At 45.7% G+C, this 60948-nt stretch overlaps 4 protein-coding genes across 4 annotated transcripts; 2 read left to right on the forward strand and 2 right to left on the reverse strand.

Annotated features, from left to right (window-relative positions):
* Positions 1 to 19453: 19453 nt before the first annotated feature.
* LOC8052624 (U1 small nuclear ribonucleoprotein A) lies at positions 19454 to 33150 on the reverse strand. Its single transcript, XM_029978721.4, has 5 exons — positions 33066 to 33150; positions 32746 to 32816; positions 28025 to 28197; positions 24342 to 24658; positions 19454 to 19737 (listed from the first exon to the last, which is right to left on the reverse strand). Exons 2-5 carry the CDS (start codon positions 32810 to 32812, stop codon positions 19578 to 19580), a joined length of 717 nt encoding a protein of 238 aa, XP_029834581.2. The 5' UTR covers positions 32813 to 32816; positions 33066 to 33150; the 3' UTR covers positions 19454 to 19577.
* A 199-nt stretch (positions 33151 to 33349) lies between these two features.
* LOC120848547 (vacuolar protein sorting-associated protein 26B-like) lies at positions 33350 to 49072 on the forward strand. Its single transcript, XM_040220538.3, has 6 exons — positions 33350 to 33604; positions 35717 to 35936; positions 40693 to 40849; positions 45223 to 45387; positions 46166 to 46341; positions 49005 to 49072. The coding sequence occupies exons 1-6, from the start codon at positions 33602 to 33604 to the stop codon at positions 49070 to 49072; spliced, it is 789 nt and encodes a 262-aa protein (XP_040076472.3). The 5' UTR covers positions 33350 to 33601.
* A 932-nt stretch (positions 49073 to 50004) lies between these two features.
* LOC115315900 lies at positions 50005 to 55143 on the reverse strand. The gene is made up of 10 exons (XM_040220539.3): positions 54923 to 55143; positions 53994 to 54127; positions 53810 to 53947; positions 53527 to 53728; positions 52257 to 52319; positions 51790 to 51831; positions 51328 to 51540; positions 51182 to 51237; positions 50896 to 51118; positions 50005 to 50826 (listed from the first exon to the last, which is right to left on the reverse strand). The coding sequence occupies exons 1-10, from the start codon at positions 55113 to 55115 to the stop codon at positions 50702 to 50704; spliced, it is 1389 nt and encodes a 462-aa protein (XP_040076473.3). The 5' UTR covers positions 55116 to 55143; the 3' UTR covers positions 50005 to 50701.
* A 313-nt stretch (positions 55144 to 55456) lies between these two features.
* Positions 55457 to 59965, forward strand: LOC120848550. The gene is made up of 3 exons (XM_040220542.3): positions 55457 to 56816; positions 57220 to 57337; positions 57419 to 59965. The coding sequence occupies exons 1-3, from the start codon at positions 55650 to 55652 to the stop codon at positions 58666 to 58668; spliced, it is 2535 nt and encodes an 844-aa protein (XP_040076476.1). The 5' UTR covers positions 55457 to 55649; the 3' UTR covers positions 58669 to 59965.
* Positions 59966 to 60948: the final 983 nt, after the last annotated feature.

The raw sequence follows: 60948 nt of genomic DNA on the forward strand, positions 1-60948 counted from the left end.
AGTACTGGGATAGCCAAGGACGTGAGCGCGTGGTCCTTGAAAGGGCCTAATTTCACAGAGACTCTGCCTACCAGGGCGAGTCAAAATAGTGCAACTTCAATTGACATCTGTGTTATAAATGTGCTTGCAAATAAGCTTGTATCTGGTGCGTTCATAGAGGACATCAGTGATCATCCTATTTTTAGCCTGTGCCCTTTCATGCGTGAAAAAAAAATACAGAGCAAACTGAAACACTTCTTCATAGAAATATAAGCGATTAAACGCTGAATACTTTTACTTGCCTTTTAGAAGAAACAAATGGCGGAGAAGTGTTCACAAAGGAAAATCTTGTTCAGCATTTCATATCTTTCATCGGAAGTATAAAGCTGCTTATGACACATCCTTTCCTTTAAAACAATCACAGCAGAAAATTAATAAATTTAGAAAACCCTGGGCAACCACGTGTTTAGTAAAGAAAATAAATAAGAAGAATAAAATATATCACGCATTCTTGCGTTCGTGCGATCTGAACGTACTACGAAATTAAAAAAAAAAAGAGAGAAATAAAGTGAACTCGGATTTGAAGGCGGCCGAACGCCAGTATTACAAAAATAAATTTATGTCTGTTCACAATGACCAAAGAAAAATATGGGAAGTTTTTAATAGTGCAGCAAACCTGACAGAACAAAGAAAGCGCATTTAAAGAAATCCGAATCAACGGGAACGAGGCGACGGGCATTGAAATAGTAAACGAAATGAACAAGCATTTTATAAATATCGGCGGAAGCACGGTATTAGAAGGCAATACAAACGCCGACGTGATGACAATGACAAAGATAACAAATTCAATAATGTTCTTCCCGACAGCAATGTATGAAATAGAAACGCTCATTGATAAAATAAAGAAAGACGTAGCAGTGGTGGCGACGAGTTGAAGGCTCAACCTCAAACATGCAGCTAGAATTATTAGCCCTATACTATCACACCTCGCGAATAGCATGTTAGAGAGCGGTATTTTCCCGTCTGATTTGAAGCTGGCTATATAGTTATACCTATTTACAAGAACGGTAGTAAAATAAGGGTAGAATATTATAGGCCCATTTGTGTACTGACAATATTCTCTAAAATATTTGAAGGAATAATAAAAATCGCCTAGAAAGATTTTTTTTTTTCCAAAGCATAGTGTTGCACCCACCGCCCGGAAATATCTACAGAGCAAGCTCTTTTGGACATAAAAGAGAAATTGGTTGCAAATATTGAAGAGAAGTTAATTACACTCGGACTGTTTTTAGATTCGAGGAAAGCATTCGACACCGTTCAGCATACTATTTTACTCAGAAAGCTAGAACATTACGGCATCCGCGGGGTCGCGCTCGCAATACTATAAGAGCTATTTAACAAATCGGCAGAAATACGTAAAAATTGGTAATCTAGAAGCAAATAAGGAAAAAACGCGTCATGGTGTCCTGCAGGGTTCCATATTAGGCCCTCTACTTTTCCAAGTTTATATAAATGATATCGTAAGCATTTCGGGTTCCCCGGACTTAATAATGAATGCAATTGACACTTATATATATATATATATATATATATATATATATAAGTGAAGCAACTCAAGTGTGCCTGGAGGAGAGGGCAAACGCCCATCTTGTAAAGCTATCAAAATGGCTAAGTTCCAATGGGTTACAATTAAACACAAGCAAAACAAAATATGTGATTTTTAAACCAGCAACGAAACGTTCTACAAACTCCCTTAAGATTACGTTTGAAGGTGATTTAATAGAACAAGCAACCGAGCAACAATTCCTGGGTGTGGTTTAACGAGCTAAAATGGGATACACACGTAAGTAAACTAAACTCAGAATTATCACGAGTTCTTGGCTGTATTTACAGAGTGGCAAGCCTTGTGCCGATCGAGGTGGATAGTTGAAACGTTGTATTACTCCTTACTTTTTCCAAAATGTGTTATGGAATTATTATATGGGGCACAACTACAGTATCCGATCACTATAAATTACTAATCCTACAAAAAAAAAAGGTTCTACGCATATTTGAAAGCTATGGGGGGGGGGGGGGGGGGATAAGAAAACTGCAGACGGAACTTTTTATTCAATACAAGATCTTAAAGGCAAATCAAGTATACTACTTCAAATTATGTCCATTATTTTATCAAAAAAGGTTATACGCAACTTCAGTCGCAACAGAAGAATCGTACCCGTTCCGTCACGTTAAAAGAAGAGAACCCCATACAAGAACAAATTACGCAAGGCAGAGCACACACTATCAAACAATGTCTATTAAATAACAAGATGTAAAGTTGGGCGAGTTGGTTGATGGTCATAATGAATGGGTTGAAACAGCGCAAAAAGACGAAGTACCAGTAAAAGGAAACACATAGCGCTGTGTGTGTGCGTTTCCTTTTACTGGTCCTTCGCCTTTTTGCGCTGTCTTAACCCATTTAATATGATTATTAAATAGCATGCCCTCTATGAAGTATGCAAAGTCGTTCCCTTTATTTAAAAAAAGAATGTAGAGCACTGCTGGTAAGCAGCGATATAAACTTTGTCTAAGCTTCCTAATCACAATAAAGCGCTCTATTATACTTTTTTTCTCTCAAAGCTCATCCTTGTTTTATTTGATGTGCAATACTCGCCTTGTTATATTCCATTGGGTGTATACTGTTCAGTTTCCGTAAAGTGAGCGATAATGAGGTTTGTTATTTGTGTATCATCGAGGTGCCCGCAATATAACGGAGGTTTATTGCGGAGGAGGCGCCGTGTAACCGAGCTTTCGGTTGCACGTCAAAAGATCCCCAGGTGGTCCAAATTAATCCTCAGTCTTCCGCTAGGGCGTGCCAGATGCCCGTTGTTGGTTTGGCACGTAAAATCCCCAAATTTGATTTTTGTGTGTCACCTTAGATGACTTTTTTTCTTCTTTTTATATTGATTATAATCTGTATTCTCGTGTGTGTGTGTTTTTTTTTTTGTTTGTTTTTTTTGCATTCAGTACGCAATTGTATTTTATATACATGGCTTTTATTGTTGCATTTGTGTTATGTATGTGTGTCTTAGTTCTGTAAAAATTTTTATAATGTTGTATTATTTTGTTAGATGGAATGCATTTCCGTGTTATTTTTTGTGTGGACTGTAAAAGACCGGTGCCACGTCAGCCTTTTATAGCCTTTTGCACTGGCCCTTCTTTCGCGCTCTGCCCGAGGGAAAACAAAGAAAGAAAGAAAGAAAGAAGTAATGACTGACGTTTCTCACGGCTGTATAAGAGATTTTTTTTTTTTTCAATAAATGTTAGTTGCGAATACTCCAGTGTTTACGTCAACTTCTTGTCCCAGTCTATTTTTTTTTGGGCGCTTTTCTACGGTCTCTATGTCGAATTACAAATTTTCTGCTAGGCCAATTACAACAGGCAGCCCCCAAAGATTAGAACTTGTTTTATTTTCACTATATGACAACGATCTCTAAATTGGTTTCCCATTCACAAGTTATAAGGTACGCTGATAACACGACCCTTTATTACTCCGATCATTATATAGATATCATAAAGAGTGTAATTAATCATGAACTAATACTTGTCCAAGAATGGTGTAATCAGAGCGACTTGACTGTCAATAGAAACAAGCCGAAATATGTCATATTTCACTCAAACACAAAGCAGATCAACTATGATAACTGTCAAATTTACATTGGTAATTCTACAATAGAACACGTAAAAACCTTCAAATACTTGAGACTTATTTCCGTTTGTAATTTACATTGGAAACATCATATTGCCTTTATTTTACCAAAAAAAAATTATATGCATGCTATTTTTGTTAAAGACTCGGCAATATTTTAACACTCACATAATAAAATGCTATACTTCTCTATATTTCATTCTTATCTAACATACTGTACAGAGCTTGGGGTACGCCCTACGATACTTGTCTCACGCCCATAATTATTTTAGAGAAAAGGGTCATTCGAATTATAAGCAACTCGTATTTTCACAAGAATCGCACAGTTTATTTGATCAGCTTCGTAGACTAACACTTTGGGATGTTATAACAGACAAAATTGCTACAATGTTTTATAGAATTGTAACATGAAGACAGCCCATTTCCGACTCTCGTCAAACTAGAGAGCAAATTTAGCTGGGCTTTTTAATCTTCCAGAGTGCCACAACGATACGGGGAAGACTAATCAAATTCACTGGTGCAAACTCTGGAACTGATTGTCAGTTGATTTTCGAAACTCGCATAACTTTAATAAAGCACTAAAGGACTATCTTCTCTATTCTCCCTAATCATCTTCATATCATGGCCACTGCTCTCATTTAGTTAATTAATGTAGCTCGAAATAAATTATGTCTATATTCTCTTAAGTTGCGTTTTCAGTTTGTCTTTTAATTCACATGTTAAACACTCTGCATTTTAGGCCCAATAGTTTCTTTTAATAAACCCATACTAGTCAATTGGCTATGGGTCTATCTGTCGTTTCAAATATTTCTACGTGCTTTTTGAAAAATAAAAACTGAAAAATAAAACAGCGACACGGGCCTCGTGCATTGGCGCGTTCGACGCTACTTGCAAGACAAATGCAAACACACCGAGGGGCTTCATATCAAAATGAAAACCCCTTGATGTTTTTTTTTTTTTTTTTTTTTTTTTTTTACAAGTACCGCCCACCATTGTTGCGGAGTCGCGCAAGACACGTGCCACGAGGGGGTGCTCCGCCGCCATTCGCTTCAAAGGGGCACTCATTTCAGTGCTTCGCCACCATTTGCTTCCAAAGGCAGCTCGAGACGCGGGTCTTGTGCATTGGCGCATTTGACGCTACTTTCAAGACGAGCGCAAACACATCGAGGTGCTTTACGCAAATCGACGGTTGAAGCGGGAAGGTGGTAAGGTGGTATGTGAACGAGACCAATACCAATCTGTGTTCCACTGCATTGACGATTATGTGGTCTCAAGGGTGAAAGGTACTATTAGCACCGCTGCATAAGCGTCAACTTCAAGGGGGGGGCAGAGCCCTCCCCCCTTGTAGCTGACGCTCATGCCCACCCCAGAGCAAACTATAGTAGCCCTTAACGAAAGACCGATTGACATTCTTGAATCGTAAGCACAAACACTGCTCCCAAGAAACCTCGCCCATTTTCTTTTCGAGTAAAAGCAAGCGCGGCTATTTTTTTAGCCAAAGTTGGGCTGACGCCCACGATCAGAGTGAAGACGAATGGCTTTGTAATGGGCCGTTTCGAAAAGCTAAAAGCTGCTTGTAAAATAACCAATTACATTCGGCAGGCGGCGCGCAGAAAACGCTGAGCCCACCGGACAACGAGGGGCGTCTTCTGTCACGAATTGAACCACCGTCACGCCAGGCGACACAGCTAAGCCGGACGCGTTCGTTTCTTGTTCTGGCGGTCTCCCGGCTGGTTTAGAGAATGGGCAGAGCATTCAGCTCGGAGCTCTGGTGGCTGCCCGTTGTAAGGTGCGGCTCGAGAGTAGAGTACGACTAGAAAGACGAGCTGGTCGTTCAAAACCGATTAGGTTAGAGAAACTGCAGCTTTGGCAACAGTTTGAAGCGTTTCACAACAAAGAGGAAGAATGTTAGCCCAGGAAAAATAGTGCTTTGGTAAGTGTCTCCAAACAGGTGTCATTATGGCCCGACTAAAGAGTGCCGGAAAAAGAACCTGATACGGGTTTTCGATTGGTCAGTAATATTTTAGAAAAAGAAAAGCCTGCGATGGAGTTAGAGGCGAACCCAATCATCACCAACCGTTTATCCAGCAGACACGTGCTATTGGATCACGCCCGTTGAGATGTTTTACGAACACACACATATATAGAAGCTCAGACATACCCTCCTAACCGACAACGTCCATCGAAGGAAAAAGACGAAAAAAAAACAATAGCGTCTAAGCATATAGCAGAATATGCCAGGTCTGCATCTCTTACACTTGCATCATTCTGTCCGACACGCGGCCTCCTGAAGTCTTCAAGGTGCTCTGCACCTGACCTGCCAACATCCCATCACTGTTCTGTTCAAGTTCAATATTGGTAAGTGTCTTGTTTATTGTGCAAATCTTATTCTCAAATAATCTTGGATGGCCTGCGGCCTTTCATACAGAGTCTATTTTGTACTGCTATTTTATTTAAAATATGCTGGACGCGACCATTGGGAGGTAACCAATTGAGGCAAATAGCTTGTTGGTTATTATTCCCACCTAACGTGAATCGAGTTCTTGTGCTGATTTTTATATGTGCCTAAATACTTCCAACTCTGTTGGAAACTGGATTTTAATCCAGTAGCGAGTCATCGCTCTGTTCTATCCGGTGTGTCTCTTCATTTTCTATGTTTGCGGTGTTTTATTATTACGTACAACAACTACCAACTAGTCCAGCTTTCTACCTTATTACAGTATATGTGTGTCTGCATTATGTTTTAAAATAGAGATGAAAATTTATACATGTTTTGCTCGGTCGTATAATAACCTCGTGAGCACCTTAAAATAAAGTATAGTGAACGCAAGGTAATTGCTAAGCCCCCCCCCCTCCCCCCCATATTGGGATGCATATGAAAACTAATTCACGCGCAATACAAGTTTTGATGCGTGCTTATTTAGGATAAAACTGCGGTTTATGCCTTTCCTATGTTTTCTTGTAGCGTTAACGCTACATACTGTTGTGTTTGAACGGTTGCATTATTCTTGCCACGTTTTACCCTTACAAAAATGTGTATGGACACTCCTGGGACGTTCGTCCTATGGCTCCCCTATAGAATATTGGCCAACGGACGTTCTATGGACGTCTTATTCTATTGACGATGTATGGTCATCCTATACCCTCTCTATAGAAAGAAACCATACAGAGTCCATACGGACTCTATACACTCCGTGCGGGAACTATAGGGGGCGCTTTGAAAAACGCACGCAGCGCCGCTAGCGGAGGAGCTGGCGTTCGACAGTGAGGCGCGCTCAGCAGCCTGCGGCGCCTTTTCGCATGCCAAGCTGTGGCGGCGGAAGCGCGCATGGACGAAACTTTTGCTATTTGAGCCGATACGTTGAGGGTGGCGTTCCATGAGTTGCAGCCGAAGAAGGAGTTGGAGCAATTTTCCGAAAAGCAAGACGGCCGCCACCATAATTGCTCTGAGTGCGAAATTTATTTCGCTAATCGCTGTAAACGCAGGACTGCTGGAACGATGATATTGGAGGCGACTGAGATGTTCACTAAGTTTGTGCACGAAGTGTGCCAAGTTTCATTAAGACAGCTGGTGTGAAAGTTAGGTTTCTAACGGATAAAGAAATAGAGCTGTACGGGATATCCAATATTGGACCTGAATTGTTGTGTTATAGCGGGCTGTGCAAAGTGCAGATTTGGGCACGCAGGTGCTTGGACTTGACAGTAACATGACACAGCACTTATTATACAAAAAAAGGGGGCATAGGGAAACAAGGTGAACATTCGGTTTGGTCGGCGTAACTCAATGGGAACCGGTTTTGACCATGAAAAGGCTGTCAAGAGAATACCACTGGTCGTGGGAGGTGGAGGCTTTAGAGGTAGGAAGGGACTAGTGGATTGTATTTCCAATTGAAACCACTTTACGAAAGGTGGTTACAATTCCGAGACAACATAGTTGTCGGCCAACACACGGTTTGGCCGTCAAGGGCTTTTGCGGTCAGCTGTTGTGTAATAACCTGCTGTGCGAGGTGCTGATTTTCGGCGCACAGGTACTTTGACATGACCGTAACTTGACACAACACGTATTATACCAAAAAAAGTTGGCATAGCGAAACCAGGTGGAAATTTAGTTTGGACGGCGTAACTAAATGGGAACTGGCTTTGATCGTCAGAGGCTGTCAAGATAATACCACTCATCGTGGGAGGTGCACACTTTACAGGTAGGAAGGGACCAGTGGACGGGACTTCCAGTTCGAACCACTTTGCAATAAGTGGCTCTAAAGCCGAGAAAAAAAATGTTGTCGACAGAGCTCGGGGTGTCAGCGTTTCCACATCCAAAAGGAGGCTGATCAAGAAAGAAAACACACCACATAAACTTCCATACTCAAACATCGATTCTCCAGTGATTTCGAGTTTCATTGTTGTTTTCTTTAGATTTATATTTGTCACTTTTTTTACCGTTCGAATCTTTATTCATGAAGTAGAGATTGCGTGCCATACTTGTCCGAAAATATCGACACGTACGATGGGGACGAAACTTCTTTGGAGGGCATTCCTCCAACGAAATTGGCACTGCATAAACGCGAGTGTGGGATGGCATTTCAGCTCGTCCCATCGGCGCTGACACATGTAGGCGTTACCGGTACGAAAACAAACGCAGAGCGCTAAGCGACAGTGTAGAATATGTCAGCCGTGCCGATACAGTGGCAGACATGATCGGGAGACAAAATTTCTCGCGTCGTACGGCACGGCTCTATCGTTGTCGCTGTCTCACAAAACATCGGCGAGGTGAAAAACTGTGAAACTTTGTCAGCACGAGATACGACGCATAACTATTGAAGCACTTAATTACGCAGCACAGGCTGTGTAATTAAGTGCTGTGAACCAGTGCAACCGCACCGCTCCGACCTATATGCGTCCCAACCTACGCGGCGTAGTTTCGGTTTCGTTTTCTCTGGGGTTCTCACTGCCTACTTTCAGTACCGGTCACGCGGCGGCGCGCCAGTCGCGTCGCACGGAGTGTATAGGGTGTCTACACAAAATCTTCAGTGTCTGTAGGGTGCCTGCAGAGAAGCCATACGAAGTCCACAGGGAGTCCCTACGGGGTACACAGGGAAGCTATACAGGGTCTACACAGAACAAGTCAGTTGCAAAGCTATCAAAGAGCCTGCTCTGAAAAAGCGGCGTCGATCCGTACTCGAGAAACGAACTAATTGCGATCGCAACGCCGCCATTTCTTCCGCAGCGGCCACTCGGAGAACTGCACGACCGCGTGTATTGGTTTGGGAGTATCGATCTTCAACAGCGTGTTCCTTCTATTTTGGCTTTAATCAGCCATTTAGGCGCCGAAACAGATACGTTAGAAGGGGTTTCAGGGATGCGCGCAGGCGGACGCGCCGCGAATGGCCACCGAAGTTAGGACGCACCCAGGTCGGGACGCCTAGGTGAAGTCACCGGTGAGACTGGGCTGTATAAAAGCAATATTTAATTGTGCCGCAAAACGCTATAAGCTAAAATGTTATGCAAACGCCACGCTCGTGTCATTTTGTACTAATCTCCAATAAAGATTTCTACAAAAAGAGCTCTTTTCCATTTGTTTTTACGCAAAAACGTGCTTTGTAAAAGTGTTTCTAAGAGTTAGTGCCCTTAGGGTTCTGCAAAGAAGACATACAAGGTCCATACACCAACTCACGTTTACAAACAAACCGGAGCGCCCCTAGCGGACGCCACCGGCGCCGCGCATGCGCGATGGGGGTGTGGGCAAGAAGCTCGACGTCGCCCATAAACAAACCATTGGAATGCGATGTTATCGGCGTCGGTGTGAGTCCCCCTGCCCTTTTTCGCGTTCGAATTGTTGATTATACGTCTTCCTGGGCAATGTCTGACTACTTGAGCGGCCTCAGCGAAATTACCGAGGCTCAATACACCGCAAAAACTTCGCGTGAATCATCTGACATGTGGCGATTCATTCCGCGTGGACGCCGCAGAATGTACGCTAAAGCCTGATTCGCATGATGAGGTTTCGCTCGAAATTTTTGGTCGCGAAGTCGCTCGGGCTGCAAAAGCGTCAACCGAAGCTGAGATGGTCGACGTCGATGCTGAAAATCTCAAGCAGAATCGGACCAAGTGAATCAGGCTTAACAAGTCGGTGATGGCCACTGGTAACAATGATCAACATATCCTTGTATCTACTGCTTACATCCAGCCTGCTTATCAACCTTCAAGTTTAAGTCCTTTGAGGCCTGCACTTACTTCTTATTGCAAGTACCGGGCCCACGTTTAGTCTACGGGCCGGTGTCGTCTAAAAAAGCAGACGACAAGCAGAAACGTTTGAAAGAGCAGACGACAGTTCGAACGATCAGGCGGCCGTTTGAACTTGAAGACGCACTGAACGTAGTCCGTTGGTGGACCGTACAGCTTGACGGTTTTCTGGCGTTCATGTTGGAACAGAACAAATAAATCTGATGACCACAAAGATCCGTGAATTTAACCCAAAGTGTTTCCCGCCCGAGCAATCGTGGTCCAACGCCGTCTGGTTTTCCCTTTTCACGGCATGCACATATCCACGTTCTCGGACGAACCGAGCACATGAAAATTGACTTACAAACTTTTCTCGACCCTTTTGGTACAGCCCCGGTCGCGGTGTTTTGACGAGAAGGCAGTTTTTTTTTTCTGATTCCTTTCAAAACAACACAGGAATACACGTCTCACATAGGTATTGCGTCTCACATAGGTATTGATATTGCTCGTATATAGCAAAACTAGAATTAGTTGCGCGTCGCAGACCCAGCTTAGTACCACTGTTCTACGACGATAATCCAGATGACCACCATTTTGATAGGCACCAGTGTGCCCCCTATGGGTCGTGAAAGTTGCGAACATCTACGGGGGCCGCAGAGACCCACATACACATACCTCCCACTGAGAGAGTAAAGGAATTATTCCGGTACATACTGAACACTTCCGTCCCCACAATGAATAGGCCCTGAAGTTGGACATGCCTCAGACATCAATGTAACATATTGATGCCCGGCGCTTAATTAACAACTCTTTGATTCGGACACCTCCCTACATCTAAAGAAAACATCTATTCGTCCTCACTCTAATAGTCTACCACTATATAGCGCACGTCATAGAGAGGCAGTAGGGTGTCTATAGACTCGCCAGGACCATAGCATGGAAATAGAAAGGAATTAAAACCTTTTTCTTTCGCGGAGATTTCTATAGCGTTCTTGTGGCCGTTATATGGCAAACCAGCTGTCCATACATGGTCCAAGAACGGTATACAGGAATCCATGGGATGGACAAAGAAGTAACAGAACGGTAAAAGTATGGACATAGGACGTCCACACATATTTTCGTTGGGGTACTCAAACATTGTATTATAAAAACTGATCGATTATCTGGAGCTCAGCAGAGAATAGACTAGGTTTTCAAATTTTTGAGGCTTTAGACAACAGACACACAGCAGAAATTTTCCTTCCAGCACCGTAACAATATATGTATATATAGACTGTCAGGATAAGTAGAAATTGAGTGTCCCTTCAAGTGAGTGTTGTTGAGCTTTCGCGGTTTCTCGCAGGTTACGTGTTAGGGACAGGCGCATCCGCTACGCAGGCGCTGCGAGCGAGCGTTCTCCGCGCGCGCGCCTCGCTTTGTCTGTTGCAGTCGGTGGCAGCGCTCCGGGAGTTTAGGTTCTTCGCTCTCGTCGGACTGTCGGTCGGCGCTCGCCCTGCGGCGACGTTCGCGCTGCGGGCGCGCGGATACTGACGCGCCCATCGTTGCACTGACCTCGTCTTTGCACTGACGTAATTTCGTCCACCATTTTGTTGTTGTGAGCTATCTGGCGTGTCAAACTCGAGCATTCCAAGGATTTACATGACCCCTCAAATTCGTACAGCACACGCTTATGTCTTACCACGCTGACATCATCTCAAGCGTTTGCGATGTAATCTTTCAAAGTAGTAAATTTGTTTGAAAAAAACAAACTAACAACAAAATGGCGGACTAACGCCTTGTGCAAACAACCTATTCGCGACTCCAACTAACTATAGGTGGCGCCACTCATTTTCCAAGATGACGGGTTTAGTGAGGGTCAGAGATGCGTGCCGCTGTTGAGCCTGTCTACCCTGTTGGAAAATTTCGATAATGGAAAGATGATGGAAAAGGCTCATACAAGCATAACCGTAATATGGGACATCCTATACAAGCAAAACCGCGGCTCCAGTATAGTGGATTACGTCGGAACGATACAGGTAGGCGGAACCATACAAGCGTGTCGTATTATGGGACATCCTATACCTGCGTAGTGGATTATTGCGGAACCATGTAGGCGGACGGAACCATACATGCATGACGTAATATGGGACATCCTATACCAGCGAAAAGGCAATACCAGCATGGTGGAGCCATATGGCTCCAACGTGCTGGTTTCGCCTTGTCACTGTTGTACAGGGCGATTTAGTTTTAAGCTTTACATATATGTTTAGAAAGGTCGTGAAAGCTAAATTAATGCGGTTTGTGCAGGCGAGTTATATGGCCAGGCGTACATAGTATAGGGGCCTAATCGTAACAATCAGTCAGATAATTAAATACAATTTGTTAAATAACTTTTTAATTATTGAAAATGAAAATATGGTTTTAATTAGAAACTTGCCGAGTCATTGAAAACCACAAAATCAACTTTCTAGAAGGATATAATGCAGGGGTAGCATTTTACGCATTCTGTAAAAACGCTTTATTTGGACGAGTTTCTAGGTTTCAGTTTCTTATCAGAGCTCTCTACGCCCACAGTCCTGTTCCCCAGGGGCTTAGACGCGAAACACACATGCGCCTTGCTTCCCTCCATCCTACGAGGGAGGCGAGGGGGTGGCTTTGCACTGCGGCCACCGGGCAGCAGGACCGCAGGTGCAAAGATGCGCTCTGGTAAGAAACCGAAGTCTGGAAACGCGTCCAAATTGACCATTTTTTTAGAATGCCATAAAATGCTTCTCTTGTCTTATATCTTCACAAAGAAAGTTGATTTAGTGTGTTTTGATGACGGTTAGCAAGTTTCTAATTGGAACCATGGGTCTATTTTCACTGATTAAAAATTCTTGTACTTCAAGAGAGGCTGAAGCGGTTTTGTATTTGAGATTAATACATTCTCCTGGGAGGCTCTAGGGCGGAACAAGCCAAGGTTGCTCTCACCATTGGAGGCGCGTCCCTGAAGCGATCAGACACAGGCTGGGTACGCATCCTTGGTATACCCATCTCCGAGCGTGGTGGTGCAGCCGAATGGTTAAAGCAATTGACGCCCACTTGGAAAAAGATAGTGCACATCATTAAACGAATTTCAACTAAATTTGGAGGCGCCACCTCCGAAATCGCGCGCACCCTCGTGTACGCAGTCCTTGTGTCTCGGGCCACGTACGGAGCTGTGTGCTTCCAACTGACAAAGACCCAAGTCGAAAAACTGGAGACCCTCTACCGAGCCGCCCTTCGGGTGATCACCGGCTTGCCTCGCCACACCCGAGTGGAAGAACTATATCGCTACGGAAGACTTCCACCCCTACGGTTCATTATACAAGATTGCCGCGATGGAACCCAGGACCGCCGTCTCCTCACTCTTCAGGGGCAGCGCCTCCTTCTCTCAGACGACCCCACCATGGCTGCCATTTTAGACGAGGTTCCACCGCACGTGCCGCCGTGGATGGACTTCCCCGTCACGAACGGCAGACCACTCAGCCGGAAGACCAACGCCCAACGCTATGGGCCGCAGCGCGCCACTATCGCCCGCGCACTCAACGAGCCCTCAACGGACCCCACGGAGATGCGGCTTTTTACGGACGCATCCTGGAATCCGAACACTCAGATCGCTGCCGTTGTGGCGAGAACCGAAGACGGCTATCATCGCCTACAAAATTACCACCTAAACGAGACACCCTCCACCACCGAAATGGAGCTCCGGGCGCTTCAAGTCGGTGTAAATTGGATTCTCACAGACCACCGAATTGTGAACGAGCAAACCAAGACGGTCACGATCTGCACTGACAGTTCCACAGCTATCCACGCCTTAATCGGTCCTCCCAGAGTCGGAACCACGGAGTACGCCATAAAAAGCGGCTGCAACATAATAAAAGCACAAAAAGACGTCGCAGTGAAAATCCAGTGGGTGCCTGGGCACTCCGGTCAAGCGGACAACGAGGCCGCGCACGACCTGGCGAGCGAGGCTTGCACTTCTCGCCGCTCGCAGGGAGTGCCGATCTACCGTCCATCGCTTGACCACAGCCCGGAGGAAGAACGACGACGACGGAAGCAAATTCGGAAAAACCGGTTGAAAGATCATGTACCACCCCTCGAGAATCCATTGCCTAAAGGTCTACCTCGGGGGGCCCAAGTGCTTGTTGTTAAAGCGCGAACGGGCTTCGCTATCACAGAAGACATGGTGGCAAGGTGGCGGTACCACCAACTGTGCAATCAAGAAGGCGATCCCCCACCACCTCCAATCACACGTTGCAGCAGCTGCTCCGCAGATCAAGCACCGACCATCAGACATCTCATCTGGGAATGTGACGGACTAAAAGACGTCAGAGAGAAGCACCAACCACCAGGTGTGACCTCCTACGAGGGGTGGGTTACTCCGGTACAGGACCAAAAAACGACCTTGCTCGCACTGTGGAGCTTCGCTTGTGAAGCCTCCATAGTGCGCCGCACCTAACTCGTAACACCCCTTTAGCCCCTTCCCAAACAGGCCAAGTGCCACCCTTTTTCGGAATAAATTTGTTACTACTACTACCCTGCCCATCGCTAAAACTTGACCAATGGAAATGCTGCATCTCGCGGTGAATGCGAACGTTATTATTGCAACACTTTTTAAGCTTGTGGTAAATTAGAGTTTGAGAAAAACGTGAACTTATTGTGGTGCGGGAAACACAGTCCGCAATTATCGCTCCAAAACCAGCGAACTATGTTTTCTCCCCGCAAGCTTGTTGCTAGGGGGTGATGCGTCGGCGCGTCAGCTCGTCTGCTTCCCGGGGCGTCTGCAGGCGTGCGTTTGCGGGACACGTGTTCCTTCTTCCCATGGATCCCGACTTCGAAGCCAGCTTTGCGACCCTTTCACGGCGACGAGTCAAACTTTTCCTCGTCATCTGTGGAATGCGACTGCGTATTGCAGTAGCAGCGCGACGGTGCGGTGCGACGAACGACGACTGCCGAGCACAAAGTCCGGGCTCCTTGACGACGGTCCGCGCGTGTTCGAGAGATTCCTCCGCGGGTTGGCGGTCGGCCGCGTTGGTGACTCGCAGTGACGCCGGAATCCTTCGTTCGCCATTGGCTGACGCGTAAAGAGATGCCCCTCCCATTTTCCGGGGTCATCTCAGAAAGGGGGGCGTGCCGGGGACTTTGATAGCAATTTTAATAGGGAAATCCGCCGCACATGACCGTAATTTTATGATTTTTAGGATCCTTAGGGCCTATAGATTGAGTTACCGCCATAAATAGACCATCGCAGAACGCTCCGGAGGGCCCCTTTAATTAGCATGCCTGGCTAGCACTCTATGGTCTCACAAATTTTTAGGTTCAATACGCGTGCCTTAATTTTTCTTTTAGAGCGCAGTTCTTAGGCGCCCGTTTCCGGCTTGAGCGGCGTCGGCGTCGGCGTCAGCGTCAGCGTTGGCGTCGGCGTAACCGCAAGGTCACGTGACCCCCGAGGTCACGTGACCACCCAGGTCACGTGACCCCCCCCCCCCCCCCCCGAGGTCACGTGGTCCCCCCCCCCTTCCTTGCCTTCCCCCCTCCTCAAGAGCTGCGCTCTAATTCGGTGTTACAGGGAGTTGTGAACGGCTTTCATTTTTTTCTTTAGAATTGGCTGTTGTTACTGGTGAACGTAAGATTTAAACTGAAATTTATTTTCAATCACAATCGCAACATTCGAAAGTGCCACTTCGGAAAACTTGCGAAGATTGCGCACCTGCATCGCGCACGCAAAAACATACATAAGAAAACATTCCGCTCACCCCTGCGCTGTAGCGTTTGTCTCGCTCGCGCTTTATGTTCAAACAAATTGTCCGCATGCGGCTGATGGAAGACGTGAGAATAAGCGTGCTTTCGGCTTAACACTTTCAAGCGGCGCTTGAAGGCGCGAGTGGAGTGCCCTCGGACGGTACTTGAACGCTCCGCACGAGTGCCGTCGGACGGCACTCTAGACACATGGGGTTTCAATAAAAAAAAAAAAAAAAAAAAAAACTTGCTAAGCATAATCAAAAACATTAAACAACTTATTTTAGAAAGATATAAGGCATGCGGCATCTTTTTATGGCATTCCGAAATGCTAAATTTGGACGAGTCTCCAGGTTTTCCTCTTGGAGCGCATCTTTGCACCAGCGGCCCAGTTGCAACCGCCTCGCCTCACTCGTAGGATGAAGCTAGGGAAGCACCGCGGAGGGAAGTATCGCGCACGAGCGTTGCGCGCCTCGGCCACCGAAGAGCAGGACCGCTGGAGCAAAGATGCGCTCCGATAAGAAATGGAAACCTAGAGATGCTTCAAAATTGAGCGCTTTTCTAAGCCGCTGTAAAATGCTGCCCCCCCCCCCCCCCCCCCCCAAAAAAAAAAAAAAAATTAAAAAAAGTAAATAAATGATTTAGTGGTTTTTGACAATGCTTAGCAACTATCTCGCTGGAATCATACGCTTATTTTTAATAATTAAAAAGTTAATTAATAAATATTAGTTAATTAGTTCGTTTTTTGCAACCCCTGACGTCTACCACGACAGGCAGTTCGCTCTTGGAACTAGTTTCTTTTTTTCTCAACCATCAAAGTTATTAGGTATTTTTTAAAAGACTTCGATGAAACAACCCGAGAATATTAGCTACAGCATTGTTCAGAAATCGTGTCACATGCCGCTCTGGAAGAGTGGTGTCCCCTTAGCACGCGGGTGCGCTGCGGCAAAACAAGCTGCGCAAAATGGCGATATCCATTTTGCAGTTGTCGCTTCACTGCGGTACACCAGTGCGCGGCAGGAAGCGCACTCAACAAAGCAGGCTAACCTGTCAGATGAGACCACGCATGCGAGAAATATTGGGAACTTCCAAGTACTGGCATTGTCTGATAAAGAAAAAATCAAATGGTACATTATTTGACGCGATAATAAGAAGTTTGGAAAATTCGCACAAGCCCACCGTAACAACCCGGCTGTATAGCAGGGCCCAAGCTATTATATTTTAAGTACCGACAAACCCCGACCCAATGAAGACCACCAGACCCCCTCCCTATCGCCGGACGGGGCGTCCTTTTGACATTAAAGTTACAACACACAGATAAGTGGTAATTACTTTTGGTGCAACGTTGGCGCAAATGGCGCAGCCATCGCATCACTGCACCATTCGTGCAATACTCTTCCGTTATAGGACTGTATCGGGTTCCCAATCTGGGTTGATCCAGGAATTCCCCAGAGCACGCTCATTGGCTCACCGAGCTCCTAAATTTCCTCGGCTGTTCATCCTGCCTCCAGTTCATCCTGCCTCCTTCTAGCCTTATCAGTGGTTATAGTATGTGTATTACGGGTTACAAGGTCTACAGGTTTCTGTGCTGATCAATGCCGAGGCTGGGACGGATTCCTCGGGTGTCAGTCAAAACAGACGCGTGCAGGGTGCCTACCATAGTGAAGTTTCCGAACTCCCCGACTATTTCATCAACCTCACCTGATCGACTCCTAAGGGGACAGGACGTCAAGGGCTCTTGACTTGTTGAGTTTATTCTTTAATATTTTTCGCTGAATCAAGTACTTTTAAATAAACCACGGGAAAACAATGTCCAAAAAGAACCTTAAAGTTATGGCAGTCTCCTGACAGCCTGCTGCAGAGCATACATTACATTGCTATTAGTTTAAAGTGAGCATAGACCAGGGTGTAAGATAGACAGGTGGGGAAACGAGAGCCAAATGAGTGACCGCATTGTGTCCCCCTCGGTTTTCCCTTTTTCTGTGGCGCCATCTATGTGGAGCACCGCGAACTCTCACTCCGGGTGAGCGACCGAAGGCGACCGGCTAAACTGACGGAGATGGTTTCTCGTGGATTTTTAATGAAGGACTGTCGTACTCTCGGTTTATTTTGCGCACTCTTTCATAGAGTTCCACGCAAATCCGATTCCGATTTTTGTTCCTCTCGCCGCAGCGCCATCTGTCGCAAGTCAGGGGTACCCGCAAGCAGACGAGTACACAATCCGGTCACGGCGCTGCGGTAGGCTTCTATGGGCCGTTTCCCCACCTGTCTATCTTACATCCTGGCATAGACATTCCACCATCCCACGCACAAGCCAGTTGGCTTATGTGGGATTTACATTTAAACTGAATTTTAAAAGGAAAATAAAGTTTTTAAAGAAACAAAAAGGTGCAAACGTAAATGCTACATTGCGGGGAATACTGAAGTGCTCGAGAGTCGAGGTTGATGACAAGCGTAAACAGAGTCACACTGATAGTTCAACAAAAGTAACCTTTGTTCCAATGACTCCACCATTTTTTTTTTGTTTTGTTTTGTTTTGTTTCACTGCTTCAGAGTTGACTTCGTTTTGAATAAAAGTGGCTGGTGTCTCTATCTCGCTCGAAAGTCTTTGTTTTTTACTTCGAACCATGCCCCCATCCAACGCTGTGGCTCAGTGAAAGGAGAGCTGGATTTCCCCGACTGATTCTGGTTGGGGTGGCAATTCCCGACTTTCAGTCTCAACAAATTCCTCGACAATTCTCAGGTGGTAGACACCTTGTCCTGCATTAGAGGAAGTGGCCAGACGCCAACATTACTCCGTTTCACTATGATTTGACGAACTATGGTTGCTACGGCCCCTGCGACTCAATAAGAGCCTCAGAGTGAGGCACGTGGCACCTCGTCACAGAAGCGTTTGCGTCACTGCACCAAATGCAAGGCCCAGAGGAACCAACTTCGGATGCTGCGAAACCAACCAACTTCGGATGAATGTCCACCGCCGCAACATTGCCGTCCACTAGGGTAGCCAGCTCTTTAGAAACGGTTCATGAGGCAACCGCACGCTAAATATACCTGTGAATCTGCAACAGGTGCTAATGCCAGGGCAATGTTTTGAGCGGAAGTGGTCGATTATGCGGCTGTGATCATTCAGACATTGTTCAAAAGCCACACTGTTCTCAAAAAAAAGGTTAGTCCAAATTAAGTATCCCCAAAAAGTAATGAGTCTCCGACTTTCTTCCGTGTCATGTGGCATAGCGTCGATAGAGATGCAACGGCGCGAGTTCAATTGTTGTTAAAAGAAAAAAAGCCTGGAACTACTTTTTGCTGTGGCCGGCGCCTTTGCTGTGGCGACGACAAGGCCTCCGTGGCCGAGGCCACGGAGTCTGGTCTTGTCCCTCGCTCTTATGCCCTTATTGGGTCGCGGGGGTCGCAGCCTCCACAGTTCGCCCAGCTGTCGTGAAATGGAGCGTTGAGTAACTGAGTAGCTATGCTTAGGGTATCGGCACTCGATCCTCCCATTCTTTTGTGGGCGCCATTTTGGTGCTGAGTGCAGTCGGCGCACCTGGCGATCGTTAAAACTCAAAAATGTCTTCCTGAACTTTGAATGCGGTGTTGGGAAGCTCGAGCGATAGTTTTGCTCGGTCGCAGATTGTTTTCCCATTTCTAGAGGGCGAAAGGACATTTCCTATGACTTCAGGTTTAGCTTCAGATAACTGGCAACAATGATTTCGAGCACCAAGATGGCTGGAGAGTCACTACTCTGAAGCGCAGCCTATTAGTGGCTCCAGAGCCAACTATACAGTAACACAATCTGCATTAAAAAAATATGAAAAACTGTGACACAGAGCATGAATGAAGATGGTCTTTATTTGCGTAGAAATGGGCAAAAAAGCGTCAACGGAAACCGAGAAGGCCGCCTCGGCCCTCTGAATGTACACAAGAAGGAGACGGGAGGGGGGGGGGGGGGGGGGTGCTACTTCTTGGCAAAGGTGATCTTCATGGCGTGAGTCGGGGTGATCTTGAAGCCCTGCAGGGCCTCTTTGGCAGCGGACGACTGGATCTCGTTCTCAAACTCCACAAAGGCGATGTCGTGACGTCCGGGAACCAGCCGCACCTCCTTGAATCCGGGGAACCTGCACGCAGTCAAAGTAAAGCTATACTTAGTAGTCGCCAATCACTAGAATACTAAGATGATAGAAGAGGTACAGTCATGTCTTGTTAAAGGGGCACTGACACCCCAAAGGTCGTATTTATTTTTATTGTCTAAAACGATGCAAGTTGCAGTCATAGACACGCAAAAAAAAACCGCATCGCGAAAAAAAATTTTCTCGCGCGCGCGCGCGCCTTTTTATTTTTGTTGTTTGATTTTCCCGCCTCTCACCTCCTCGCTTCTTTTGATCGGTGACGTCAAGAATCATGAAATTTAGAAGCTTTGTAGGCGACATCTCTATAACATTTAATTACGACAATCCTAAAACATGTTTTTTAACGCAATTGCGAACGCACTACGGCCCTTCTTTTTGAGATACCAAAAATCGGGAGTTTGTTGTGGTGCCGTTTCCTGGATATGTATCCTCCAACGGAAAACAGGCGACACCGCTCAAAACCGGTCCGCCGGAACGCCGCCGCTCGCTCCTTTCCCCCTCGCTTTCGGTCGCCATGGCAACAGCAGGGAGTGGTGAAAGAAAGGGGACTCTCAGGTCTCCGCAATTTTTGACGTCAAGGCACCGGCGCCGATCGCGCGGGAACTTCGAATTCGGCATTTGGAAATTGTTTTTTTACTTCACGAATACTGAATTCCCAAATTTCAAATTTTGAGGGTAATGTCCCGGCATCGTTTTCAATCGTTTCGGATAATAAAAAAAAATATGATTTTGATATGTCAGTGCCCCTTTAAGAGAACAGGGTAGGGCAAAATTTTGAAAAATTTTGAGTTTTCGTTTTTTAGAGATCTGGATTTCCCAGTCTTTCCTGAACAATGCTGACTGTGTAATTTGAGCGTGCGCGATTTATCTACAGGAAAAATGACCTTTTCCGAAACCTAGGTGGTGAGTGACCACGCCCCCTTTTACGCCTATGCACGATCTGTATCTCTCCTATGTTGTAAAAAAACCGTAAAAAAAAACACAGATTTTCACTAGGTTTAGCGGAATGTTCATTGCTCGTCCAGCAACAGCAAAAAGCTGTCTAGCTTTTATTTTTTTAGCCCCATAAATCCTCAAACACTGCCGGTGTCAGTCGCGACGCGCATAATTTTGCTTCTGCTTCGGCATGCTTCCACGGGCAAGGTAATTTATTGTTTACTTTAACACTAGGTTTGGAATGTTAAAAATGACGAAGACGAAGAAGATATTTTAAAAGCATCGCTTCCAGAGTACTCGGCATAGGTCAATTTCTTATGCCGCCGAGTCCCCGCAACGCATTCTGATGCCTGACGCAGCGGCTACTACGTGTGCGTCTTCTTCGAAGCTGTCGCACTCGACAGCACGCTTTGAAGAGCTCAAGGCAAGTGTTAGTGACTGCAACTGTGCACTGATTGGCAACGACCTTCTGTCCTGTACCGTCGCCGAAAGCTGGGTGTGCAAAGTGTGTGGTGGGGACTTGCAGCTGGTTAATAAAGCAGCATTAAGAGCTGGCGTCGCCTGCACCTACTTTCTGAACTCTGAAAAGTGCTGTTGGACACACTGATTAGAGAGACGTCAAAACGGACAACTTCGAGCCTCTACTTGGCGTTTTACCAGGATGATTCATGGTGCAGTGGTTGCGGGACGTTGACCGGCGACGACTTTACTTGGCAGACAGGGCTACACGGCTCGTCACAAAAGAGGCCCAAAAAGCAAGACAGCAAACAAAGAAACTAAATATTGACTATAAAGGTGACAACCTGGCTGGTGGCTATCGAACGGATACGTCAGCATGCATTTCTAGAGTGCAAGTTTATTATAAAGTGCCTTTTTTCACTTCAAAGTCGATTATCTCAAAACATCATTTTTTTAACCATTTCGTCGTTTACCCTGAGACTGTGGTTTTTTTTTTTAGAAGAGCAGAAGTAACAGAAAAAACAGACAGGTCTCAAACTCAGCTACAAGTTTATTTCAACAACCTCCTCTTATATAGTTCGTTCTCGTCGTCATCAACCAATCACATGCGACTTGTCCTCTGCACCGTGATGACGACGAGAACGAACTATATAAGAGGAGGTTGTTGAAATAAACTTGCAGCTGAGTTTGAGACCTGTCTGTTTTTTCTCTTACTTCTGCTCTTCTAAAAAAAAAACCCCACTCTCAGGGTAAACGACGAAATGGTTGATTTCCACCAGCTAGCCTGTACTTTGACTCTTTTATCATTTTTTTGCGACGTTTGACCCTTTTTCTCTGAAACCATAAAAACTAGAAGTATCATTTTTTTTCCACTGACAAGACAACACAAGGGGGAGTCTACTGAACTAGAATTATGGAAATTAATCAAGGAAATTTTGTTTGACAAGCTGTTTATTGTCTATTTTGGCATTGAAATTAGAAGGGTCCAGTAAAAACAAACGCAAAAAAGAACTAAAATATATATAACAATAAATCTAGTTCAGTAAAGAGAACACAGAAAGCTAAATACAATGATACCAACATGAATCCTCTAACCCTAGCAGATCCTGAGAAAAAGGGTCACATACATAGGCTGAAACCCATGGGAAGAATAGGGCCTACCCTGTTCCCTTAACATGAACACCTCCGTTCCCACAAAATATTGTCCATAATGTGAGTTGTCCATAACGAGAAAAAAATGAATGTACCTTCCTAGTTTGTCCTCGAAAATGGTGCCTGTATAGCAAGGTCCATATTAACGAGACACGGCTGTATTGAAGCATGAATGATTTTTACGCATATTCAGAATGTCTGTAGCTCTGCGCAATGCAAGCTTGGCTTCATGAGGCGAACCCCAAGTAAGAAAAACTCCGTCATAAGAGCTAATGTTTATAAAGCTACGGCGCGCCCGCAATATAGCATGCATCTATAATTAGGGTTACCCATTCACAAACTCAAATACATACTAGATTTTTTTTTTTCTCCATGCATTAGGCTGGAGACAGTTACAGCTTTGAAAAAAGAAGCAATTTTCCCTTACCAACAAAATGTAAGATTGCTCAGTTAAACATTTCTTCTTTTTTTTTTCATGTTGTATTTTAAGCATTTTAACATTGACAAGCAAGGTTACATAAAACCGCCTGGAAGGCAATCTTGGCATTTAAATTATGAATTTTTAGTTGACCGCACCTACCCATGACGTTTAGAAATACTCTTTTCTCATCAAAACTGTCAAAGACTGGAACAAATTGCCACAGTGTTTTTACCGGTTTTCCTTCCGTATAAGAAAATTTGAAGAAAAATTGTTAAATTTGTTTCCTGACGTACAATAAATCCATTTTCTATGTGTATAGGGAGTATTCACTGGACGCCATACTTGAGGGTGCTGTTTGAAGTGCATGGTCAGAACGCATTCGCATTATTAGGCCTCAAAGACCGGCAATCTTGATGGTGTGAAATGGACGTTCCAAAAGAACTGTGGAAGCTTGCCATCAGAACGTGCTCAGCAATCGCACACACAGGTACCGCAGCCACTGAATACTCCCTATAACTTGTCATACCTTTCCGACTACATGCTGTAAACCCCCCTCCTGGAATGACCCCTAAGGGTTGGCAGTATTTGAAACAAATAAATAAGAATAAATAAGGTCATCCACATCAATGACTGATGATGACATAGAGCACGCCCATGAACCGATTCTATTAAATAGACGAGGGACAGTGGATGATGTGATAAACCATTTGCAAATCACATAGGCTTTGATTAAAGTAAATTCTACAGCCAGAGAGCAAATAATTTTTGAATCACACTCGTATGTGCACATTGTTAATGAGTGTTTGTGAATGCATGTGTCGAAGGAAAAGACATTCTTTTTCACAAGCTGTCTTTTGCTTGCCACTGTAGGGGGCCGGAGGACCCCTACAATGTTTTAGAACTTCTTTTCCACGCCTCCCCCTCACCAATTTGAGCAGAAAATGAAAGTTGTTGCATTGTAACGTTTCGAACATGGGAAGTCAATCTGCCTTAAAATGCTTCTCGAGTCTCCGTCGCATTGAGGCATATTTGCCAATGCATTATGCGACCCCTAACACGAGGCCTGGGGGGAGTGCAACGATATGGGTTGGAACGTTCCTCACTTTCAACAGGCTTACAGGCACAAGTGGGGACCCAACTACATATTCGCATGCCACGAAGGGAATGTTTGTGCTGAACATCCAGGTCTTGCGCACAAAGACTCGGCGCCAACTGTGGCTCTCAGTTTGTATAGCGCTATGCTCGGGTAAGCCGACATCGATCAGAAGCTAAGGTCGGCAAGCTACGCATGACGTCTACGAAATGCATCTGCTGGGAGGCACATCGTGGCACCGCCGGCTTGTTGCACGCTTCCAATTAAGCATCTATCTCGCAAAGCCACCCGATCGCTAGAAACGCGTTTTCAACTCGCTGCTTGTCTTCGTACGGGCAGCAAGCCTTCCCTCGCACATGCGACCCTCACTCCCTGCTTGTCCCATCTCCCCTCCTCGTGCCACCGTTTTGGACGACTAACATCGAGCGACGCGGCGGATCATTCGATCTTTACGTAAATAAGCAGTTTCGACAACAAACAATCAACGAAGCATGAATGCGGGGGGTTTCTCCGGAGCAAAGAGAGACTCACTGGTTGAAGAGCATGGAGAGCATCATTTCGTTGGTCTCCTCGGGCAAGTTGGTGAGGAAGAGGATCTGGTTGGGGGGCTGCTCGGGCAGGGAGCCCATCATGGCCCCAGGGGCCATCATCATCATCATGGGCTGGGACTGGAGGTGGGGCCCAGCCACGGCCGCGGTGGCACTGGCCACGTGCTGGGGCGCCTTCTTCTTCTTGCTCTTCTTGGGGACCGCCTCGCCGTCCACCGCCGGGCGCTTGCGCTGCGTCTCCACGTACGTGCCCTTCATCTTGGCCACCGCGTCCGAGTCCGTCTTGGAGTACTGGATGCGCTGAAGGAGGCAAGGTCCCCAGTTAGCCGCTCAGTTTGGCAAAAGGCAACCGACAGACATTTCGCAGGGATCCCCTAAGGTCCACCGCGGTGTCTACCGTGTGACGCTGAAGAGAGCAAGAGGGTACAGGAGTTGCTTGCCTGCCCTGGTCCACTCGCCGTTGCCTTTGCTGTCCACCATACACCGTCTCGCCCTAACCTGGCAAACGCCAAAGACTATGGTCCCAGTGAGCCAGTGGGTGCTTTGGAGGGAGACACACAACTACACTCCACCTTACTAGTTGCGTGCAGTGCTGTCAGAGCCGTGAGAGAAAGAGAGAGGGAAGCCGCTTTCGTACACAATTTTAACAACAGGCTAATCTTCTAGGGTGAGAAAAGTGATGCCCGAGACAAAAAAAAGGAGGGTAGCATTTCGACATGCAACCGAAATCTCGGTTCTCTGCAATAAGCTTCCATCGGATTGCGAGCACCTCAGCCGGGATTCAAAACCGCCTTTTGGGGATCTCTAGGCTCGCGCTCTGCCTCACCACCGAGGAGCTTTGAAAGTCGACGAAGTCCATTCCCATGTCCCGTTCTTCTCAATGTAAGCCCCAATATTTTTCTGTGACAGCAAAAAAATACAGACTTAAAAGACAACCCAGAAATGGTTTGGCTCGCACCGTTTCCGGGTTGTGTGGCCCTGCTCTCGAGCGTGGTAGGCTTTAAAACTGGGAAAGTCAAAATAGACAAGAGTTGGATGTGTAAACACTTCTTGCAGACTTTGCTTCATAGACAAAAAAAAGAAAGTTTTCGCAGCATGTAGCACATCTGCTCTACAATCGCGGACAGAGTGAGAAAAGCGGGACAAGTTTTTCGAACTCCCCGCTACGCACGCGTGCCGAGGTGCATTGGATCCCAAAGCGTCGTCGAAGGTAGGACACTTGCACCGTAAGCGGGGCAACCTAAGCTCCTCCCTGCCATTCTCACATCGTCGTCGATCATATACTCCGTCTCACACAAAGTCCGACCGCAGCCGACGCTACGCTACGACGTAGCCAGTCGAGCGGCGCCAAAAGTGCGTCATTATGCTGCTTGTTGCTTTTCCGAGTTTGCCATCGGCGACCGGGCCAGTCACGTGCAGATAAAAGGGCAAGATCACGGGGCATTTACCGTGCATGATTGATTTAGCTGTGGACGGCAAAGTTGCAAAGATAACGAACGCCGTGACGATGCACTTTTGGTGCAGCCCGACTTGCTCCGTCAGATTGCAGCGTCAGCTGCGGCCGGACTTAAGAGTGAAACGGAGTATACAGTAGGCTCACGATAATTCAAACTCAGATATTTTGTACTTCCGGTCCATCCGAACAAATTTCAAAATTTTGGTTGTCCCAATACCGTAAAATACCGGGCAAGCGCCCACTCAAAATTTTGAGATAGTAATGAAAAAATGGGGGATGGGCACTTGTCCGGTCATCAATTCTACATATAAATGTACTGTGCATATTTTCTCAGATTTTACAAATTTGGGTATGGGCAGATAATATGGTATGGGCGGATGCACGGTATTTTACGGTATGTTTTTAACCTATGCGTAAGGCGCTTAATTCAAACGAAGTTTTCGCGTAAAGACCTCTTCACATACTTCTGACTTTTTAGGATTGAGTGCCTTAAAACCTCTTACGTTGAGAGGACATGCTGTGCCATCTATCGGGTAGTGTTGCAACCTTTGGCGGTCCCGTATCTTTACTATTTCTTTTGCACGTCAATCTTTCTTTCTTGACTCAAAGAACTTAAATATGAAAAAAAACTACCATTTCTCATTAGTAGCACAAACATTTGACCTCATAAATACTACCAAACCTTCACTCTATTGAAATTCAGTTCCGGGCTCACTGCAAAGATGGCGCCAGCTTGTCTTCTTGTCATAAGAGATTCTATGAGGTTTTAACGCACTCGGTTCTAAAGGCTGGTAGGTTCGTCGTAACGTAACGTAAGGAGTTGAGCTCAGCTCAACTCTTCACACAGCACCGATTTCTTACGTTACGTCTAAGTCACCGCAACATTCGTGTTTCGAATGTCGCGTGCCAGGCTATCTCCTTGAATTGGTAGCCACGCTTGATACGAAGCACAGATTTCCCAGTGACTTTTTGTAACAGTAAGAAGATGGGGCAGTGTGAACGAGCCTTAAGGAGTCGGAGGTGTGTGAACGGGCCTTAATTCAAGCATTTTGTTCTCTCGGTCCAGTGCAGCGGTGCACGGCAGAGGGGCAACACCCACAGAGCTTGCTTCCGCGGGTGTTGCTTCTCCGCTGTGAAACAATGCTCGGTGAGAAGCCCGCTCAACGGGGCTCAAGAGCACACGTGAGCTAGGAAAACGAGCACCACGCGGGAATTTCCTTAGCAACTTGTGCAGACACCGTGACGTGGCGGCATGGCATAGTTCCACATCGCAGCACCCACGCAAGTTGTCATAAAAACTGCCACCCAAAGCCCATTTTCATCGCTTGTATGTCCCCTGCTTTATAGTCCACATTAGCCAACTTCTTGGCCCGATAAACTAACTTAATTTTGCTTTCAGTTGTCACGCGCTGTCAAGCAGTCCATGATATACTGTAAACGACTTATTTTTTGCGGGCTCAATATTTTGCGATTTAGGTCAAGGCTGAAGTTTTAGAATAATTCGCGGGCTCTAATTTTCGCGACGCGGTGGGATCTCAATATAGATTCCACTATGTTTACATTTTACCAGCATTGCTCACGGGACCTTTTTTTGTGAATTGCAGGCGATTCGTGAAATTTGCAAAAATTAGGATTTCGCAAAAATTAAGTTGTTTACAGTACACCATTTTTGAAAGATAATTAAACTTATGTCCTACATTTCACAAATGTTTCATGCGTGGCATACCTGCTTATAATCAGTGGAGAAGAAATCATAAAATATCTGCTTTGTATCTGTAGCCTTGAGATGGCAAATCATAATTTTATTTTGCATCATATTTAGTTGAATTTCTGATCATTCAAACTTCCAATAATTCACACAAAATTTGCAGTTTCCTGGAGTTTGAATTATTGAGAGTCTACCGTAGTAGTTTCAAACCATTCAGCCGGGCCACACTGCTTACACATCATACAAAAGACAATCTCCAGACAGATTCGAACGCAAGTCACCGCGAGATCCGTGCTTCGAATGCTACATGGCAATGAGTTAAAGAGAAAACTCGGCACCCGGCATTCGAACTGCGGATATTGCGGTGACTTGTGTTTGCTGCGGACTGTCTATTGTATGTTGTATGAGCTGCATGACCCCGGCTTTAAATATGCCCTCCTTCCCATGCTCCAGGTAGGAAGCAGAAGAATGTCCAGCGTCCAAGAAGTACGATCACACTCACCATCGGTTTGTCGTAGAATGGGAAGCCCTGCATCGACCTCAGTGCGTTCGTGGCACTGTTGAGGTCCTTGAAGACGACAAACGCCTGGCCCCGCATCTTGAGCGTCTTGAGTGCCACAATGTCCAAGATTTGGCCAAACTGGGAGAAGATGGCGTAAAGGGACTTCTTCAGCTCTGCAAAACATATGAGAAACAAGATGAGGGAGACGCACCAAAAGAGGACTGCACAAATATTAGTCCGTACCAGGGGTACAATCTTGCTCAAGGTGAGCGCGAGAGCGCATAGGATGTGGCGCCACAACTTGCGCGTGATCAACCAACGAAACATTTTAAACCTATTCTCAGGTTCACAATTGGGCAATATTTCGGTGAGAACGTCTCACCAGCATACAAATCAGGAGGTGTCTCAAGGCCTTCGATGCGCTCACCCTTATTACTCGCTCATCCACCGGTCGATGTCAGCTTGTGCACGGCAGCGGAAAAACTTGAGATTTGCAAATAAAGCACGGGTTGTGAATGACTTCCAACGTAAAAGAGCAGACCATCCCAATTCCAGTCTGTGTCCGATTTCACTTAGCTGCGGAGTTTGGTTTGTAGCGGACGAATAATTTTTTTCCCGGTCCGTTAGCAGACAACATACTATGTTTTCTCTTTTAATTTCCGCCTGTGAATGGCGCTTCATAGCAGACAAACTGCATTCTTCGCTCACATTAGCAGACAAACTGTCTATGAATGCTATCTTCGATTGCTCCGCTAGAGGCAAATTAGATCTCGCTCTCGTGGTGACCGAAATCAGACCCCAGGAGTTTGCTAGACTTGCTGCGTCGGTTCTTTTTACCCCATAGTCTTACATAGATGCTTAAAGGGAAGATGGGGCACTTCTACATTTGAGAAAAAACGCTTGAATTGCGTTCATTCGGCCTTCAGAATAACAGATATCAAAATTATATTTCAATGCGACGCGCCGGAGAGCCATACGAGCAATCTCAAAATAGGACTGAAGCCCCGCCTCCCTAGCCTTGGGCAGCCAAAAGATCTGTCGATGACGTCACGTACAGCGACTGTCTTTCGCGTTTTTCTCGCGTTTAACAATACTTACGCAGCAAATGGTTTGGGTATTGGGGTGACGGGGTAAAAGTACACTAGAATTCACTTCTAACTCATTTTTTCCAAGAAGCTCCGTAGCTTCCCTTTAAAGCATTGAGAGTCGTTGCCGTGCAGATACGGTGGCGTGGGAGCGTCCTGTATGGTCGCTGCTTGCATGTTTATTAGTAAAATCTTACTGAAACATGCCTATGCTTTTCTTCTTCATACCCACAATAGCTAGGCTGTTGGCATCTTTAAAATCATACACCAACGCGCAGCGCTGATGTCACGATGCAGCGATAGCGATAGGGCTGTGGGCGCAGTGTGAGCTCAAACGCTTCACTTCATGCGAATATGATTTCTGTGCATGCACAATGCCCACACCTTGTGGCCAACCTGGGGATGGATGGATGCTAACAGCTGTACCCTTCACAATGGGCGGTAACTTGCGCCACCTAGCCTAGAAATTAAAAACCAAAAATATGATTTCCTCTCTTTGCCAATTCACTTCCCTTCTGCGATTTCGTAACTATCACCAGAACGACCTTTGTTGGATCGGGTAAAAAAAGCTAAAACAACATCACCCCTTGTCTCTCTCCCCGGCAAGGGAGTCACCAATTTTCCTCTGGTCAAACCTAGTCGGCGTTGCCCCGGCACCGGGATCCAAAAATAGCACCAAGTTTCGCCTCGCACTAAACCACCACTCCCCTCTGTAGAGCCCCTCGGGGCCCTGAGGGTATTTGTAAATAAATTTCAAAGTGTTCGACCGAGTTGCCCGTATGCCAAATCATCCGTGGTCACTTCCACCGCGAAAGGGCCAAGTGCAATTGGCCACGCGAGCGGTGCTTCGCCGCCAATAAAAGGTTGTCGCATTGTATGCACGGGGGCTCTTTGGATTGCGGCGTGGGCGATGACGGTCAATAAACGACCACATGTTAACAAGCCAGCGCGTCGTGTCATTCTCAGAGACGGGTAGCAGCGAGGGATATCCTAACTTAAAGACAACTGCTTATTTAACATGTGTTAGACCCATTTTAGAGTATGCATGTGCTGTCTGGGATCCAGCCCAAAAAACGTTGATAGATAAGCTGGAGAAAATACAAAACAGGGCGGCTAGGTTTGTTCTTGGACGATACGGGAGGAAAGAAAGTTGTACAGAAATGAAAAAAATGTTAAACTGGGAACCACTTTCCGTACGTCGGGAAAAACTGCGACTAAAATTTTTATACTCAATAGTTAAAAATAAAACGGGAATAAATAGCGAGACTTACTTAAAAAAACCCTATTATGTTTCTAGTCGTAATGATCATAGTCTTAAAATTAGAGAGTACCGCGCTAGGACATGCATGTTTGCAAACTCCTTTTTTGTACGAACAATTGCACAGTGGAATCGGCTGTCTGAAGAGCAAGTGTGCTGTTTCAATGAAGACGTGTTCTTTTCATCCTTGTAACCCCCCCTGCTGTAACGCCCTCGGGCACTGCGGGGTAATCATTGAATAAAGAATAAAGAATAAAGAACCTGGAATGGGCAAACGCGGACTGTTTCGAAAACAGTGTGTCCCTCTATACTGCCCAACCTTCACAGTGCACATGGCTTTACCGTTCTTTAAAGGGTTGGACAACAATCTCATTAGGTTTACAGGTACCACCGTTTATGCATGGTCTTTTCCGCACGACACAGATGCAGTGCCAAAATTGCCAGTCCCCGCGCGGTGGGCATCTGATGACCCCGAAATATGTTAATCTCTTCAAGGTACAAGCACAGACCGTAATGCCATAAATGGAAATCGGCAGAGGTAAAGTAGCAGAACGATCTGATGGGAAATGCTTTAAGGCCAATGATGCATCTTCATGGAATAAGAGCAGCTGATCAGAACAAGAGTGCCATTACAGCTACGATTCCAAAAAGAATACACCATCTTCAGAAGCCGCAGGTTTGGAAGCATAAGCCGTTGCAATCGTGGCTGAGCGAGCAAGAGCACTTCACTTGAGGGAACGTCCCCATCTAACAGGCTCATTCCTTCCTCACCGACAGCTTTCAAGGTGGAAATTTGGAGGATAGTAGAGTGCTATGGCAACAAACTAGGTGTTGGTGTCAGTTGCCCGTTGAACCCTGTTCAAACGTCAGAGCCATCCAGTGGTTTAATATTTTTCAGATAAGAGACGAAACCTACAAAGCAACACTTCCAACTCGTAGAAGCCAAGGAGCTTGTAGTATGGTACTCTATACTCCGTTTAACAATAACTTAGCTAACTTTGGAGGTTATGGCTCCCACAACCAAATAAGAGTGCCGGAGCAAGGCACATAGCCCATGTCACAGGAGCGTCTGTGTCACGGCGCCAACTGTGAGGCCCAGAGGAACCGGTTGTCGTATGCTGGCCAAGAGTCGTCTGCTGCGAAGCCAACCAGCTTTAAGATGAACGTCCACCGCCAAAACACTGCAGTTCGCTAGAGTAGCAAGCTCTTCAAGAACAGTTCATGAGACAACCATACGCTCAATTCAGCCACGAATCTGTGCTGGGTGCTAATGCCAGGGTGATGTCTTGAGTGGAAGTGGTCGATTACAGGGTTAGGATCTTTTAAACATTGTTCAAAAGCCACGTTGTTCACGGAAAGGGTTGATCCCAATTAAGTAACATGCCTTTGTCTTTCTTCCGTGTCATGTAGCGCAATGTCGATAGAGATGCAATCGTGCGAGTTCAATCGCTGTTAAAAGAAAAAGAAGCCTAGAACTACTTTTTGTCATGGACGACGCTGCTGCTGAGGTGGTAACGAGGCCTTTGTGGCCTCGCCCATGAAGTGTTGTCACGTGCCTTGCTCCAACGCCCTTATTGGGCCGCAGAGGCCGCAGCCTCCACAGTTCGCCAAGCTATCGTGAAACGAAATATTGTGAAGACTCTACACATGGCTTGCACTGATGACACATCAGCTGCCATTGTGGCGGCCTTGATGCTGAGCGCACACCTTCTGCAGTTTACATTTTGCACCATCCTGAAATTGTTTTTCTCAGAAAGTAGGATTGACCACCCGCTTGATGCGATGACATCACGTGCAAGCCATGTACTATGCCTGGGTAATATCGCCATAAATGTAAGAACTGTTATTCTATTCTCCGTCTCACTAAAAACGTGCAGTACAGTCAAAGCTACAGGGGAGGGAGCGTATCCCGACCTGTTCAAGAGGAGGGAAATGAGGAACGGGGGAAACTCAGCCCTTGTCTCTCGTTCCTCCATTCCTTCCTCTTGGACAGGTTAGCATACGCTCTCTCCCCTGTAGCTCTGGCTGTACTGCACGGCTTTAGTGAGACGGAGTATAGACCCTTAGAGGTCCTATTTCGTCCCAGAAGATTGCAGGTAGTAGACGATGACAGTGTAACGTGCTTCAAACAAAGTGGCCTCCAAACGAAGTACTCTGGTTGAACACCAGGTGCAAGGAGCGCGCCCGCATGTACAGTCGCAATTCATGTCCAGCGGTTCACAGACTTTTTGCACAATGTTTACTGACAACACGGTGAGACGCCGGGAAAACGCGGACCGCGGTACGCAAGTGCAGACGTAATTAATTTCCAGCGATTCACAGACTCTCTTGCACAAGGTCCATCGACAACAGACGCCGGGAAACGCGGTACGACTTACCATCCTTCTTGACCTTCTCGTTCAGGTTGTTGATGTAGATCGTGTGATTCGGACGTATATCCATCATGTTTCTGTTCGGAAGAAGTTACAGACAACGCCAACAGTTAGCAATTACGCCGAGGCGGTGTTCTAGACCGCACAATGAAGAACGCTAACGTGACAAGCCGGTAATCAAACGGAGAGCGTCGTCCCCTAGACGCAAACGGTAGTACAGATTTGTAAAATGCACAGACGCCATGGCAAAATTATAAGATGTCTAAAGGCCGGATTGTCGGGGTAACGTTAATACTATTTGAAGGAAAACAATGCGATAAACTTACATTCTGTATCCAACACTCGCACACCGGCAAACGAAAATCGACGCACTCCAGGACTGGACGTATTAGTATTGTTATCTTTTGCAATGGGAAGTGGCGCTATTAGCCAGACAAAAAAAAAAAAGCAACAACAAGTTCAACCAAGAACAAGTTGTAACACATCCATGCATTTAAAATAAATAACTGCAATTAAATTTTAAAAAAATTAACACATTATATTACTTACACACTTTGAGACATATTTTTAGTAAGAAAAGTACAAAAAAAGTGGTCAGAACAACTGGAACAACCAAAACACAAACCAAACCAAACATAAGAGATCAAGCGAAATTGCGAGGTTAGCTAGCGAGGCAGAGTCGTTTATGCCGTCGCGTTCGCTCAGCCCAACGCTAGATTTGCACGAATTACGTCGATTAGGGAAGAATAAGGCGATAACGAGCGATATTTCTGTCTACCATCTTGAGAGAGCGGATCGTTGAGAGAGGGTGCGTGCGGCGTCCAGCAGGCACTCGAAGCAGGCGGCCTGAGAGCGGATCAAAATGGTACGTAGACCACTTTGCTTTCGAAGCGCATTATTGCCCGAAACCACAAACGGTTCTTTAAATCCCGCGTTAAACTAATGTGTTTGACCCGCGCTCAACGTATTTCGTGAGACAGTCAGTCCGGAATCGCCAGCGTGACCGGCGATTACGCCCACTACCCGACTGTGGCATGCTCTTTGAGCTACATCACTCACCGCAAAAAATGCGCAGTCTAAACCTAGCGCCCGTTGATAATACCGAACTTCTTTCTTTATTGTTTATATCTTGGCCTGCTATCACCATCTCCGACTTCAACAGGCGTGATGGTTCGCGCCTTGCGCGTCCCTGAGCGCAGTCGACTCGAATTCTTTGCGATAGCTATCGGTAAACACGACCTCGTCACAACGTAGCCGAGTGGTGGTGAGCGGTGAAGTCAGCTCATGGATCTTCCCTCGGATTAGCCGTGAGAGGATCCGCGAGGTTATCCGAGATGGATGCTCGAGTGAAAGCGTCGGTGTTGTCAACGTGATACGTCGTGATGCTAGGCGTAGCCAGCAAGGAGACCCGTGGAGATGAGTGACGCCGCAGAAATTTGCATGTACTGAAGACAGACTTGGCAGTTACATGACTCATAAGAGAAAAATAAATATTCCGGAAAGCTTTATTTGAAAGAGAAAAGCAATAGAACTACTATTAGGGTCACTCAAACCCACTGAACCCTACAATCTTTGTATATTATACTGTACAGCCCGTGGCAGGATAAGAAACACATTAGCCATATGAAACAGCAAAGCGTTTCTGAAGGCGTTTTTCCATTCTGGTGTCACCACCACCGTGCAATTGATGAACAGATGGGCTCCATCTGTTCACCAATTGCACGATGGTGTAGCCATCTCATAGCCGTCGTCGTAAATACATTTAACGGGGTGACATGCCGCTAAATTTAGCAAGATGTCAAAATGGGTCATACGATCACCTAGCTAATGCCTTTACGGTGTCGCACGACTTACGATGCAAAGTCGTGATGTCCCTCGACGTCTAGGTGCCAATAACGTTGTTCTATCTATAGTAACGTTAGGTGTCGAGTCCGTCGTGGTGCCACGTGACGTGAAGTCCGTCCGTGGCACTAAGGTTTGGCAGCGTCACATCACAGTGACGTCGTGCCATCGCATTGCCCAGATTTGAGCATCTGTCACTAGTGCGCATTTTGCCTTTGGTACGTTAGGGTAATAAAGCAAGCGAGCACCTTAATTTCTAAAAATCTACTAATTGCAGTTGCCTGTGACTCTACCTTGTTTACACTTTGACAATGACATTGCTCTAAACATGTAGCATTAGTGATTAGTACTTTGATTATGATTCTAACTAGAGCTTGGTATTTCGGTAAATACTAATAAACCCCTAAAATTAAGCCTTGACCAGGTTTCATCATAGGGAAAAGCCGAAAAACTCACAGTTGTTAAAACCATCATGAAATTAAAAGATCAAATAAAAAACCCAATTGTTTTTGGAAGAAAGTTTTTCTTTAGCTTTATTTTGTGTTTACCTGGACACAGCACCTTTTGAACTAAGTGCAAAACTGCAAGCTTTCGTGGTGTTTTCCAAGTTTCGAGTCATCCGCTTGTTTCCTGGAGCTTAAAAAAATACCTCCCCCCATCTCTTTCCTGTTTTTCTAAATAAAAACCCGCAAAAATGCAGATTTCTTTTTGTCTGACCCTAAAAATTGGCATTGCAAAACCCTTGGCTCTGTGGCACAAAAAAGAACCCAGGAAAACACCCTCGTGTTTTCAAGAAAGATGAGCCCCGAAAACCCGGAACCCTAATTATAACTGAAGTGATCATGCACGAGAGCGCCAACTGCCTCGTTTTAATGTGTCTAATTGCAGCTGCCAGGCACACCACTTTGTTCACAAATAAAAAAAAAAAAGGGAGATGACCGACCGAGCCCTAATTAGAGACCCAACGTTTGTCTAGTTTACAATGCCATTGCTTGAAACGCGTTGTGTTCACAATTACTTCGCTATTGATTGTAACCGAAGTGGTCACCTAACCGAAGTGGTCGCTATTGATTGTAACCGAAGTGGTGGGACGAGGTCCTCCCCCCGCTGACATCACGGCGCTCCTTGGCCACAGGCGTTCTTTGGACTCGGCCAGAGCGCCGACATCGACATCATCCTGAGTGGGACAGAGAACCGCAAGATGGCGGAGATGAAGACGGAGGACGGCAAGAAGGAGAAGCATCTGCTGTTCTATGACGGTGAATCAGTCTCAGGGAAGGTGAACGTGACCCTCAAGAAGCCCGGCTCCAAGCTGGAGCACCAGGGAATCAAGATTGAGTTCATCGGACAGATAGGTGCGTGCCGCTATGCACTTGCGTGGCTGTGCAAAATGAATTTTCCTATCATGCTGAATTCTGAGACACGATTGACCTCCCACTCCGTGAAATTGTTGAAATTGCTGCTGCGTATATTTCTTTGCGCTCGGTCCGAGGTGAGCAGATGAAAAAATATTCCGTGTATGTTTGGTTCGCAGAGAAGGGAACAAGCACTTCTTTAGACCAACACGCACTTCACAAACAAGTCTGGGTACGGCCACACCAGGTTGTGTTTTGGTGTATACCATGCAGCCAGGGGGTGGGTTTCAGTAATTAACCTTCTGCCTCCCTCCAAAACATAGTTGATACTAGTGATGGACCAAATCTGCCGAATTTCAGATTCGGCAAAGTTCGGCGAAAATTCGGCAAATGTCGGCACACACGCGAGAACGCGAAGGGGCCATGGATTGCAAATAAATGCCGTGCGGTCGTGTAGATAGTTACCATTGTACAGTGTAGAACAACCAGTGGTTACGGCGAGGTGTGGGAGTAGACAACACGGTAACTGCGTTTGTCAGCCTTTGAGAGTGTGGTTCTCTTCAATAGTTTCTGCCTCAAGGACAGAAGATCGGCCAGTAATTTACGCAGTCCTCTGCGCAAGGGGACAGATGATGCGGTACATTCTGGATGATGCAATTTTTATTTGACGTTTTTTAGTGATGCAACGAGGTAGTTAAAGCATTGACTCACAATTACATTAAAGCACTCCTTGCAATTATAACAATCCTGTTTTCGGCTCACAAGAAGTTTGTGCCAAAACAAAATAATACTGCTTTTTAATTAGTATTATTTTGCGGTTTTCATGTATCAACATAAAACTAAACACAGAACTATTGTGCTTGACGTTGCATATCCGACATTCCTAACTTCCCATCTTCCTAAACGTCCGTGTGTGTCCTAACACCAGAAACCGGCATTTTAAAGGTTAAAAATGAGACGTTGTGAATATGGACGCACACTTCCATGCAAAGCTGACATCAAGTGACTCAAATCGAAAAGCATCCATATTGACAATAGTATTGTTATCATTTCTGGTGAAGGCTCAGTAACTGGCATTCACTTTTGCGCTGGAAAGGTGACTCCCAGAGAAAGTAAAAACGTAGTGTTATTGCCTTTGTATTTACACCACACGCACAGTCGCAGGCATGCGCTGATAAGGCCTTTAAACCAAAACACTCGTAGTGCGATTCGTGACTGCCACTGATCGTGACTGCGCACTGCGCTTGCTGCTACCCGACGTTGCTACTACCCAACCTCGTTGTCACGCCACTTCTGCAAGAAGTCACTAAAATTACCAGTAAATACGCAAAAACAAACCGATAGAATTATCTTGTAGAATATCACATTATTTAGTAATAACTGTGCCAATATGCATTGCATGTTGCATATAAGTTAAGAAAAATACAACATAAAAGCTTTTTTCGCCAGAAAAAACTAAATATCAGCATCAGTCTAGCAACAATGTATTCTTGCCGAATCTTTTCCGAATCTTTAGAAAAGTTCGGCAAAAGTTCGGCTTTGCCGAATCCGAAGATTCGGCGCCAAACTTTCGATTCGGCAACAGTTTGGCCCATCACTAGTTGATACGCTAGCGCACATTAGCATGGCTGCTTTTACGTTCAAAAACCTATGCTGTTCTTAAAGTTTACACAAATTACAAACAGCGTTTGAGAAAGTAGCACCATTTTCCCTCGAATTCAAACAAATTCCTTACGATTGCATAAAACAAAAAATGAAGGAGCAGTGTTCTTGTGTTGTCAATTGTTGTGCACAATTTTTCCTCTTTCTTTGCCGTTCATTAGTGTTATTGTTGCCATTTAATAAGACAATGTTTTGAGTGATACTGGATGCCATGGTCCCCATACAAGCACTCGCTTGTTTTTGTGGGCCATTTAAACCAAATGTCCCCAAACTTTTTGGCTGAGGGGCTGGATTAGAGATATGTCGTAGTCTCGAGGGCCGGGTAAAAAAAAAAAAGTAATCATAAATGAAGAAAAACTAAATGAATACACATAAATAGGCATTTAAACACAGAAGTGAATGTTAGTGTGAGTATTAAAAAACCCTAAGTGGACTATTACATATGCTTGAATTTGAGATTTAATATTTATTGAATTATAACAGTAGGCAACACGCAAAGGCCATGAGAACTCGCCAACTACAGAAAAGCCATAAAAAAAAAGATGGCGAATAATTAGGCTAGAAGGCGCAAGCTGCTGCCTGTTACAAAGGGTATAGCCATTACTATCCATCCATCCTCGGCAGTCATTATTCGAAGCGCATGGAAAATTTGGCACATTCGTGCAGTGCAAAAGTATAATTAGAATGACAAAACTAATGCTGATATGCGATAGTTGCCACAGAGTACAGAGACTGCAATGTACACGGGAATGCAATGGAATGTAAACATAGTTAAACTGACATGAAGGGACTAAGAACGGTAGTGCTGGTGATGACAATGTTCAATTAATACGGCGAAAGGTTGTTAGGATGTAGTTTCATCTTTCTGGTACGCAGGGTGTCTAGCTACCAGAAAAACCGGGTATTGTCAGAGAAATTTTAATGGCCGGGAAAAATCATAGAATTGTCAGGGATATTGTCAAAAAACGATCCCAGTCGGGGAAAATGAGCCGGAAACGCCATCAAGTGCCCTAAGCAAAAACTTGAGGACTTGGGGGCAGAAAAACGGGCAATAAATTTATTAAGAGTGGAGCACGAGCTCTGCTCACGTGATGTAGAGTGTGCTGCCCGAACCGATGCAAAGGGAGTAGCCGACAAATCTAGTCCAAGCCTTGTATTGTATTGGATTGGATAGAGGGTGTGACAATAGGCTAGATTCAGTCAGAGCTACTAGATTTAGTAACAAATGGGAAAGCCACAGACCCCAATCCAAGCCTTAGAGGGGCCCTGCAAGGACTTTTTCACTGGTTTTTAATTTGCGTTGAACCTGAGCGCACTGAACTTAGTAACTTAATAAAACTTTTCTTGAATTTTGCTTTATTTTAAAAGTTATAGGCAAATCAAAATTAAAAGAAACAAGCAAAGAATAACCTCCTTCATGACGTCCTTGGTTGCTTGAGTGGCCGTGAACTAGGGGAGGGGTAGTGAGCTCAGCGAGCGGTCACTGCTGCCACACTCTGTGTCGACGGCTCGAGAGGGCGCCACTAAAGCATGTTCTGGCTAGACTGTATAAAGCAGGCAACCAGGGCGGCTCACATTGCATTTGCTGCGCGATTAAAGACTAATTCGGCATGACACTTCATTGGCCACAAACGACAGCAAACACGGAATAAAGATCAGTTCAGAACGGGAGCCACTTCGTGCTGCCATACCGCCAAAAGGCCAGACCGCACGCCAAAGCTTGCTTGCCGAAAGCCTTCGGAACGCTCGGAACTGGTCGGATGCTCGAACCGGTATACGACCGCAGCGCTGCCATGCACCTTTGGGACCTTTCTACACTCGCCGCTTGTCGGTGCTTGATCCCACTACCCCTTTCTAGTATGCGCCGCCTTTTCCACCGTTTGGTGGCAGGTATGTCAACGGGTCATTTCTTGTTTCTGTACTTTATAAACCGCATTTGTTTCTTTTCTGATCTAAAATAATGAACAAAAACTACTTTTATAAATAATTGAAATGGTTTGCACCACTTATATTTTGTATTTTGACTAAAAAGAAACTTTTAGCGGCTCTGACTGGTAGTAAGCCCAGGACCTAAGACGTTACATATTGTGCACTTTCGGCACAGCGGGTCGCCCCCGTAGGTGGAACGTCGTCCGGTTAAAATATGACGCACTGGTATTTAGTTACTCTCTCCGTGCCCGCTGGCTTGCCCGAACCCCAAAAGACGTGGAAACCGCAAAAAAGATAGTCGCTTAAATATGATTGCAGGGTCCCTTAAGCCGAAAGTATCCGAAAGTGCATCTGGCGGCCATGCTGCCATTCAGTTATTGACGTGCATGGTTGAGCGTCGTGTTTTTATCGTGTTTCCGGAAGCAGCCTCTTCACTGACGATGTTGGCGGCAAGAAAGCGCTCCTTTAGTCCGGACTGGACGAATCCGAATATTTCGGAACATGCAAGTTGGATTAAGCCTGTACAAAATGATGCTCACAGTGCTGAATGACCAATGCCTTGTGTTGTAATGGTTTTATATATTTAAGTGCCTCTACCATGGTCAGGGAATTTGACCTGAAATTTTCAGGGAATTTCGAAATAACAATTTGCTTGACACCCTGGGTATGTTAATTTGCGCATTTGGTGCGCGTCTCGGCTCTGTTCCTTTACGCGCACTTCTTTCTGCACCACTAGCAGCGGTCTGCTGTTAGTGGTGCAGCGGACACGCCAGCAGCAGTCGGGGCTAGCGGTATGCAAGCTGGACTTCATCGGAAAGACTGCAGACAGCCGTTGCGGGCAGGTCGGAAGACGTCGGGGGCCGGAGGCCCCTGATCTAAACCATTATGTGCATATAATTGTGTGATAAACTGATATTCTTATTATTAATTTCATTTATCCATACTCTCAGCCCTTGAGGGTGATTACAGGGGTGGAAATCACTATACATATGAATTGCAAAATAATAAAATAAAATGTAGACGTTAACACTAAACAGCTGCCCTATGGACCATAAATGAACAAAGCGCATGTCGAGAGAAAATTGTTATTATAATTCTTATCCTCGAAGAAAAAAAATTCCTGCCGGGTCCTTGAGTCTCGACGACGGCGGTTGTTCCCTTGCAGAGCTGTACTATGACCGGGGCAACCACCACGAGTTTGCGTCGCTCGTCAAGGAACTGGCGCGTCCCGGAGAGCTGACCCAGAACGCCAGCTACAGCTTCGAGTTTGTCAATGTGGAGAAGCCCTACGAGTCCTACACAGGCTCCAATGTCAGGCTGAGGTAGGTTCACTCGACTGTGGTCGCTGAAAGCTTAAGGCTCTGTTATACTCCCGACGTAACGCACGCGCAGGCGAACGCTGGCCGAAGTCGGCTACGTCACGTCAGTCACGCCGCGCGCGTCAAAAATTCGCCCTCTTTATACTCCGGCGGCCCTGGCGACTCCTGCGGCGCGCGTCGGTGAGCCGCCGGCGCGGCGCATGCGCAGAGTCTGACTGCAAGGGCACGTTTCCTGCGAGAGGGCGCCACTTCCGGTTCCTTTTCGTTTCATATAGCCCAAATAGCAGACGAAAATTCTTGGGCTTCTTGAGCGCCAAGCTCGAGCGATGGCGTCGACGTACCTTGCCCGACGAAAACTCGCGCACTGTTGGTGTACCGCCTGCGCCGCAAGCGTAGGCGGTCAATGTACATACGGTACATCTCTGACAAGCGCACGGTCTGCGGTACTCAAGCTTCCTCGAGTCGTAGACACACGGATGAGGACGAATTCCCTCGATCAGCTTCTTGACGACCGAGTCCGACTCTTCAAACATGATGCACCACGGAGTGGTGCAGCTGGTGCTCCCGTCGTCTGCTTCCCGGGCGAGGGCTGCCGGAGCCAGTGCGTGATGCATCCTGGTCCGGCGCGGCCGGCGTGGCCGGCGCGAAATACGGCATGCTCCATTTTGGCGTCGAGGCGGTCAGACGGCGTCGAACGCCGCCGGTCGCGTCGGTTACGACACGACGCCGGAGTATAGAGCGTCGGGTCTTCGCCGACGTGACGTCGCTGTGGCGCGCTCGCACGTGCGCGCGCGTTACGTTGGAGTATAACAGAGCCTTTGGGGGAGATTCACCCACTCGTCACTGAACGGGCAAATTTCGCTACTCAAACCTGAGTTTCAGGAATGCATGAAGGTTGATTCTTTCGGAGGGTCATTACAGAGACGTAATGAAGGTTGTACGGCCCTCAAATTTTCTCCTGAAAGCGCCGTTGGTTTTAATAAAATCCAGAAATATGACTGCTTTAACTGTTCGGAGTGCATTTTCAGGCAATTTAAAATTATATTACTTCGAAGTAAAAAAAAACAAAAAAACAAAATTAAAACGTATGGTAGTACGTGCTAAAGGCTTCTTCAACCTTAGTTTTAATACCATGGTGAGAAGACTGTATATTGTAGTATTTTCATATTTCTGTAAATAAATTTGACAGGACAGATTTATTTTTAATAAGTGCAACGAGATGGCGGCACCAGCATTAAGTGCCCCGAGCAAGAACATTAGTTGTTGTTTTCTTTTCTCGAGCTCGCACGGATGGCAGCTTGCGGCGCGTGTTTGCCGCCAAGCTCGGTTTTCGCCCGTCGGCGAGATTTCCCGGCGTTCAGACAATAATCCGCGCCGCACACACAATAAATGTGACCAATGAGAGGCAACCGGTGTTTGACGTAAAATGCCGTGGCAATGTGCAAATTGCAATGTCCCGCTGCAGCGAGCGGCACTTTTACTTTCAAATAGACCGTGTGGTCTATGCCATGAGCTGTGCCATCAATCCATCAATAAGAACATGCCACGTGACCGCGTGCTCCGCGTGCCCGCAGACCAAAGCAAAAAGGCATATGCTCTCTTTAAGGTCCCTCAATGTGCTTATGATTGTCTTGCCAGAAGCGTCGAATGAGCCAATGCACAATGTCCATGCCTCGTGAGGCCTTAGAAGCAAATGGTGGTGCAGCGCTCGCTCGTGGCACGTGTCTCGAACGTTCGTGCAACAGTGGCTGTTGGTACTTGCAGGGGTGGTCTAGTCGCGCCATTGGCACCATTTTGATCAATTCCTGCTTGCCTGCGCCTCGCTGCACCCATAGGGAAAAAGTTGCGCCATACTGCGCCGAAGCAAACCAATCTGCGAGCGAATTGTTATTTGAAAAAGTTTTCGTTTTTGTCTGGCAACTTTGGGAATCCAGTGAGGTTTGAACATGTGGTGTTGAGGTGCTCAGGGCTAGCTGCCGCCGTCCCGGAGGGGGCGACAGATTTAGCCGGAGTGCTGGGGTGTGCATACGAGAATGGAAAAATGGATGATGAGTGAATTTTAATAACAAAGAGGAGATTAGAAGACTGGTGGAAATTATCTAGGAAGAATTGAATGATGTGCAAGTAACTGACACAGCTGGGGACAGGAGGGACAGAGGAAAATTGGGACTCCCTCCTGGGTTTTTCCAGCCCAAAGCCTCCATCCAGTCTTCCAGCAGGCCCGGTGCCAGGTAATGCCGACTAGGTTTGACCAGAGGAAAATTGGCAACTCTTTCGCCGGGGAAAGGATGCGGGGGGTAAAGTTTTGAGTTCGTTCTGCCCTATTCTCCAAAGGTCATCTTGGTGGCATCCCACACCGTTTGGTGATAGTTACGAAATTGCAGACGGTAAGCAAATTGGTGAAGGAAAGAAATCATGCTTCTGTTTCTTAATTTCTTTGGTAGGTGGCGCAAGCTGCCCGATATTTGTTGACACCAAACTCCATGCGACGAACGAGTGACGTCGAATGCCGCCGAGGTCGGTACACGCGAAAGAGGCGTCGGTTGCGTTGGCGGCTCCACAAGTCGCGACACTACGTGCTGGCAACCAGCTTGCACGACCAACGCACAACACAATCTGCAGATGTGGTTTTCCCCAAATAGGTTCAAACAGTTAGAATGTGGTTCTAGCTTCGTAGTCGGTCGGTAATCGGAGCCAGTTCCACATCACTGGCTCGTGTCCTACGAGCATCTAGCTCCAGCTTGCCCAGATTGACGGCGAACAGCCCGTGGCTCGAGCCGACCCAGAGTGCCCAAGCTGCATACACAGCTGGGAGTGAGTCGTTTGTTCCAGAAAAACAGATAGTGCCATTAAGGAGGAAAAGGCTACAAATAAATTGCGGGTGAATCCCTTTTAAGAAAGGTGAGTCCCATGCATTTCACGGTTGCTCCGTAGCCAATGAGATTCCAATGTTGGTCGATAGGAACGCCCGAGATTGAGTCCGAAGCACCGAGGTGTGAATTGATAACAATATTTATAGCAAATCGCTAGGCAATTCTGTTGCATACGCGAAACATTCAAGCATCACAAACATTTAGCAATGCTCCAAGTTTCCAGACGCCTACGTTCACGGCACTCTTCATCAGATAGTTTAACGCATACTATGTGTACACTCGATAGTTGTTCCTAGAATGAAGCGATACTGCCACTAATCGGGCTGATAAATCCGGCGATCTTCCTGAGCCTTCCATACTCTCAAGCTCCTCTCCCTCTGTGACCCTCAGTGAGCACAGGAGGTCAGGATACTCCTCCTCCCCTACCTCACTCCCCCTCGCCTACCCCTCTGGTCGCGCGACCTCCCCGTTAACCAATAGGCTTCGAGCACCTCACCCTCCCTCTCCCACCCGTCAACCAATCGGTGTCAAGTTTCACAGCCACACTTTTATCCGGGCTTCACAAAATGCCGAATGCTTAGCCAAAGAACATTTCACATTAATCGGTGATGTCCTGCATTTTTTTAATCTGCGATCAAGTATAATAATGGTGTGAAGTTTATGTAGCCATACATTCCAAGTTTTAATACCTTACAGTGCTGTTTTCATTTTGGGTAACGCCCATAATGCGACAACATTAGAGGTGTCATCGCGTTACAAGTTTTTTTTTTAGGGAATTGCTGAAGCCTCTTTCTGACTTGTCGGTGACGCCAATGATTTTGAGAAATTTTCTCAGCTTTTCAAAATGGCGCAACAAAGTCAAAGAAACAGGAGGAGAGGGGAAAAAAAATTTCTTTGTTCACTCCCGTCTTTCCTACAATTGTTTCAGCATTCACGCCTGTGTCTGCAGTATGTGCGAAGAAAGTTTACAATGTTGTTTTTGTTTCACTGCAAAAGTAAACTATGCATTAAAAAGCTACGAGCGATTTTTGGAAAGATTAAATGGGAAAAAGGTGGCCGACAAAGCCCACAAATACGTAGAGATGAATGGCTTTAGTTTCTGGGAATGGGCCCCATTTTCTAATTTAAAATTTCTGAAAATTGCTTATAACTTGTTGATCAGATAACGGTAAGCTCTGAAACTTTGACACATGGCCTCGACCGCTAGTGTTACATTTTGGGGGGAGACTGAGCATTCGGTGGCAATGCATAGTTAGTTTTTTCGATAAAAACAACCCTCAAATGCTTTTCACAGTCACTTACAGACTTATAAGTGGCTTTTCAAGAGGTGTTTCAGGCACCATAGTTCCCATCCACATTGTCGATTCTGAGGAAAAAAACAAACACTTAAATCAACTTCCGCGCCTATGCTAGGGCAGTGTAAGTTATAAATTACCTGGGAGCTGTTGCGACGTCCCTGGAAGGTGCGGTGTGGTGAGCGATGCCCGGCGTGGTTCCCCGCAGGTACTTCCTGCGGGTGACCCTGGTGCGTCGGCTAACCGACCTGGTGAAGGAGATGGAGATGGTGGTGCACACGCTGTCCTCTTACCCCGAGATCAACTCCTCCATCAAAATGGAGGTGGGCATCGAGGACTGCCTCCACATCGAGTTTGAGTACAACAAGTCCAAGTGAGTGTGCCCCTCCAAGTAATCTTCTGTAGAAAACAATAGAGAAACCAACGACTCTGGCTGTCGTTTGACAGCTTATTTGTCCTTGGCCATCAGGCTGCGATGTACAGACTAGGAGAATGTTTTGCGATGCCTGTGCAAATGAATGACTGGTGTAATGTATTGTTACGAGTAAAAGGGGAAGATGGATTCAGAACTGAAAATAAACGTTTGAATGAGGCAAACTTGTGCCTACAAACGAAAGAGGAAGGTACCACGGTGACGGAAGGGTGACTGTTCCGAAACGGGTCGTCACCGCTGCTTTTATGCGCTTGGTACTTTCGGGAATGTTCTGAACCAGAACACACGATTACAGCCAAGAATGAGCAGGAACTTTTCAGAAAAGTTTCCAAAGAAGAAAAAACTGGGTCGAGCGGTGTTTGAACCCAGTTCTTCTGCGTGGCAGCCGCGTGTGCTGCCAGCTCCGCCACATGTGCGACAAGATAGAGCTCTGTTTTCAAGCTACGCTCAAAAGTCGAACCCAAATGACCGACTCTCCATAGAGTTGCAGGGTCGGTAGCAATGTTTCTGCTTCAATGTGTTAAGCTAGAATAATGCAGACAGCACCTCTCTACACGCTCGCATGCCCTCGCTTGATTCGTAATCTAAGAAACTTGGTACTCCGCATGGCGTGTGCCGAGCATTTTCGGCCACGTGCTCGCATTGCAGCAGACGCGAGTTAGACCTAGGGTTTTGTCACATTATACTGTGTTCAATGAACGGTGACGTGTGGTCCCAGGTACCACCTAAAGGATGTGATCGTGGGCAAGATCTACTTCCTGCTGGTGCGCATCAAGATCAAGCACATGGAGATTGCCATCATCAAGCGGGAAACCACGGGGTCGGGTCCCAACACCTTCAACGAGAACGAGACCATCGCCAAGTACGAGATTATGGACGGCGCGCCGGTCAGGGGTGGGTGTCTACCAAGCTCGTATCAAATACTCAAAGAATCATTTATGTAACTATTAAATAACACGGGCCCCCAAAGTGTTTTCCTGGGGAATACACATTCAATTTTAACTGTACTGCTTACATTATTAATTATTTTAGCTAATTGTAACCTATCCTTAGAATACTTAAAAAAAAATTATTATAAGACAGACCTCTGAAACCTCATCTGTCAAGCTTATCTAGCATTAGAAAATGGTCAGTAGTATCGAAAGCCTTCAATAGATCTATAAACAGTGCTAGTGCAATCTTATTGTTGACCAGTGCTTCACTAATGCAATCTGCAAAATCTTCTAATAGTGTAATAGTACTTTTTTTGTTGTTAAAACCCATATTGGGTATTACTTAATAAAAAAAATTTATTGCAGAAGCTAGTCATCGTAATTTGCACCCATTTTTTTAATTATGAGTTAAAACATCTGATTCCTGATGTTTTCCATTTTTATATAGGCTCTTGGGAATACTTCTGGTATAAGAGACGCCATTAATAATTTTTTGTGAGGTCTGCTTCGGTTTATCAAAATTATACCTGATATCTCCGATCCCATTGTTGTCAAACTCTGGTGGCTTAGTTATTGACATAGAATTAATAATTCCCAAAAGGTCATCGCTTATTATATGAGGCAGATACGCTGGATTAAAGCACTTGACTTGTAGAATAAAAGGAAAATTGTGACTAACCGATGGAATCTCATTTTTTATCTCTTTTACGGAGTTGATAAAACATTTGTTAAAAGACTGCTAAATCCAGATAAGAAGTTGACCCTCGAAAATGTTTCTGAATTGTGTCGTCCACACGAGTTTTAGTTGTCCTGCCAATTAACTGGTTTGCTAAGTTCCAGGTTTCCTCAGAATTGTTTCTTGATTGAATGAACCGATTTAAATAATGTTTCCTTTTTGCTAAGCGTATTTTTCACGAAATTCATTTCTTAGCTGGGTGTTTCCTGGATTTTGGTTAAATCTGTACCAAAGTTTGTCCTTATAGTAAACTAACTCTAACATTTCCTCATTGATCCAAATGTTCTCGGGCCTCTGTTTCATCACCTTTACTCTCCTGGTACTATTGGAATAAATGTTTGGAAAATATTCCACATGTTTATCATAAGCTGTAGTTTGATTGCACTGTAACAGAGAGTTCCAGTTGAACATAATTAAGTTATCAATTTTTTTGTTGTCCAGTATCACTTTGTGTCATTTCTGTATCTGGATTTTCAGCAACCTCTCCTAGTATTAAAGGTATAGTAAAGTAATAATCAGCTATTTTTTTATTAACAACTTCGGATAATAGTTTTAAATTACCAAATCTCATGACTATATGATCTATATATGATTTCATAATTTGATTACTATAGGTGGTATTCACTGAGCCTGCAGGTTCGATTTTGCCAGGGAGCGCCACCGTCGATCCGCCATCTTCGAGGTCTCGGTTTGACTGGCTTGGGTACGCTACGCGGTCGTCCGCTGCTAGTGTGTGCTAATTTCATATTGTTGAAGCTTCGTTGAACAGAAGAGAGAAGAAAAGTTGGTCTCGGGGGCGGGCCGTTTTCCTTGTTGCCGCCGAGTACCGTTTGTAAAGGCTGAACCGCATGTAAGCAATTTGGCGAGCGACGGGACGAGACGAGCGACAGCGACGAGACAAGCGACGACGACTACCCGCTTCGCTGTCGCTCGGTCACTCGCGCAACGTGGCAAACCGCATGAAAGCGACGGGAGCATGCGACCAAGGCGATAAGCGACTCTTTCTAGAAATCCAAAAATCGAGCGACGCGACGACCGACCGCGAGAAATCTCCGTCGCTTGTCGCCGACTCCCGTCGCTGTCGCCATCGCTCGCTAAATCGCTTACATGCGGTTCACCCTTCACTGTCACTCGTCGCGGAGCTCGGTTTTGAGATTTTTAGAAAACTTAGCGCTCATCGCCTTGGTCGTGTGCTCCCGTCGCTTTCATGCGGTTTGCCTCGTTGCGCAAGTGACCGAGCGGCAGCGAAGCGGGTCGCCGTCGCTTGTCTTCCCGCTCGCCAAATCGCTTACATGCGGTTTTTAAATCGCTTGGGCTAATGAAAAACGCCCTGCATTTTTTATAAGCTGGGCACTCTGTGAGCCGCACGGTATGTTTCTGCACAGGAACGAACACCGAAGGCACAACCCAGGTGAAAATGTTGCAAGTGGAACCACTTGAAGAGGTCCCACTTGAAGTGGTTTATCGAACAGGCACCACTTGGCAGGTGGAACCACTTCAAATGGGACCGCTTCAAGTGGGACCACTTCAAGGGGGACCGCTTCAAGTGGTCCCACATCAAGTGGGACCACTTCAAGTGGTCCCACTTGATGTGGGACCACTTGAAGTGGTCTCATTTGTTGTGGGACTACTTTAAGCGGTCCCACTTCAAATGAGACCAGCTGTGTTTTCCGTAAAAGACTTCATAATCATGGTCAAATATGTAAATCCATATTTTATTTCACACCTTTGATTAGCAAATACAAAAGGAAATGTGTCCTGAGAGTCTAAATGAGCCTTGAAGTATTAACATTATATCAGTTTACTTTTTTTTTTTTTTTCATATTACATTAAGCACACGGGTCAAGAAGTCATTCTCGATTAACTTAACATGGCCCCACTTTTTCTAGTACAAAACGACGTATGCTTCATAAAGAAAATCTACATGCTTGGGAAAAAATTAAGTTACCTTATTTAAAAGCAAAATTAGATTGAAAAAAGTTTCAAACAGTCGGTATAGGCCACAGATATCACAAAATATACTTTAAATGAGAAATAATTTAATTAGAGCAATATGTACGGGGCGAGGTCCATTTTAGTTTGATTTCATCTGTAGCCACTATTCGAAGGAAAATGTCAAACTAATAGTAACCCTTTTTGCAGTTTCCCATTTGTTTGGAAGGAATGTACACATACAAAGAATACATCAAAAGAAGTATATACATCTGAAATTCCTCTTTGCTAAGACAGCATTAACAAACAAAACTTCAACAATGGTAGCGTCAAGAATCACAGAGTGAATATAATTAAACTATCTAAAGTAGGATATAAAAACAAAATCATGTCTACCTTCATTCACGAAAATGAACAAAAGACACTAACTGTCACATTATTAAAACCAAGAGCTGTTCACTAAACAATGCATGTACATGGAAACACTTCAAATAAACATATCAAATCAGGAGACATCAAACTGGTAATTGGGATAGAATAATGCTTGCAGGATAGGTACAGTCTGGGACAAAAGTTTCCACACTACGGGAGCTGTGGCCGATTTACATTGCTGCACCCTCCGATGACTCGGCACCTGGCGTTGAGACCGGTGCTTGGCTCTGTGCATTCTTCCATACTCGCAGGGATGCCAATTTCCTCGCTTGCGGCTCCCGTGCCTCGATTGTTGGTAAAATGCCGCGTGGCACTGCTGCTACATCCTTTACTGTTTATCAGTTCAGGTAAGGAAACATTAAATGTAAAAATAAAGTTTATCATAATAAGCAATAACATTCAGACGGCGTTCAGGAAGGCATGCTATCACTGGCAATGGATACTAGTTGGGTTGAGTGAAAAGAGCTGGCGAAAAAGGCACGCCACCGTAAAAGCTGGTAATATCTGCGAATCCTTCCTCCGCTGATTCACGGGCACCTCTTACCACTGCTGCTTCTGAAGCAGCATCATGTGACAGGTTGTCAACAATCGGAGCGCGGGAGTTGCAGACGAGGAAACCGGCATCCCTGCAAGCATCGCAGGATGCGCATGCGCTAAGCGCCGGTCTCGACGCCAGGTGCCGAGTCATCAGAGGGCGCAACAATGCAAATCTGCCACAGCTCCTGTGGTCCGGAAACTTTTGTTTCCAACTGTACATGCCAAAGAAAAGCGGCGTAATACACATTTTTTTCACATATGGCAGAATTAAAAAAAAAAAGGTGTTCTAGGTTTAACTGATATGTGCAGGGGTAAACCTTCAATATTCCCATTTATCTCTATCCTTGTTCATATTGCATCTTCCGTAGAGACCCCCTAACTAGGCATGGGCGAACAGTGCTCTGAACTGAAAGGTTTGCATTTTTTGTAGCTCTTACAGCACAATTGCATTCCTACTCCTAAAGGCTGGTTCACACTCTTGCAACTGAGTACGACCGAGAGAGACAAGACCGGTTTTAATCCTCTTGCAACTTCTTAGTACCAGCTCCGCAGCAGCGCGCCTGGTCCTAAGAAGTCGCAAGAGGATTAAAAACCGGTCTTGTCTCTCTCAGTCGTACTCGGTTGCAAGAGTGTGAACGAGCCTTAACTCACAAAAAGCTGTTTTAAATCCCCGCCTCTGCTCAATTCACATGTCCAAACGCCTCATGCTCTTGCGCACATCTTGGATTTTTTGCGACAGAATAGTTGACATGTTCTTGAGGGCGTGTGTCACAGATATTCCTGTTCGGGATCCCCAGTATGTCACTGTCTCTGCAAGACAGCAGAAAGCAAAGTGTATTACGCACAGATCACACATACAAAAAATATGTGCAAACTTACCAATCACCAGGGCCACTTTTTCAGGGGTCATCTCCTTCCTTGCAGTGGCACCAGACTTGTAATAGTCTTTTGGGGCTAATTTACCCCCATAGGTTCGCTCAGACAGCCCCTGACGACCCCAAATTGCTTGTGATATGTCCTTTGCTACTAGCGCTGGCTTCGTCTGTCCCAAGGCTTTCTTTGCTTGCTTGCTGCCAACCGTCAGGCCCCTTTTCAAGTGGAACTACAGAAGTAGTAGAAACATCATTTAGAAGCGACCTTGAATACATGTTAATTATGTGCTTACCCTGCCACCACCGACGTCAGTAAAAGGAGCATGACCCGCAGCCTGAGGGTCATCCACTGAGGAGAGGCCAAGATTTCATAAGTTAGCCAAAATATTGAAAAGAGCACTAAAACAACACTGGTGCCTAGTCAACTTGGCTACTTTACCTGTGGCTGATGGGGATCCCGAGGTGGCTCTTTGGAAGCTCTTGGGCTGGTCATCTGTTGGGAGGATACTTGGGGGATCCCTTGGGGGCGAATCTAGCTGCTCAGTGTTGGGCACTTCTGGGGGTCCTCTGGCCAAGCTTGCTGGAAGATTGGGAGGTGTTGCTCGTGCTCTCTGCACACTTGTCTCCGGGACGTGTTGATGTGGTATGCAGCCTGAAACATATGTGTCCCTCAAGTATTGAACTTTAAATGTAACACTGGGTAAAGTTGTGGATAGGTTATCCATTGTAAGTCATTTTCTTATCAATACTTTTGCAAGTTGAGTCAAGAATGCTCAGCATATCATAGCATACATGTACTGGACAGGCCTAAGAATTCTGTGTGAGCAACAGGCCAATTATGACATAGAAAACATGAGTGTCACATTAGACTGCTGCACTATAAATTACTGCCCAAATTTACCACTGTTTAATCTTGGAATCCATGGATCTTCTTGCTGGGAATCTATAAACAAAAACAAAAGTATGACCTACAGGCTACAATCCATCATAGTTAATACATATTACCAAATACTCTTACAACTTTACTAAAGCTACAAAATACTCAGGTCATAACATTAATTGCAGATAACTCAAAACGGCCAGCGAGATCCATATGTACACACTGGTGCCCTAATAATTAAGGCTGACAATGGGAAGCAGACTGACTTTTGAAAGATGGGGCCATTTAGATGTTACTTTCTGTACCTTCATACTAAGGAGCGTTTTTCTGTGCTGAAACCTGTAGGTGAAAATGGCAAAAATTCCCACTGGCAAGAGATTTTTTAGCTAACACCTCACATCTAGTAGTTTATAAAAAAATATATTCTATCAGTTCAGTTCTGTTTAAGTTAATAAAAACATGTCAGTATAAGCTCATGGACTCCTTACCTGGACGAACTGCCTGCACTTCTGGCAGCTGAATAGGCCTTCTTGACTCCAGTTTCTCCTCAACTGAACAAATGAAAAACACTGTCTTAGTTTGGAAACCTGTATCGTAATGCAAACCAACATGAAAACCTTAAACCTCAGGGAAAAAAATAATATTTCGATTAAGCATTATACACCAATTTCAACCAAGCAAATCATTGAAAATTGCACCTATATATTTAAAGGGCAACTCCGCTCAATTCCGCAATTCCGAAGATTTGGGGATAATGATTGATTTCGAATTAAAAAGCCCTAGTAAAACACACTACGTCGTTTGCTCCGCGAAAAATGGGATATATATTTTAAATCTGATTTTAAACACGAGCGGAAATCGAAACCGAAACTTTGGCTCCGCCCGGCAACATTGGCCTAGGGTCGCCAAGTACATGGCCATCACGTGATACGAGATGTCACGTGATCCTCGGCCCAACGACGGGCAGGATTGGGGCGGGCGTGTGGCAGGCGCGAGTGTCGTCTGCACCGCACTCTTCGCCACGTTTTGGTGCCTACGGCATTCGACGACGTCTGCACAACTGCGACATAAGTGTGCGCGCACGTGGTGTCCGTAGTGTGGACAAAACTCCGAGAGACAATCACGATCGGTGAGACGACGACGGCGGTTGTGACGCGGACGACGGCGGTAACGGCGGGACCACGGCGGGCGGCCGGACGGCTCCCAAGGAACGCACTGCGCAGGCGCGTTACGCCAATCACATGGACACTGCTGAGCGCCGAGAGGCAACGTTGCTGACGTCATGCGCTACGCTCGTCCGGAGAAGTGAAAACAAGCAAAAGGGGGCCATGTAGATGGCGTTTAGCTCAATGTTGGCTCCGCCCATGCCGTAGCCTTGACTGCGCTGTTGGTTGCGCCTGAATTCGCCCGCTCAAGTCAGCCGATTCCGGCAACTTGGCGAGTTGCAAAGTTTGCCGGACCGTTTAAGAAACACTTAGACAGAACTGCGTCGTAAGATTTCATGTGTGTACTGAAGAGGACTGCATTGTTTTTTCAAAACCAAAAATGAAGCGGAGTTGCCCTTTAAGGAGAGATTAGTTCAGAAATGTGACAGCTCATCAAATGCATAGGATGCCAACGTCAAAAAAGTAAGCCATCAAAAAGAGATTAAGTATTCTCTGTATGTATGAAACAACACAGGCATGCAGTCTCCAAAAATACACTGAATAGAACCACAGGCTTCTATGCAAACAGCTGAATGAATGAAGACATACTTACTGGCTGTCAGCTTGCTAGCGATAGTCCCATTCATAGATTCTATGATGTTGGTGAGTTGGGCCTTCTCTTTGATGGCTTCCTCACAGCGGTGGCGCCAGTACCTCGCCTCGCTTCTGGCACGCTTCAGCTCTGACGCAGAAACGACATAGTCATCACTGTCGCTGTCCGATTCAGTTGCAGGACGACGTCGTTTTGTAGAGACCTGGGCAGTAAAAAAATTTAGACCATTGTGCACACGAAGTATCAATATCTTGTGTTAAATGCATATTTATGGACCACATACCCGGACGGCACAGGCGGCTTCATTTTTTTTCCTAGAGTTTTCCAGATGCTCTTGAAGGATGCTTTGATAGGCAGAGCTCTTAGATGCCAACTGGTGCACTTTCTGCCTTTTCTTCTCCTGTAAATAGTTACGACAGTCCTGAAAGACTATGAAGTTGCACTAAGTACAAATGAGTGCAACATACCTGTTTGGATGTTTGCTTCTGAGAAGCAGATGCCTCATGCTCACTTCCTTCTCCAGTTTCAAGATCTGAAGGGTGGATTACGGCCTTGCGCACCCTTCTGGATGCCCTCTTCGCTTGCAGTTCTTCTTCGGAATCTGTGTTACAACAAAAAAAAATTACTTAAAATAGTACATCAAATATTTACACCACAGAGTTTGGCACTCATTAGGTCGCAATTTTGAGATATATGAATGTAAGAACTTTTATATCCAATGCTACCCGTAATGTCTTTTGACTAGTAATTGTTATCTCTATATACTGCGCGAGTATGAATAAGTTGTCATCTAGTCGTCTATCGGTGCTGTTGCCAGCAAAAATGATTGACACATTTTGCTTGTTCTTTCTCTCCCTGCTATTTTGGGGTAAGAGTCACACTATTACCACGCGACGAAGCGAGTGTGACGCAAAATTACGCATTTACCTAGTGTTGGACAGTGAATTCCTCGCATAACGATTGTGTGTACACTGGCAACTGAAATAAAAGGCTGTCATCAAAACCACCAAAACTTGAGCCATATAAATACTACTAAAACACTTAATCACCGTTTAACGTAGTTTTGCTCTTGCACAGTTTGCGGCGCTGGTCTTTCCACGTGCAGTGGGCTCAAACCTTCTGACGAACAGCACGCGGATTTCGAAAGGGGCTCTTAACTCGTCCAGTGAGAAAATACAGATTACGTGCGCATGCTAGTCGTTGCGAGCAGTGTACATGTGACTGACATATTTGATATTTCCCATCAGTGGCTGCCTAATCAAATTGAATGACCGCGACCACCACGCAGACACGTTTCCCTTGAAGTCGCGCGTCCGCGCGTATTTTATGAATACGATCACGCCCTCCTAATTTTATGTATTATTTATTTGTAATAATTAAGTCTCCAATTACTTACTTGCCAGAAGCAGCACTTGCGAAGGATACGATCCAGTGTTCTCGGAGTTTTCATTGTCCTCCCAGAACGTCGTGTATACTCCGTTCTTATCGAAGTCATTTTCGTTCACCGGATGAAAGTCCTTAATGCACCGCACCGGAACCACGTACCCCTTCTGATCAAATTCTTTTAAAAAACGAACCAGCGCGAACATCGTTTCGATGATGTAATAGGAATTCGCGATTAACTAATCTCCACCACAAAAATGTTCTGGAATCTGCATCCGGAATGCCGACGCTGTGGTGGCTGTGGATCGGATTGGAATCGGACCGATGATTAGGCTTGAAAAATTATGACCACATAATCTACATTTAAAGAAACGTACTATTAAAACTAGATCAAAGACAACAGAGATTTTTACTTGAAATGTTTGGCAATTATAAAGCATGTGTAAACGAAGTAAACGCAAGTTTCCCCCTTAACCAGTTACAGAGGCAATAGCCAACGAAATCCAAAACAATCCAAAGCACTGGACAACTAGCTAGACAAAGCCAACAAAGCCACATTTGGTTCACGGCGAACGTGATTTGGTTAAACTTCGGAAAATTAACGCTGTTTTTCAGTTTAGTTGGGGCTGCTGGGCAAGAGTGACTGCCTGTGGCTAACCGGGCCGATCTAGGCTTCTGTGGACTGGACCGTGATCGTTTTGTGTTGTTTCTCGACTGGAACATGCTGTGAACGTAAGACGATGAGCCTGAGCAAATTCAGAACTCGTAAGCGATATCTTGAGCCCGACGCATGGGATGAACCGTTACCAAGATCAACAGAACATGAGATAAGAAAAAGGGTGCTCGTGTCTCCAAGTGTTCCCTGTCCACGCCATAATTCGGGGTGCCCAAACCCTGCGACTGCTTCGACTACTCGTGGAGCATCGGACAGCAGCTGCGGAGATGAACCAAACAACCACTCGAGATCTGAAGGGAGTGGTCCGTCGCCCGTAGTTATAGACGATGATCCAGGAGATCACTCGGCTGCTGAAGACAGCGGTTCGGAGCCCTACGATGAAGACGAACATCACTCTTCAACCGATACCCATCCAGGCACCAGTTCTGCCAGCTCCCCGTTCTTGCTGGAGTTTGTGACCCCTCTTCGAGATGGAAGCTCCATGTCTGTAGGAGACGTCCTTGTCCTCATCATAGACATAGCGATAAAGCATGACTTGGAATGGACGGCCATAGAGGACCTCCTAAAGTTTGGAAATATTCTGTTGGGAAAGAATGTTCTTCCAGAGAGCAAATACTTGTTCAGGAAGTTTTCTGGAGCTTCACCGGAAGAGATGCAGTTCCACTTCTACTGCCCTACTTGTGATCAACTGCTGACGAAAACTGGAGGAAAGCTACCAGAGCGCAACAACATATCGAGCACGTGTTCGACATGCGGAAAGCATTACGTTGGTCGCCAGTTAATGGCAAACGGGAACTTTTTTGTTAGCTTGCCGCTGGATAAGCAATTCACCTCTCTCCTTGCGGACACTACTGTGAGAGAGCAGCTCTTGGAGTCATTGAGCCGCACAAAGGCACCAGAAAACACTGGTGTATCGGACATCACCGACGGCTCTTTCTACAAGCAACAGCGAGAGAAGCTTAACTGCAGAAAACAGGACCTGACGCTGACCATGAGTGCAGACGGGAGTCCGATGTTTAAGTCGTCAAACTACTCCATCTGGCCCGTGCACTTCACCCTGAACGAGCTGCCACCACACCTGCGCTGGCGCAACGTCATTTGTTCTCTCCTGTGGTACGGTACGAAGCACCCAAATATGACGCTGCTCCTTCAAGCGTTCGCCGACCAGATGAGGGAGCTCTCCAGGGATGGAATATCCTGGAATGCAGGTGGCCAAGATATACATTCAAAGGTATGTTTCTATATATATGCTCTTGACACAGTCTTATCTTATATTTTATTTCTTTGCATTACATTTTGAGTAGCCTTCGCCCGAAGGCTTGCGGCTATGCATTTATGCCAGGAGTTACTTTTTATTCCTTTTGTATAGCCTCTGGTTGAAAAAAAATGAAGTCCTAACTTCTTCAATACATCATCTGATATGGAACTACATCAATACATCTTTAACAGAATCGGAGGAAAAATGCAAAGAAGACCTTAGTACCTACCTCACCAGTTCAGCTACTTCTTTTTTAAATTAGTTTCTAATAGCACTTATAAAATGTATTACATTGTTATGAAGTTATTAGAAAGCAATTTCCATGGAACTATAAAATTCACCGAGCTATATTCTTTGGTGTCTCTTACTTTTCTAGGTCTACTGCATAACCAGTGTCGCAGACGCTCCAGCGAGGGCCTCTATGCAGAACTTGGTGCAGTTCAACGGGTACTATGGCTGTGCTTGGTGCTTACACCCTGGAGTTTTCGTCGAAGGTACAGTCAAATAAGTTTATTCTTTGAAGGATCATTCTCAGTTGCTAGGCAAAGCACTAATGTTCATGTTTCACTGTGCAGGCAGCGTGAAGTACCCGGTGACAGTAGCTGTTGATGACAGGACAGAGGCTTCTATGTTGTCTGATATGACAAGTGCAGCAGCGACAAGCCACGCCGTCAACGGGGTTAAGGGGCCATCGCCTCTCATCAATGTTCCGGGATTCGACATAGTTTGGAGTTTTCGGCCCGATTATATGCACTGTGTCCTCCTTGGTGTTGTGCGTCAGGTCACCGAAATCTGGTTCTCGAACGTCGGCGAGGACCATTACATAGGGGCCCCTAGGACTTTGGCTGTGGTGGACCAGCGGCTCCAAGGTCAGAGGCCGCACCTGTGCTTCAATCGTCCACCACGGTCGATTAAGCTAAGGAAGTATTGGAAGGCGTCAGAATGGGAGGCATGGCTACTTTATTACTGCCTGCCGTGCCTGAGGGATATCCTTCCAGAGGAGCTTCTCGAGCATTTTGCGCTCCTTGTTTCTGGACTTTACATCTTGCTGCAGAACCATGTCACGCTGGAAGACGTCGATACAAGCACTACCAAGATCACAAAGTTTGTCGTGCTGATGCAATATCATTATGGAGAAGCACAGATGACATCCAACGTTCACACGTTGCTGCACTTGCCAAAGAGTGTATTGCTGCACGGCCCACTCTGGTCACTATCGTGCTTCGAGTTTGAGAACAACATGGGGCACCTGCTCAAGCTGGTGTCCTCTTCGAATGGAATTCCGTTCCAAATCCTGTCCCGCATTCTGTTGAGGAACAACTATCATCAGTTGCGATCCATGGCCTCCGAAGAGGTGAGGAAGCAGTGCTCCCAAAAAATGCCTGACAGGGAAACAGAGATCAGGCTACTTGGGAAACCTCAACCAGCCTCTCAAGACGTGACAGACTTTGTACTGGAGCACCTGACAGGAGTGGACAAAATCGAGGAGTACCATCGTGTGTCTGTGGGTGGATGCACCATCCACAGTGAACAGTACAAGCCTCTATCAAAACGGGACTCCACTGGTATAAAGCTAGGAGACGTCTATGCGAAGGTGGCGAATATAGTGCGTGTTTGCAAGTTCGGTGGGAGCTTGGAGCTTTTCGTTATCTCCCATGTGTACCAGGTCGAAGCAATGGGAGAGGTCGATCACCTAAAAGTCGCACACAAGACTGCTCAGAAGAGCTTGCATCCACTGTCCCAAGCCGTTCGCCCATGCATGTACCTGCAGATCGATGACACAGAGATTTTTGCAGAATTGTGCAACCGCTATGGTTCATTTTAAACAACCTTCAGGTTGTCTCCCAAATTACCTCTTTCCGATCCCGACTTTTTCAGGTTATCCTTGACTATTTTGATAAAATGCCCTGACCATTTCTTTGGTCAAAGAAGATGTTTGACCAGCCTATTGGCATGACAAACCAATAGCCGCTAACCTTCTTGTGCTTGTGGCTCTTTCCATTTAATCAGGCAGTGGCATTTCAGGCAACGCTACTTGGCACTGCCATGCCGATACATGACAATCTGGTTTCATTGCACACCGCCACGCCACTTTCACTGGTAGTTTTCCTCCCATTAGCTAGCTCTTTGGGGGTTTCCCCGATATTTCCCTGGCTTTTCTTGATCCAATGTTCCCTGACAATCTCGGCTTTTCCAGGTTGGTAGACACCCTGACCCTGTTATGTCGGGGTAACAGGTGATTTCACATAGAGAGGTACCAGTGAACATCCCTTCTTTATTTGTTTCATGGAAAGTAAACTTCAACTGTAGTAAGCAACGTCTGCCCGCATTTTCAACCTGCGCGTGAAACTGTGTCCACCAACCTAAAAACTTGTAATTAGGGAATTTCAGATCACCTGGTAAAGTCAAAGAATTACCGGATTTCGTTGGCTAAATCAGGGAAAATGACCAGTGCAAGTGGCACGGCAGTGCAGAAAGAGACGCAGCAGTCGTGCGTCAGCATGGCCGTGCTGAATATTGCCAGACACACCAAGCAAAGAAACAGTCAGAAAATTTTATCGAAATGGTCACGAAAAACCTAAAAAGTCTGCGTTTTTTAAAGTAAGTGCGAAGAGTAACGTGATTTCAACACGATCAGGAGCAGCACAAATGTAATCAACTGCCTCCTACAGTGCTTAATGTGCCAAAATAAATAGATTGAACAGAGATATATTAGGAATAATTTGGCAGTCCTGCACACTCAGGTTCATATGCTACACAATCATGTTTTAAACAAAATATCTAGTTGTACAAAGAGCATTCTCCAACTCACAAATATTTGTATCACCAACAACTACCTCCAAATTCCAATCTTTTATGAAAGATCTTTGTAAGTTGCTATTTTTTTACTTTGTCTGCATTCTTTTTTTTTGTAGATATGGTTGGTTTATTTTGTTCTATATGAGATGCCCCCTCATTGTTACATTGTTCCTCTTGTTAACCTTAAATTGTATATATGGTAGTAATTACGCTGAAAATTGTCCTGGCAGAAGTGAAACAAAGATATACCATTCAACAAACGAGCATTGTGTTTGTTGTCATTTTCGGAATCATCTGTTTAGTTGACAAACAGAAGTTTTACTATCTCGCCAACTTGAAGTAAATATATATTCTGAACTTTGAAACCATTCATTTGTTGTCATTTTTTGAGTCATAACAAAGGTTTGCTTGACAAACTGAGAAGGTGTACTATTTTGCAAGTCTGGTAAATCGCAAAGATTTGCCAAGTTTGCCTTCGGTTAATCACTGTCGTAAAGGCAGAATTAGTAGTGGGGAGAATCCGTCAAGTGCAGTGTGCCATGTTCTCCGGTGCTGATCTGATGATAGGAGTCTTTTCGCTCCTTCCATTGGCAATACCAAACAAACCTCTTGCGTCATGCAGAAAGCCTTTCTTGCTTGTTGTTAGTAGCTATAACTCCCCAAAAAATATGAATTCCAGACTTTTCTGTGTTGCCAAATTCACTGAGGTTGGGCTTAGCATAAACTTGGAAGCAGTCAGGAAACAATTTCAGGGCTCCTTTTAAAGACTGCCAGAATGCCCACCTCCAGCATGTGCTCGTTTCCTTCACCGGACGTAGGGTGGGGAGGTGCACCTGCATGCTTGTCGTGAAGTTCAGAAATCTCGTGCAAGAGGTGGAACTTTTTGAGCAGTGTTAACCTTTCACCAACTAGAGTAGCTCGAAGTGTACAAGGGATGACCAATGTGTCTACCAAGTGGGACCACTTCAAGAACCACTTGTATCCAAGTGGTCACAACTGGACCTCAAGTGGGACCAGTGCAAGGACCACTTGCATCTAAGTGGTCACAACTGGACATCAAGTGGGACCACTTGCATCCAAGTGGCCACAACTGGGCATCAAGTGGGACCACTTCAAGGACCACTTGCATCCAAGTGGTCACAACTGGACATCAAGTGGAACCACTTTAAATCAAGTGGGACCACTTGAAATCCCACTTCATATTTTCACCTGGGAATGTACGACACAGCGGTGATGGAGCAACACGGTTACGCGGCCGTAGTACAGAAAATCCGCTAGAGCAAAAACAATAAAGAAACTAGCAAAA

The sequence above is a fragment of the Ixodes scapularis genome, unplaced genomic scaffold (assembly GCF_016920785.2).
Source record: "Ixodes scapularis isolate PalLabHiFi unplaced genomic scaffold, ASM1692078v2 ptg000658l_1__unscaffolded, whole genome shotgun sequence".
In the NCBI taxonomy this organism is placed as follows: Eukaryota; Metazoa; Arthropoda; class Arachnida; order Ixodida; family Ixodidae; genus Ixodes; species Ixodes scapularis.

Excerpts from the sequence above, each read along its gene's own strand:
- LOC115315900 (XM_040220539.3), bottom strand. The coding sequence starts at position 55,115 with ATGTTCGCGCTGGTTCGTTTTTTAAAAGAATTTGATCAGAAGGGGTAC. Across the intron at positions 53,948-53,993 it reads AGAAGCAAACATCCAAACAG|GACTGTCGTAACTATTTACA; the intron begins GTATGTTGCACT and ends ATAGTCTTTCAG. Across the intron at positions 51,541-51,789 it reads GATTCCAAGATTAAACAGTG|GCTGCATACCACATCAACAC; the intron begins GTAAATTTGGGC and ends CATATGTTTCAG.
- LOC120848547 (XM_040220538.3), top strand. Across the intron at positions 40,850-45,222 it reads GGCTCCAATGTCAGGCTGAG|GTACTTCCTGCGGGTGACCC; the intron begins GTAGGTTCACTC and ends GGTTCCCCGCAG. Across the intron at positions 46,342-49,004 it reads GGACGGCGCGCCGGTCAGGG|TACAAAACGACGTATGCTTC; the intron begins GTGGGTGTCTAC and ends CACTTTTTCTAG.
- LOC8052624 (XM_029978721.4), bottom strand. The coding sequence starts at position 32,812 with ATGATGGATATACGTCCGAATCACACGATCTACATCAACAACCTGAAC. Across the intron at positions 28,198-32,745 it reads CGAGAAGGTCAAGAAGGATG|AGCTGAAGAAGTCCCTTTAC; the intron begins GTAAGTCGTACC and ends TATGTTTTGCAG. Across the intron at positions 19,738-24,341 it reads CTCTCCATGCTCTTCAACCA|GTTCCCCGGATTCAAGGAGG; the intron begins GTGAGTCTCTCT and ends GACTGCGTGCAG.
- LOC120848550 (XM_040220542.3), top strand. The coding sequence starts at position 55,650 with ATGAGCCTGAGCAAATTCAGAACTCGTAAGCGATATCTTGAGCCCGAC. Across the intron at positions 56,817-57,219 it reads GCCAAGATATACATTCAAAG|GTCTACTGCATAACCAGTGT; the intron begins GTATGTTTCTAT and ends TTACTTTTCTAG. Across the intron at positions 57,338-57,418 it reads CCCTGGAGTTTTCGTCGAAG|GCAGCGTGAAGTACCCGGTG; the intron begins GTACAGTCAAAT and ends TTCACTGTGCAG.